This window comes from Sinohyriopsis cumingii, unplaced genomic scaffold, assembly GCF_028554795.1.
Source record: "Sinohyriopsis cumingii isolate HCF-2022 unplaced genomic scaffold, ASM2855479v2 utg001339l, whole genome shotgun sequence".
Classification (NCBI taxonomy): Eukaryota; Metazoa; Mollusca; class Bivalvia; order Unionida; family Unionidae; genus Sinohyriopsis; species Sinohyriopsis cumingii.
In genome coordinates this window covers 1,455,660-1,527,748 of record NW_028315985.1, presented here as the reverse complement: position 1 = coordinate 1,527,748, position 72,089 = coordinate 1,455,660, and positions in this window count along the sequence as shown.

Genomic DNA, 72,089 nt, shown 5'->3' with positions numbered 1-72,089 from the left:
GAAGTTCCAAACTCCTCAAATGATGATGACTTCCCCATTCTCAAAAAAGAGGTGGAGTCAGCAATAAGAGCACTGAAGACTGGGAAGGCAGCTGGAGTAGACAATATCCCAGCTGAACTTATCAAGAATGGGGGAGAATCAGTGAAAGAGCTACTAACACAAATCTGTAACAAGATCTGGCAGACAGGTGAATGGCCAACACAATGGACCCAGTCACTGTTTATAACACTTCCCCAAAAAGGCAATCTCCAGCTGTGCCAAAATTACAGAACTATCAGTTTGATTAGCCATGCTAATAAGGTAATGCTGAAGATCATCTTGAACAGACTGAAACCACAAGCAGAATAAATAATCGCTGAAGAACAGACTGGGTTCTGGAGTGGAAGAAGCATAACAGAACAAATATTCAATCTCAGGGTTCTGTGCGAAAAGTACTCGCAGCACCAACAAGACATCCATCATGTGTTCATAGATTTCAAAACGGCCTTTGACAGAGTGTGGCATGAGGCATTGTGGGCCACAATGAAGAAGTGTAACATGGGTCAAACGCTAACCAATACCATCAAGCAGCTGCACGCCAAGGCTACCAGTGCATTAATTGCCCAAGGTTCCGTGGGGGACTGGTTCCAGACAACAGTGGGAGTGCGTCAAAGCTGTCTCCTGTCGCCCACGCTTTTCAACATCTACTTAGAGTGCATCTTAAGCGACGCCTTGGAAAACAGCTGTGGGACAGTCAGCATTGGAGGGCGTAGCATCACCAACCTCCGCTTTACAGACGACATTGATGGGCTGGCAGGCAGTTAAGACGAGCTTGCCACCTTATTGAAGAGCCTGGATGAAACATCTTCCAGATTTGACATGGAGATAAGCGCTGAGAAGATAAACCTGATGACAAATAGTGGCAAACAAATCTCAGCCAATATTAAAGTCAGAGGACATGAACTGGAAACAGTGAGCCAGTTCAGATATCTTGGTTTCATAATCACTGAAGAGGGATCAAGAGCAGAAATGTTGTCAAGAGCAGCACAAACAATGGCAGCTATGTCAAAGCTAACACCCATCTGGAGAGACGAGAATATCTGTCTGAAAACAAAAATCAGACTATTGCGAGCTCTAGCCATCTCAGTCTTTTTGTACTCATGTGAGGCATGGACCCTGACAGCAGAATTACAACCAAGAATCCAGTCACTTGAAATGAGATATTACAGAACCATCCTTGGAAACTCTTACATGGACCACATCACAAATAAAGAAGTGCGTAACACCATCAGGCACGAAGTAGGCCAATATGAGGACCTCCTCACCACCGTCAAAAAGAGAAAGCTGAAATGGTATGGCCATGTCACTAGAGCCAACAGTCTATCCACAACAGTCCTGCAGGGCAGCTTCCAGGGTGGCAGAAGGAGAGGTAGACAGAGAAATAAGTGGACTGACAACATCACAGAATGGACCAGGAAAAGTTTTGCGGAGACACAGGCATTGACACATGATCGAGACAAGTGGAGGGAACTGGTCAGATGTTCAGCAGCACAGTGCCTCGACGACCACACTAGGTCATGAGACTGATGATGAAGGTATTCTTTACTGTAAAGAATTTAGTTCATGATCCTATCGCCTTTGGAGATGAAGCATTTCTTTCACATATATTATGACACTACCGTGGGTACCGCCTTCACGGTCTTTCCCGAAGGGATTGTGGTAACATGGGAGGGAAAGGTCATCAGAAGAAATTGAGAGATTAAGCCAATATTGAACGATTATCAAAGTCCTTCAATTCTACATACAATGTATATAGTATTGACAAGATACTTTTAATAGTATTGCGCATAATAGAGAAGTGGTGTGAAAAGTCAATCAATTAGACTGCGAGAAGAAAATGATAAGCTGGATGTGTCATATAAGGGACAACTGAAGGAGGCGGTATAATCTGTTCCCAGATTGGGATGAATGTCATCAGCTATTATGACTAAGTTTAGCAACCTGGTGGACAGAACTAGGGCAAACCGAACACAAACAATAATGCAACTGATATTACTTAATAAGAATGCTTTGCAAGAGCACATCTAGAGTTACAAATGAATTTGATCCTATATTTAATTTGTGATGACTTGCACACTTAAAACAAAATAGATGAAGTACAATCGTCGCAACATTGGATTACGCACATTACTAAAACATGACGCAATAGTGTAATCAGAGGTTACAACGATTTAGCATCATGATGGCATCATGGATGCTTTAAAAAATTTTAAGCACTTGTAATAACTTGATGAAGCAACAAGCGAGTAGCCACCACAAAGAACCTTCTCGACATTTGGGCGATAAAACGCAGCAAGGAATACAAGTAAATTGAAGCGAAAATCAAAATATTAATAAAACTGATAACAACGTTTACATCAACGTGCTTATTAGCGTTTTTGTGTAAACTACATGATATAATGTAAAATTGGTGTCTGTAGTTTTGAGTTTCACATGGGTCTTGTAATAATGTAGTTGAAAGATGCATTCACGGTTTTTTGCATGAAATGTGAGATTATCAAGTGGGAAAAAGGTAGTGGTCATAATCAGAGATGCAATATACTGTTATGAGTCTAGGCTGTTGCAACAAGTAACAGAAACAGTGTGCAAATGAAATAATCTAAAGGTGCAGTAGGTAATACAAACATAAATCTATAAGCATTTTCGTTGCGACAAATACATTTCAGGCTGATGTAGACTCAACTTGTTAGACTGATGTAGACTCAGCTTCTTAGATTGATGTAGACTCAACTTGTTAAATTCCTGCAAAATCAGCTTGTTAGACTGATGCAGATTCAACTTGTTAGATTGATGTAGACTCCATTGTTTCGACTTATGTAGACTCAACTTGTTATACTGAAGTAGATTCAGCTTGCTAGACTTATGCAGACACAACTTGTGAGACTGATGTAGACTAATTTTGTTTGATTTATGTATACTCAGCTTGTTAGCCTCTTGGAGACTCGGCCTGTTAGTCTGATATGGACTCAGCTTGTCAGACTGATGTAGACTCAATTGTTAGATTGATGTAGACTCAAACTGTTAGACATGTAGATTCAGTTTGTCAGACTGATGTAGACTCAGATTGGTGGACCAATGTAGACTCAGGTTGTTAGAATGATGTAGACTCAACATTTTAGATTGATATAGGGTCAACTTGTTAGACTGAAATGGATGCAAAACATTTATAACAACATCATCATCATTACGCAAATTGATATCATAGATACAGCATAATGAACAGCATAATCAACAAAAATGACCGAGATAATGAAGCTGAGGAACTGTTTGACATACAAACTGTGATCATAAAGTAAATACAGATACACATTCATTTTATTATAAGATAATTTATTTACCTTTGCATATTGAAACATTTCCGACATTAACATTATATTCATATATAGATTTACAAGATTTTAACAATAAGAAAATCTATCAATGTACAAAATATGGATAACAACATTTTTTGTATATAGTGGAATGCATTTTATGCCCATGTAAAGATCACCCATAAACACTACAAAAATATAACATTTTTAACTATAAACGTTGCCGAAATAGTGAAAAATAATAATTTAAAAACGAGTTTGATATATTCCACAATGTATATGAACCAGAAGAAAAGCAAACTTATAAGAACAGTTATAATCAAGGAAATTAAATTCAGATGTGTTAATTTGTTTGGGGAGGGGGAAGGCAACTACCATTTTGTTTGGAGAAATGATTTATCAAACATGAAAATCGAAACTCTTTTGAAAAAAGTTTTTGATTTATTTAAGTTATGAATCAAAATCACCACAGCACAAACAAAATTGAACCAAATATCTCTCACAATAGATATAATGCCTAAAGAAGGTTACCGCGCTAAACTGAAAAACTAACCAAGTCTGGTAAATGTCCATGTGTTTATCATTGATATTCGGAAAGTGCCGCTGAGCCAGTGACTCGTACAAGAATTACACAAGACTCAATTATAGTTCTGGCATTACATCATTGAAAATAAAAAGAGCAACACATGTATCAGCAGCATTTTGTTTTTATCATATCTAAACTGACAGAGTATGAGCGAATAATTTACAGATGAGACAATACTACTGTTAAACTTTATAAATATTTAGGATCAACCAATAAATGTTATATCTGCAAAAAGAGGTCTCGTGGAAGAAAACTACAATGCGAGAGATCATGATCACTTAATTAGAAATTATCGAGGTCCAGCACAAAGTGTTAGCTATATATAGAATCTATGTTGCGGGTTTGGGCCGAGACAAGGAAATCCCAGTCAAGGATTTATGTTATTTGTCTCCCCACTAGGCTTGCCTGAGTAGGGAGACATATAATATAAACCCGCGACTGGAATTCTGCACTAGTGTTCACGTCCAATGTTTACATGCGGCGTATTAATATAAATATGTTACTGAGGGCTGTGGTGTGACCGTTGCGTCCAAAGTACACAGCTTATACACGTGACCAAAGAAAAATAACAACAATAAACGTCGCATAATAATGAGGCATTATCACATTTAATATATAGATGTTATATGAAATTGTCAATAAATAATTAATATTTATTACCGAATCTGTTTTATTTTCATCAGTTCCAATTTTGAAAAGTTTCATTGTAAATAATAAGACGATATTGGCTACTCAGCTCTACTGTAGTTATACTTAGTACAAGCTGTAACGAAGAGTAACATTTTTCTTTAGATTATTCATGGGTAATTAGAGAGCTATGTCACTATCGGATATAACTATTCTTTTCTTTGGAGGAGTTGAAACTGTGTGTGATGATACTTGTGTTGTCCTTAATATTGATTGTAAAATTATCCCCGTGTATATCAGACCCTCTAAAAATGGACTCTAGCGGATAACCATTTGCTAAACTTTCAAGTTCACCAATTCTTTGAATATTTATTTTTCTGTCCTGGAAATATGGTAAGTGCTACAGTGAAATTTGCTTATGGATTAATGTGCTGACGAATAAATGATTCCTTCTGTTTGGTAAGTGTATTGTTTGTCATTAAATATTGTAGGTATATGTTTGAATCAACAGGGGCACAGTGGAGATTCTTAACAAAATTAGAAAAAAGACATATTTTATATAACACTTTTCTGGCTGTTAATAAGTTTTCCGTAGTTGTTAGGAGAGTTGGGAGGCTACGAAGTGTAAAGGTCCATAGTCTATATGTATGGATCAATGTTTTCTGTTATATTGTTCATTTCACACATCATTGATAATTTTATCCTATCTATATAGCACAGTAATATTTATGTCAGCGTCATTAAATGTAGCTAATAGTATATAATTTGTTTCACACGAAGTATTTAAAACTACTTAGGTAGCTTTAACTAATTTAATGACGCTGATTTAAAAATGTATTGTGCTAGGCCTGCATATAGGATAAGATTGACTTTGCTGTGTGGAATGAACAAGCATAAAACCAAAAAGCTCGATATCATATGCGTTTGCCTTTGTCTCTCTCGAAATGGTTTTTTTGTTATGGTGTGTTCTGAAAGATGGATTAAACTTAAGTTAATATGTTTTGTTATATATTTGTTGCTGTTGTCGTTGTTTGATTTTTGTACAAATACGTCAGGCACAGCAGAAGACAAGAATTTCTTTTTGTAAAAGTAGTTCTGAGTGCGTGGACACCTTGACTAAGACGACTGGTCTGAGATGACTAGACTGAGACAAGAAAAGTAAGTTTAGCAAAACAAGTTGATTTCTCTGTCGCATGGGTGTGAAATATATTTAACATACATTCCTAATTTGACTGGATACGATTCTAATCTCATTATCAAAATCTTCGCAAAAAGCGATCCCGATCAAACTATCATTAATGCCACATAGTGATATATTATTTAGTAAGAGTTATATAGTTGATAAGTTTGGATTAAATAGAGACATCCCTGCAAAACATCTTTTTATAAGAAATAAACAATACTAACTTAGAAAGTTTATCGCTTTATAGACCAATCATTAGAGCAACTTTCTAAACATCTTAACGACGATAAATTCACTAAAACAATATATACAATTGGCTCTCATAATGGCACCGCGAAAATGGCTATCCTTACTCAATTGGCTAGGAATATTAGAAATTATATTTATCCCTTTGAAATTATGGATTCAGTTGAAGGATCTAATAAAACGGAACTGCTGACAATATAACAAGTGTTTTCAAAACTCACCTGACAGGGAATGATGAGAAAGGTGTCAAATTATAGTTTCTTGGCAATTTTCACTAAGAAAGAAGCTTTTTGTTATCTCATATGTTCGAATAATTCAGATCTGTCTCTTAATGCTGTATTTTGGACGACTTAATCTGAAAACAGAGAAGAAAAAAGTATAATACCTAATGGATACCCTAAAGTTAATCATTAGTTAGCGCTAAATAAAGCAAGAGATAGCAGCCAGAGTGAAGTCAAAAGTTTTAAATAATAAGCTTTAAGTTGTAAGATTAAGTATAAAAATCTAAGAAACAAATTTATATTTCTAAAGAATAAAGTCCAAAGCTCTGAAGAACAAGTTGACAGTTTCAAAGAATAAGTCTAAACTCAACATATAATATGTTTCCAAAGCATACAAAGTGTAAATTTAACAAGATCTTACAGTATTGTGAATTAAATCCCAAATAGTTTTAAACGTTCTATCAACAATCCCAATCCCTTCCTTTATTAAAGTAATATGACTGAGTACTGTTCTTCAAACTTTGATGATCTATTTCCATATCCCTTTGACTTTCTGGGTGATAGGCAGAAAAATTAAACTGTTGGATGCCTAATTCATGCATAAGTTGTCGGAAATATCCAAACATAACATCTGATCCTTTGATCAGACCGGACAGACTTGGGGAGGCAAACAAATGTTAAAAAAAATTACCAAAATCTTTAAAACATTTTTTGCTTTAAATTCTTTAAAGGAATAACCTATGGAAATCTTGTGGATGCACACATTTTGGTGAACAAGTATTGATCTCCTGACCTGAAATCGGGTAAGAAACCAACAGTTTACCATTTTTCTGCTAAATGGTTCGTCAAATGGTCAAATGCAGGAATAGGTTGCAGATGTGCCTACCATTTAACAAGTGTGACAAGATCAACAGCATTTATAAACATCACTTTCAATTTTCAGCCAATAAAAATGGTTAAAACGTCTTATTGACAACTAAATGACAGCTTAGTGGTTTCATAGGCTCGACTATGAATTCCCTGTCCATACGACTTTCGAACAACAATATGACTGCTCACCGACCACTCATCACCACCAGATACATCGCCATTTTCTCATAATGATCCCATTTTTCACAAAGTAATGAACTGGTACTTGTGCGGCTTCATTTTCTGAGACCCAGTCTTGTGTCTTATCTGATGAATAGTACTTGGGGCGTGTAACTTAGATTAAATGTATTTCATGCTTATAAAGTAGCTATTACTTTCTTCTAATACATCTTACATCTTAGTTAGAAATTGGCTTGTGGTTTTTATTATTCTGCGAAGAAACTAACTTGCTTATGACTCTCGGCCTTCTGAGTGATTAAGTCATTTAATTTATTCATTGTTCCAAGGCAGATATATGGATGCATATGATTTTAATTGATACAAGATGTAGTTTCCAGTTTGAAATCTGAAGAAGAAAAAAATTGTTTGGAAATGTTCATCATGTTTAGAAATAGAAAATAAATCCATATTCTTAGAAGTTATTTTCTTATATGATGAGGCTATTGCAACATTGTATAATTCATTATATAAACACTGTATATAGATCGCAAGGGATGTATAAACATGCCGAACCGTATTGTTGTAAGTTACTTGGTGCAAGTTTAGTTTCAAGGTTTTCATCCAGCCCAAATTCTTGTTCTCTGTCACTCCAAACTTCTGCGTATTATGTCCCTTATCAATAAGGGGAGGGGGAAACAAAAACAAAGGATTGAGATGAAATTACTTTTTATCGTTATTTTCACACGTCATTAATGATTAATGAGTGGAAATTCATTGATCTATCAACATAGAACTGACAGCGCACAGATCCAAGAATGTGTGTGTATATATATATATATATATATATATATATATATATATATATATATATATATATATATATGCGTATTATTGCACCATGGTGGATCACAATTTGATATACTTCAAGTATTTGTATATCAAATTGCTTTATGCCAATACTTTAAAAGCCATGGTATTATATATTAGTATTTTTTTATTGAAAGGAAAATATTAAATATATTTAGCCCAATTATATATAATACTGTGCATTTTACGTGGTAATTATCAACACAGCAAGGAATTTCAGCACCATGACATTTATTTGTCGCCTTCCAAGCTGCTAACAAAAGAGACAATCAACAAACAAATTAAACGGCATTTGACACATTTAATGCTACTGAAGTCTCGCTAAGGCTAAACGGACATCAAAAACCTTCTGAAGATATAATGCTAAGTTTTGAAAACAATGATGTTTCAGGTGTATACTATCGACTGATGTCTTATTTGGGCAGTGATCAAAATACTGAAACTTGTTGCAGATATCTTAACTTGATTTTACAAAGCGGTATCCGATCTATTACTTTGCTTTGGAACATTTGGATTTATTCAGGCAATCTGTTATTGATATAACCTTTCAAGTTCGCTTTAGGGCTCCCAATCGCGGTCATACTTAGTGACAAAGCAATGACACTTGAAGGTGTTAGCGGACGAATGAAGGTTATTGATGCACCAGTGGAAAACACGTAGTCAATTAGACCAATCGCATTAATTATAAGAATGCCATACAGTCACGCTAATGTCACCCTGACTCCCGGCCAGGTGAAAAAATTGCAATAAAAAAATGCGAGTACAACCGGGATAGCAATAACATTACGACGAGATCAAATTGCTAGTGGTTGTCAAAACAAATTATCGTTGACTAAAACTGAACTAAAACATTTCAATAAAGCGCAGCAAGCACAAACCGGAGTTCAACTTGATTTCGCTCCAAAAGCCATCAAGGACATGAATAAAACCGATGGTATATTTCCACATCTCGCAGCAATACCAGCTTTGATAGCTGCTGCTGCTCCTGCTGATTCAAAAGCAACCGCGGTAGGAGCTTTTGGAAACGCTGATGGAATGGCATTCAAGAAAGCAACTGGAAAAGGATATAACAAAGGGAGCGGGTCTAAGACTTCCAGGAACTCAGCCCTCATGGTACCCCAAACGCCGCTGATAAAAACACAGTGTTTCACCGTTATCAAATTTTGCTTTACTTGTTGCTGCTAAGCAACTTAAACTAAAAAAATTCAGAGGTGTTTTTATGCGAGATCAGTTACCGCGTGAACCAAATAATCCAGAAACTGGAATCATTAATCTCGATAACAGCGATGGTCCAGGAACTCACTGAATTGCTTACGAGATACATCCACTTGGAATTGTTTATTTTGATTCGAATGGGTTAGCACCGCCAGTTGAATTTCTAAAATACGTACAAAAAGTTCAAAGCACTTCCGCTCCCATTCCAGTCTGGTATTCAACGCTACCAACACAAACACTAACAGATCATCCGATATGTGGCTGTGAAGTATTTAATGTACTTGATGCGTTTTTAAAATCAACCAAACCACCTCACAAAGCGGTGCACGAGTATACCGCGGATTCATTTAACATTTTAAACTATCCCTAAAGAATAATAGTTGACATTTACGGAAGATCTCACGAAAGTAAAGGTAAAAAAGTGCGACGATGTAGATTTGTCAAAATATGCGACCAAAGATGACGCCGACAATTTTTAAGGTTGTCCGGAATAGATCCAGATGAGGTTGATATTGTTCAGGTCCGAAATGGCAAGCTAAAAAACAGCAATATCAAATGGAATGACATAGTTCGACGAGTACACGGTCTGGTCACGGATAACATCCCTGTGTTTACTGAGAGCGGAAGAATCAAAGACTCAAGTATATTAGTTGCAAGTCTCAGAGACGAGATGAAAAAAGTTATAGCGGATCGCTTAAACATCACCGTTGACATAATGACAAATGAACTCAGCATGAACGGAAATTAAATAGTGGTGTTAAGAGATCCAACATCCGACGAAGATGCCTCAACAAAAAGATATGTTAACATATCATTTACAACCATCAGAGATGAAATCATAGCAAGTGCTGCTAATCGGTTAAAAAATAATGGTGACTCAATGACAGTCAACTCAACATGAACGGAAATAAAGTAATGGTGTTAGCAGATCGAACATCCGACGAAGATGCCGCACCAATACAAATATGTGGACGTTAATTCGAGCACCGTTAATGGTAAATTATCCACGTTACGGGCCGAGTATGACGTTCAAGTAAACTCTTTTACAAATTTCCGTATAAACTTTATGAAAACTTAATGAAAACGCGGATAAATTCCTTGGTGATCCGCTCACCGCTGATATAACTCTATCTGATATCAAAATAACATCGGACACACCTAAAAAAACATTCGAAGATGTCGTAAGTGGAATTCCTGAGATTGTTAACAAAATTAGTCTGATTGAAATTTCACCGGCAGTTACTCCCGCGCATATTACCAACATCGTATACACGGTGTCATCTGGATTCGCAACATGGTCAAAAGAAAATAATACTATCAAATATACCTAAACAGTTACTGGTGTGTATAGAGTGTCTGTGTTCAGTGTTGCAAAATTTGAGATATTTAAAACGTATCCATGGCGTCATTCCACCGACATCTTTTCCGGGGTTGTGTCTATGATATTAAATAGCGGAACCGAAGAAAAATTTATACTAGAAGCAGCTGATAAGAAATTAACCACAACATCTTACTGGTGGTGTTTGGAATTTCTAGCTGAAACACCTCAGTTGATTCCTGCGTAAAAAAAATAATAGCATTGACAAAAACGGAGTCAACAACAACATTGGATGCGCAACAATATATATACGGTCAAGTACGTGAATGGCAGTCAGTGTTGAAAACAATTATTGACGAGTATACGCTGAAAGTATAAAAAAATACAAGCGGCATGTAATCGCGCTAGTTGCTATAGTTTATTCGGTATCCGTTGTAGTTGCGTCCACTGGGGTAGTCTTATCAGCGCTAACGCCAGTAACAACTGCAGTAGCAGTAACAATATGCGTTTCATCATCGGCTGCGTTCACTGGTGTTTTTAATATTATCGCAAAAAAGACATCCACGTGCACGAGCATAAAATTGCACGATTATGTCACGCGTCTAAACACGGCCGCAAACGCGTACTCAAAATTATCGTCGATGATATCATCAAGTCTCAATGACGAAAAAATATCAGATTCTGAATTCATGATGATGTCAAAGATATACAATGAGGTCGACAGTTTGAAGGAAAATAAAATAAATAACAATGACAGAATTGCTTCAGAGGAAGCCGCAATTACAACTCCGACAAGGACCACAATGATAACAATAAGTTCAGTCATGCCTGAATTCAGTATTAATTTTCCAACTGCGATTGCGGTAAGCGATATCGCGTAAGGACAGTTGCGAGTATATTACAGTTGGCCAAATATCAGATCAAATTCATTTGGTGGATTACCAGCAAATAATTCATTTGTGTTTGCAAATAAAAATAAAACAGATGGTACACCCAACTGGAACGTTGTTGGAATACCAACCGGATGCTATCAAATCGAAGAAATCAACGAGGAATTATAATGTCTAATAACAAATATCACCGGGAAAGAATCCAAAATAAAAATAACCGCTCATGAACCAATGCAATCGAGATAAACCCTCCCGACTACGCCGTGGATATATATAGAGTTCGATCAGAACAGCTTTAGGTGGGCTTGAAATTACGCCTGAAGTACCTCCATCACCATCTGAACCAAAAAGTCTGATTATACCACAGACAGAAAATCGTATCATGGCGTTATTACAAATTTTGAAAATAATCCGCTATGGAATGCTATTTAGACTACTAAACCGGATGATGGTCGGTTTAGTAATGTGGGGGTTAGTGGTTCGAGGTCGCGTGGTGTTGAATGGGGGTGGTTTTATGAATACCTAAAAGACCATATATCGAGCAAGATATCAAAATTACCCTTGAAAATATTAGTCGCGAACACGAAACGCAACAACAACAAAAAGTATGTCAGATTTACGTCAGATTTTCATCGTTAATCTTTTTGATAGAACAAGTTCACGCAGCAAAATGATTAAACAAATATAAATATTAAATCAACTCGTATCCGACATGGAAACTATCCATCAAACTATTATACAAACAGCGAAAAGTACGAACAAACAACGATTTTTAGATATATATTCGATAACAAGCTGAATTGCCGAATTTTAAATTTACCGGGTATAACGCAGCTGAGTTAAAAAAATCAGTGATGTAATCGATGAGTTATTTCCAGATATACTTACGCAGTGGAGAAAAACACTACCGCCGACTAATATTCTCCGGCAGAACAATGATCCACAAGTGCAAGGACGACATGTATCCCCGGAAATCGTAAATATAACCACCTGGATTTCGATTTGTACAAGAACCGATTAATCCGGTCTCTCTACGATGTCATAATCGTCTGTTATCAAGAATAAATTTCAAACTAACTGACCAATCCGGCCACTTGTTGGATTTGGAAAATGAGACAGTAAATATTAATTTACTTGTGAAATCGTAAAAATCTACAATTTTCAAGGATTTCCAATCGTGAAAAAAAAATCAGCAAAAAAAAAAAAAAAAATCGACGTCGTTATCCTTGTGGACTGACATACTTCTTTCACTTTCATTTCCACGTCCTGGATTTCGTCCTTGATAAAATCCTTGATTTCATCAAGGCGTCTAAATTTCGTTTTCGATCGTTTCACGATCTGACATAATTTTTCTTAGTTGCCTCACACGGGAATCAATTATCTTCTTTGCTTCATATTCACTAGATAATTCTGACCTAATTTGTTCGATTGCACGAGAGAGACTGATACATTCTTTTATCCGCGTTTCTTCAACGGTAACTAGCGATTGATACATAGACGTCTGAATTTTCTTTATAAATCTATACTGAGACGGTAAAATATATCTTCCTTCGTTTTTAGGTTCTTGCAACGTTTGAAAATCAGAAATATTTTTTTCAGGATTAAATTCATCGGATATATTTATATCGTCGTGTTCTAATTTTTTAATAGCAGAAATTACATCACTGATATTTTCGCAACTTATTATGCATAAATAATTTATACTTAAAAGAAAAAATATTTTGGACCAAAAATAAACAGTAGCTATGATGAGCGGTTATCATTCATGGATTAGCCTTCACCGGCCTGTGTGTCTTTCATGGGAGGTTTGAGACTTTTGTTCCTTGAGACTAGTTTTGTCTTTGCTTGAGACCTTTCTTGCATCCCATGAACGTTTCTTTTAGCCAACATTCTTTCTGAATGGATTTTTTGTTGGTACCTATGTGGCTTAGAGCTTATACATCCACGCTACTGTTTATTTTGGGAGCGAAATACATTCGTGTACACACACCCCAAGATCAAATCCCGGGGTAGTGCAAAACACACTCACCACGTATTTGACGTGATGAGAGAGATGTACACGGGCTTGTTGGCGCCCCCACTCTATAGAGAAACCTGTTAATCGGTACCGTCAACAATATGCCTGCTACAAAATTTCGAACCACTAACCCCACAAAGAGAATTAGCCGCTCTACCAATGCGTCATAGTCCCAATCTACTGGAATATAATTTTAAAAATTAGTATGTAGTTACCCCATGAAAAGTGTAATACAGACAGTACTGAGTAAAATCACTAATTTCTGCATTGATAAAAAAAGAGTTATATCACGATATATATGTGACTGTCTAAGTGCATATACCTCCAGCTGCTTCATCGAATGATTTAGCTTGATACAATTTTGTACGTTGAAAGTATGCGATAATTCTAAGGTCTTTATTATTGAGAGATCGATACGATAATTCATATCAGTAATCTAAGACCTTTATCCGCGATGGAACAACTATCATAATCACTATAATTATTGTTTTTGATAGTTTTCCCACATCTTCAGGCAAAAAAAAAAAAAAATACAAATTGATAAAATACATTGTATATTTCTCCAAGGGATCTAACAATAGCTCACTGTTGTGCAATATGTAACTGCAGTTATTTTTTCTGTTTGTAAGTTAGAAACCACAACTATCCTTTTATGTTATTAATTACGACTAGATTGTTAATTAATTATATACGACGTAGATATTTAATTAATTACGACGTAGATAGTTAATTGCGACTACAACTACGGAGAGCTGCGTTCCATATTTATCTCCCTTCTTCAAGTCGAAAAAGAAGTAGCATGTAAATGGGAGTTTTTGACCAAAATAATAAATACCTAGTTAGTAAATGCTACACGGTTATCTCTCTTAATGATATTTGAAAATAATGTTTGGGGTTATATTTCTTTGGGAATGCGGATTTATTTATATTTTTTTGTGACTTTTCGTACGGGCATGCAAGTGTACAAAATATTTGACAGCTGCATGCATTTATTGAAATATTATTTCTTCGCTGGTCTCTAAATTTATGGATACAACTACCTTGGCGCTATTATCATTACCGCCAGTATTACCAGATTTATAATTCTGACTTTGCGTGTCAGATATCAAGATTGGATAAAGATTTATCGGATTTATAATTTTGATGTGATCGATCACAATACCATCTTTGATCTTACCGTAAAAAACCTCGAATACAATTCGATGACAGTAATATTTTTTCTTGCCCCAAACACTAAACACGAGATAACTATGATTGTTAACTAAATCAACTGCTTTCTTCAGCCGACAATGATTTGATTCTTAATCATTGTTGATGGGATATGGGACAAATTCTTGGTTCATTTATATAATAATATAATTTGTCTAAATTTTCTGAGAACTTATTTAAATAATCCTCTACACGCTTTATAACTCTGTCACTGTCATTATTTTGTATCATAATATCTTCTGAGTTCCCTGTATCGCTTAACACCACAACGAGCACATAAATGTGTCTTTCCCCCGCACCTCGACACCATATCGCAGACATGGTATTGGCCCTTAGCTTCCATTAAGAACGCACTGCAAATGTTGTCCATATCATTCTTTAATACAGGCTTTGTAAAAAGGAGTCAATGAACCCACCATAAGCCACTTACATTGATTTCGTACTTGATTCATTATATATAATATGTTTTATTCAAATGTTTGTCTTAATTATATATGGATGAGTTTAGAGATTATCTGCAATAAAGCATTGGAAAGAATCTAGATTAAATCTTGACAGACTAACCCATGACTCGCGGAGATGACCTCTGACTGATCGGATTGATATTATCAGTGATGCCAAAATGGAATTTCGTGATGATGGTGCATCTCACACGTGGTCGGCATTCAAAATTATACGCAACACCGAAGGTGTCGACTCTGTCATTCATGCTACAATGAACGATACACGAGCGAAAACAAGTATCGATTACCTTCATCAGAAATATCTTTTCAGAATAAAGTTTATTGTGCTAGCAGATTACGACATGTAGATTATCCGTGACAAACGTGATCCTGTCCTTGCTAATGGAAAAACTGCTGTAGTAAGTAACGATTCCAAACCAGGAATGTTGACTGGGAATGACAGACCATATTACGCTCGATCGTATCATGTGACCGCTAAATGATAGACCTAACATTAATGATCTTGCCCCGATGAAATTTTCATTTTAAAACTACAAAGCGTGGAAACGGTTTAACTGATCCGCGACGTAAGAAAATAGCGAAGTGGGGCGAGCAGGTCATATAAACAGGAGCGTCAATAAACGATGTCGCTGAATTATCAAGTAAATTAAATTTTCCAATAGCTATAAAAATGTTAACAGGAGAGGTTTTATATGAATCAGCGAATAAAGGATAGGGAACACCAATTTAAATTATTGATCATAATGCGCACGTTTGACCTCTGCGGTAACAATATTTCCACCAGATCGTGTTGTGAGATTTTACTCCCCAGAGAACCCTGGGAAGGAAATGTTTGATTTTATTAACCAGATAAGTAAAAACGATCCCGTGTCAGTATGGTTGTTTAAGAGTTCCGAAGATGGAGAATATGATCAATTTGTAAGACCAAACGGCGACTTATATCGTAAAGAATCTCTTCAACTAGCACTGAGAAAACTCGTGAAAAGATATTCAGAAAATACTGAGCAATTATTAACTAATTGTTTTACAGTCCCGTCAGTTACACGCCGCGAGAGAGAGAAATTCATGGAGACCAACACGCGCTGAGTTCCTCGAAGATGTTCAGTTAAGTTGTATTGAATATGGGCATGGCGGTTTGTGGAATACCGAACATAACCACAATGATGTCATTTCGGTGGATATGGTCTCGTGTTATCCGGGCCGTTTTCTCGGGATGGGTGAGTGTGCTGGATATTGTAAAAGATTCGGACATCCTACAAACGAGATGACACACCTGGCGATTAATGTTCCATTACCAGTTTTTGACCTGACATGATTCTCTCGTGTAGCATCGTTTAAATTCTATAAAAAGCTTTATCCGTGTTGTTATGTTTGGTTTGGCAGACACTTCTCTGAAAAACGCTGGGCGCCAATAATGTTATTATGATATATGCTTGACAGTAGAGTATTAATATCGTTGACGGTCAATGAAGCATTATTTCATATGGGACGCAGACTTCGGTTTGGTTACCAACACCGGAGCTTATCAGTGTAGATGAGGTCATCGACGAATACAAACAAGAATGTTAAATACTTCTGTTGATGTCACCGTCGATGATGCTCCTAATATTCTCAAGATTAAACTCAGCATCATCGAAAAAACCGCAAAAGATCTCAGTAGAAGAATAATCGGTAAATTTACTCAAGGGGAGCATATGATCATAAACGGCATTGTGCAAGATTGATTATGGATGATGTTGAATTAGATTTTATAATTGCTGATGCCGCTGTGAGAAATATATTTTGTGACCTGAGAAACGTTTACTTGTCTGACGGGGAAAAATTGGGCACAAGTGTTAGTTACACTAATGGAGAATCTCCTCAGTATTCACATCTACGATCTTCAATGCTTGCTTATGTTTCTATAAATTTGCTATCGATGATAAATAAATTTCCTGACAGTGCAGCTAGAGTTGCAACGGATTCATTTATATCGATAAAAAATATTCAAAATTATTGGCTCGGTTGACAATCATTAATAAATCATGGAAAGAGTGGAGAATAAAAAGGGAAATGTTACATTGATATTGTAAATGGGCGGATGTTCCGGTTAAAGATAGTTATCGCAGCGATCAGATATCAGAATTTTCGTTGGAGCCATATGTGTATGATCCAGTATCCAGACACAAAACGGTTTATTTGAACGGACCAGGTTCTGTTAAGACAACTCGGGTAAACACGATGATAAGATTGTTCTACCATCAACACACAGACTTGCCAGGGAGATGAAACAATGAGGAGTAAATTATTATACTTATCATAGTTTTTTTTTTAAATACAGTGGTGGCAAATTGACTCCTGATCAAATCGGAGAGAAATATATTCCAAATATCATCATTTGGGATGAAGTGTGCACAGTGTCGTCGGAAATATTAAAAACATTTCTTGATTGGTTGTTACTGAAAAAAGCAGCTGTGATAATGTGCGGCGATAACAGTAAACCACCTCTGTTTGTTGGACCATCTCTACACGATTGGTTGAAGAATTTTGTTGATTATTACTCGCAGATAACTGATGATTACAGATCTCTTGATGTAGAGTTAAACCCGTTCAAGAAATTAACCAGACTACAACTGAACAAAATTCAATGTGAAAAAGTTGGGTTCCAGGGCCACATTAATTTTATCCTCGAAGATGTTTTTCTCGAGGGTATTTAGCCCACGGAGTCCTTGGTAACTTTGTTAATTTTGCTGCAATATCACCTCCTCGTTTTTTTTTTAAACCCGACTGTGCGGGAATATTTTTTTTTTATTCCACATCGTTCAGACGTATCCGTAACCGCCGACCTGTTATTTTTTACTGTGATAGTTGTTAGATCACCTGTGGGGGTACGTGTCCTGCGTTTGACACAATATAAATCCATATTCTTTGTATATATTTCTATACATATAAATCACTGACTTTTCTGCAACAAGAAAACGAGAATCAGTCAAGCATCGCTACCAAATGCTGTTCGCATGATTATAATAGGTCCATCTGTAAGTCAAAACTGCTACTTAATTTGATAATGAAGTGGATGAAGTGGGGTAAGTTGTATTTGGTAGCACCATCATTTGATGATCAGAGATGTTAGGATGTACTTAAAGATTTTAATGAAAACGCAAGATTGTTAAATGATCGCGATGATTAGGATCAACCAAAGCCAGGTGAGTATCCAATAAACGCTATTGATAAAGCGTGTCATGTTCATGATGCAGCGCATAAAAGTGAAAATCTACAAGGCAGACATATCGCAGATGTGAAATTAATTCATGTGTTAAATTCTATAAAATATAAGAATATAAGAGAATCGTTAGATAATTGGTTAGCAAGATCCGCATTAAAGGTAAATTAGCGCTAGGTGCTGGTAATTCATTATAAATGTAAACGATTTATTGTTCCCCAAGAGGATACTGGAAAGGTAACGCAGCAATTAGTAAACTCTCTGATGCTGCAATAGTCACACGTGTTACTGCTAAAAAATGGTTATCCAAACAGGCAATATTGCAAATTTACATACCACCACCGAAACAAATTCAGTACGCATATTTCGATGCTAGCGTCCCTAATAAAGTTCATTATGCTGATATTCTATTTTTAATACATGATACTGTATACAGAAAAACATAGAAATACGCGCTAACCGTTGTTGATGTTGCAAGTAGATATAAAGAAGCATAACCACTATTGACAAAGACAGCTGCTGAAGTAGCTTCTGCGTTTAATCGAATTTATCAACGTGGACCCCTGCAATGGCCACAGCTGCTACAGGTTGATTCTGGCAAAGCATTTCTTGGTCCAGTATCATCGTTGATGGAGCGATATAATGTCAAAATACGACGAGGACTCACTGCAATTCATCCTGATCAGGCAATTATAGAACGATTTAATGGAACGTTAGCTGAGCGGTTATTTGGATAGCAATACGCGAAGGAATTTATTCAAGACAAGAGATCTCGTGAATGGGTTGCAAGATTACAAAGTGTAATAACTGCGTTAAATAATGAGATTACTCGAAGGACCAACACGAAACCTATAAATGCAATTATAAATAATATACCAATACAACGACGTCATTTTTCAACGCAACCAGTATTAGGTGATGTTACTATAAGGTATTTATATGAACCCGGTGAACTCGAAGGTGGTAAAAAATAGAGCGACTGATCCTATTTGGAGCGTTACCACACATTAGATATGCACCCTGACAAGATCCTCAGGTAGACCCGCAATCTACAGGTTAGATTCAGCTGCTCCTCAACGTGGATTTGCACGTGAACAATTAGAAGTAATTCCCGAGGATACACAATTACCACCACGATCACTTGACTAGCACCCCTATGTCGATTACACTCAAGACTGGTCAACATTACATTTTCCCGATGTATGACCGCGACTGTTATTTTTTCTATCTACGGTAAATTGTCTTGGATTATTACTCGAATATCTCCCTAAGATCACACATATACAACTTGTACAATGATTATTCTGTTGTTATTTCAACGTGCTGATAAATTCAACGTAGACATCAAAATAGCGTCTTTTTATCAGATTGTTTATAACCAGCTAATATTTTTCTTATTATATCATTATCAAAATCATCATCACTAGTCACTAACTCGTCCAAGACAGTTCTCCGCAACTGAGATATTCTTCTGACTCAAGACACTGCGAGATAAACTAAGGTGGACCACTCGATACGATCATCTATAATCCAAACTACTGTATCAGAAATAGTCAATCCCTGAGATGAGTGAATCGTCATTGCATACCCTAGAGTCCACGGAGATTTGTTCAACGATAATGCATCTTCAACTGTGGTAATATGATTTAATACTAAATTTTGTTTCTCGGTCTGTCCCGGTATTTAAACATCAATATTTTGCCGCCGTGTATCAGCTGGTCAATAACATAACGGAGCTGGCAATGTTGGTAATTTTTCTTTATGCAACTGAAATAATTCCTGTTGAAGTGTATCACGAACTATTTTTCTACTTGCCACTATCAAATTATTTGGTCGCCATGTTTGTAGAAAGTCGTTCATTGATGTTTCTGAAATTATTCCACGCATTACTTCACATTGAATTGCATTCGTCTGTAGTCTGATTAATTTTTTATACTGTTTTAATTCTTCAGCAATTGCTCTATGATCATCATTTATTTCTTCGTAATAATCAACGAAATTGTTTAACCAATTATGTGGAGATGGTCCAACAAACGGTGGTGTTTGACCATGATCGCCGCACATTATCACAGCAGTATTTCTTGTTAACAACCAATCTAGAAATGTTTTTAATGTTTCTAACGGCACCGTGCATATTTCATCCCATATTATAATCCCGGAATATATTTTTCTCCTATTCGATCAGGAGTCCATGCATCACCCTTCCACTGGAAGAAGTTGTGATAAGTACATGATTGTACTCCTCGTTGTTTCATCTCTCGCATGAGTCTGTGTGTGGGTGTTAGCCCTATCATCTGGAGTTTTACCAGAACCCCAGGTACGTTTAGATAAACCGTTTTATTTCTAGTTATTGAATCGTATACCGATGGTGCAGATGATAATTGTAGTTTTTGATGTTTTTTACAATAAATATCTTTAACCGCAACATAAGCTTATTCGGAATAATTGAGTATATTTTCCTTTTTTATTCTCCACGAACCCCATAATGCACATGTACCGATATATATATATTTGTTCTTGTAACCCTGAATATTTTTTATTGATCCAAAACGAATCCGTAGCGATTCTGACAGCGACTGTAGAAACTTTATTTATCATCGATAATAAATTTATTGAAACGTACGCGAGCATCGATGATCTTAAATGAGTATACTGAGGTGACTCACCGTCCATATAACGTACAACTGTACCTAATTTAGTTAAATTTTAACAAGAAAGCAATTTCTCGACTTATAAACGTATTTCTGTTCTTTGTATCAGCGATTATAAAATCTAACTCAGCATCATCCATAATCAATCTTGTACAATGTCGTCTGTGATCATATGCTCCACCTTGGGTGAACATACCAATTATTTTTCTACCCAGATCTTTTGTAATTTTATTCTCGTGATCGGTTATATCAGGATTTTCATCATCGGAATATTCCTTTTCTTGTGGTAACCAAACTTCGGTTTGTTTCCGATATGATATAATTGCTTCACTTACAATCAACAATGTTAACATCGCACAATCAAGCATTTACCGTAATAGTACTATTGGTGCCCACATTTTTTCTGAAAAATGTTTTCCAAACCAGGTATAACAAATCGCATGGAGATCTTTAGACATTTCAAATAACTCGATACAAGCAAATCCAGTTAAGTTAAAATCCGGTAATGGTCCACTTATCGATACTCGACTCATCTCGTGCGTCGGATGACCGAATAGCTCAAAGTACAAAGAACAATCTCCGTATCCAAGAAAACGTGCAGGATAACATGCAACCATATCAACCGAAATAAAATCTTTATAATCGTATTTAGTATTACACAATCCAATTTGTCCGTATTCGACACAACTCAGTATTATGTCATCAAGAAAATCAGACCGAGTTGGCTTTCACGAATTATTCTCTCGCAAAATGTGCCGCAACTGACGGAACAGTAAAACAGTTGCTCAATAGTTCGTCAGTATCATTAGTATATTGCAGAGCAAGATTTTTCAATTTTTTCGTGGAGAAGATCTGCTGGATAAATAACGCCATTCGGTCTTACAAACTGATCAAATTTACTTTTTTCTTCCATATCTGATTCATCGTTAGATTTCTGACACAGCCATACTGACACAGGATCGTTTATACTTAACTCGTTAATAAAATCAAACATATCTCCGCGATAATATTTAACAGTTCGATTTCGTGAAAACACTGTTACTGCGCTAGTCCAGGCGTGCGCGTTATGGTCAATAATTTTGATCGAAGCTCTTTTTGATTTATATTTTGATTCGTATAATATTTCTTCTGTTATTGTTCTTATGGTTATTGGGAATTTTAATTTTTTCCTAACTCAGTGACATCTTTGATAGACGCACCGGTATCTTTAACCATCTCGCCCCACTCGTTTATTATTTTACGGGCCGCGTTTGTAAACTGTTCTATTACTCGTTCAACCACACCGTTTATTTTTGAAAATTTCATCGGCTCCAGTTTATGAATGCTGGGTTTTTCATTTATCACATAGATTCCATAAATAACTGTTGTCACAGGATACGCTCGCTCATACTACGGTTTGGCAATACCAGTCAGCGCTCCTGATTTGGAATTTTTACTTAATATAACGATTTTTTATTACCAATGACAGGAACATATTTGTGACGGATAATCCATTTGTCTGTTTCTGTTAACAGGACAAATTTTATTCTAAAAAGCTAACTTCTATCATCGAGCTGCTCAATAATAGCTCCCGCTCTTTTGTCATTCATCGTAGCGTAGATGATATCTTTGTCGCGTATAATCTTAAACGTTAACCATACATGAGATGCGCCATCTGCGTGAAATTCTTTCTTGGCGTCGTGAATTTTATTGATCAAACTTTTATTTTTCTTATCAACTAGATGTTTTATTGGTAAATCAGAAGATATCCTGTCGAGGTTGAATTTACTTGTTTTCCGAAGTTTGATTCTAGATAATCTCTTAAACTCATCCATATTATATTTCAGACAGAATTTATATAAAAAATATTATATATATATATATATATATATATATATATATATATATATATATATATATATATATATATATATATATATATATATGCACAAATCCGACCTTTAGGCGATAGCGTCTAAATTGCAATATTTCAGCGACATCGTTGTATACTGAATATGTGTGGGTCATAATTGTGCCTAAATAATGAATACTGTATAGAATACTGAAAGGAATATGAAAATACACAAAAAAGTGGTAAAATAATATAAATGACAAACATACATTTTTTGTCGCCCATTTACTGTCGCCGAAAGGTAAAACTATGTACGCTAATGCAAAATACCAACCTTTGGGCGACCGGTCGCCGAATGGTTGATGTGTCGCCCAAAGGTTTAGTATATATCTCGCCAGGTATAATTTATATGTGTCACCTAACAGTATTATATACAGTGTATTTAAGTATTACGATTACCAGCGAGACGGAAATAAAGTGATCGCATGCGTTGGACGGTCTGAATATATGGGTTCTGCTGTCGGCATCAGTAAAATATTGGCTTATGTGATTACTTCTTGTAACCAGGCGACTGTTTTAGTATACTTATTAAATGGGATGGAATAACTGACAATAATCCGGAATAGTGTAATGGTTTTAATTCGGACTGTATAACGTTTTAATCTTAAAGACAGGCGTGGTTATTTAGATATAGCTCGATTTTGCAAATATTTTGTAGGAGAGATTGTTGTTTAATTTTTTATTATTTACTGTATATAGCAATCATTATGTACATGAATTTCAGATGATTATTATCGTATTTTTATTATAGGCTAGTCTGCGAATCAGTGGATTTTCCATTTAAAATATTTTTCCATAATTCACTGGAGTAAATTATGAATGGGATCACGGGTGGCCGAGTGGTCTAATGCGCTCACCTTTATTATATCACTGTCACTGCCCTCCGTCCGCATGGGTTCGAGTCTTGACTCTACCTACGTGGGCATGCGCGAAAGCTTGCCAGTAGCTTGATATGGGTCAGTGGTTCTTCCCGGATTCTTCTTCCACCACAAATACTGGCCGCCATGTAGAGCCACATAAATTGTTGTTATACACGTACACATACCAACCAATCAACCAACCAACCAATCAATCAAATTAAACTGGTTTTATCCTAATGTAATCGATAGAAGTTTATAACATTATGACGAAGAACATCGAAGGGTATTTTCGTAATATTCTTAATTTAATGGTAAACGTATCCACATATCACGCAGGTGTACCAGGTTGGAATCCAGCAACCTACTTTTCATTTTTCTTTTAGATTATGTGTATTCAACGTTGCGTTATGAAAGAGAACTATGTTATTACTAAGCAGTGGCCTTAGCAAACGCGGGGCTGGATTTGGATTATTTTGGCGGGACCCCTTGATTTACGCGAAGGGCCTCCTGTGAGCACTGCATTTGGAAATAAACTTTAAAACAATTTTTATACAATATCAAACTTAATATTTCTTCCATCCATTTAAAGTTACTCTCTCTCTCTCTCTCTCTCTCTCTCTCTCTCTCTCTCTATATATATATATATATATATATATAATTTACTAACGCGCGGGGCACCTTGAATGCGGGGCCCAGTTGGGCCTCATCGGTCCAATCGTCCAAAAAGCAGTCTCTGTTACTACTACTATTTTTTTATACAAATGACAAGAAAAACATAGCAGAAAATAAATGGTGATCAGCTGATTGTATCCAGTAAGAGAGTTTCTGCTTCAATTTATTATACAGTTTACTAGCCAATATTTTCTAGCGGAACATAAAGTTAAACCGGCTTGCATTGAGTGAATAACGGATATATTCCATCCACAAAAAAATTAAATAAATGAAATATATCCATTGTTCACTCGATAGAAGCAAATACTATCTATCGATAAACAGCATTCCTTTATTTTATATCCATGATGGTAAATGGAGAAGCTCTCTGAACTATTTCGAAAGTTGTGTGGCAAGGGCACAACCCAAAGGATATATACTTTCTTGATTAAAGTAATAGACTTGGCTGACTTCCATAGTTTCAAATGTAGTCGTCACCGTCCAATTCATATACATTTTTGCTATCTGTTACAAAAATACACCATAATAGCAAGCGAAAGTTTGAATTTTATTTTCATCAGTACGTGTACTGATTGCAGCCGTTTCAGGCATCCTGAACAACAGATTCGCATAATGCAGTGAAAACTGCAAAGAAAAACTAGAAAAATGAATTATTCGACCATTACGTTAGCTACGATTGACCTGTTACCAAGTGATGCTGGGCAATATTGGATCAGAACATATGGCAATTAAACAACTCAGTTGTAAAAGACGAAGAATACAAAGTTATACTCAGAGTAAAAGTACTGTTAGAAACCTTTTTAACAATGGTAATATTGCAACCTAATGGAAGATTTGGGAAGGGGAATTAAGAAGAGAATTAAATCAATAACCAAAACATAATAAGTCAAACAAAACATAAGACGGGGAAGGCAAAGAATATGCAATACATATTTAAATACAAAAAGTAGAGGATACAAAATAAGTGATGAAAGTACGAAGCTTTATAAGATTACAAATTAACTGGCAAAAAATAAGGGATGGATAATTCCCCAATTTATATAATAAAGTAAAAGGTATGCAAATCATGGAATAAATAAGAAAAGGAAATAGCAGTCCTATGGAAAAACTAAAAAAATATAACGTTACCATGCCTAAACCAACACACATAATGGGACATATATACAGCTTTTAAAAAGAACTAAACATTACACAAACATATCACGGGGGTGGGGGATAAAAGAATACGCTGGGCATATAGAATTGTCTCAAATCCCAAATGACTCTAGGTCTCAATGCGAAAAACATAAAATATCAAATGAAATAATTGCAGCATTCAAGCAACTCCATAAAGGAAAATCAATTGGTTCTGGTGGTTTAACGACAGATGTATATATTACCTTAAAATAACTCTTAATTCCAATATTAATGATATGATTGTTGTTGTTGTTGTTGTAGGGTTTAACGCCATTTTTCAGCACACGATAGGCTATTCATGGCGGCCAGTATTAATGGTGGAGGAAGAACCCGGGAAATCCCCGGAGAGAACCACCGACCCACGAGAAGCTACTGGCAAGCTTTCTCACTTACCCACATTGGCTGAATCCGAGACTCGAATCCATGCGGACAGAGGTGAGATGGCTGTGAGAAGTGAATAGGGACACCCTAGCGTCAATGGGAATTGGCATTAAAAACCACCCTGGACTGTTTAGCGTCAATGGGAAATTTAACATTACGGAAACCCCTGGGACTGTATAGCGTCAAGGGGAATTTAACATGGGAGTAAATCGTGGGACTGTTGAGCGTCAAGGGGAATTGAACAGGGTGGGACTGTTGAGCGTCAAGGGAAATTGAACAGGGTGGGACTGTATAGCGTCGAGGGGAATTGAACATGGGAATAGAATGTGAGTCTGTTTAGCGTCAAGGGGTAATGGAACAGGGTCGGGACCCTATTTTAATAAGGTCCCGACCTGATGGGTCTATGGAAAGGGAGCAGACGAAAATTGAAACAGGGAGGGGTCTCTATTTTTTTATTTTTTTAAACAAAAAAATAAAAAAATGGGGTAGGCAATGAAAGTCAAGATCTTTTCGAGAGATAGGAGTGGCCCTGAAAAGGGCCTTTGGGTTTATGTTAATATTAAGGTATATTAACATAGAGGGTACCGCATTGGTCTTCTTCTTGTCCATAGGCTACGCCTCATTGCAGGACCGTAAATGAGTACTATTTTGAGGCATCCTTGACGCTCCACATAGATTCTTCGCATCCACAGGCTGGTGTCTCTCCTATGGATAACTGTCCAGTTGGATCGGACATACATTGGTATGTCCGTCCGGAACATCATCGAAGACACAAGCGTGGAAGATTGTACGTCGGACCACATGTTGGGGTGCCGAGTAACAGGTGAAGGAATGCAATGAACTGCACTTATTTTTATAGGGAGAGGAAGGATTGAAACGGATTGAGTTTGTTGACCAATCCAAACACGCGTTACAAAATTCAGTCAGCCCACGTCCAATCTGAAGAGAGCAGTCTGTGACGTCATGTAGTCTATATAGATTCGCTAGCGCCTGTGCGCAGTCAAGCCATGCGACAGTTTTTCAACATGACGGAAACTCAGAAAACAATGAATTGGGGTGCACCGACGGTGGAGACAACCCAAAGGAACCCGGACTTACATTCAGAAGAGGTGAATTGGGATTGTGTGGACTTTCTTACCTCGCAAGATTTTGTTCCGGAACCTTCGTCACCTTCATTACCGCACGTGGAGAATTGTAGACAGAGACAGAAAGAAGAATTGGAGAAATTTATACAACAGCAAAAGAAACCAAAACAAGCTTTTCTCCTACAGCAACAGCAGCAAGAAGAAGAGGCAAGAAAAAAAAAAAAAAAACAATAAGAAGAAGCAGCAGCAGCAAAGAAACAAGGATGTCAAAATCAAACGGTCACGGTACTTTTAGACATTTTAGCGGAGTTAAGAAGTCTGACACAAATGTATCAGACTTTTTTATTACGACCGAAGAGAATACGACCTTCCCGACCTAAACACTCCAACCCTGTGACTAAGCCTACCGTACTACCCCTAGTGAGTTCATCATCAACAGTACGCAGTCCATAAGTAGGTCTTGGCCGTGGCAAAGGCTTAAGACAGTTAAAGTTGATTGTTTAAACTCACCCCTTACATCAAAAAAGGCCCTTTTCAGGGCCACACACGTCTCTCGAAAAGAGATAGACTTTCAATTGCCAATAACTAAAAAACCCATTTTACCCAATAGTACTTGTCTGTGTATGAGTGTGCGTGAGTGTAGGTTCGTATTTTAAAATCAAAACCCAAAGACACTTACCTTTTATAATTAATTTATTATTTTTTCGATATTTACAATCCAATTCACAATTCACAATATTGCACTTTAAAAAGTTCATACACTTCTTCTGTCTCATTGTTTACTCTCTCTGTTTTTTAAATTTCTTCACCGTCACAGTCTTTTCCTCTTCTTCCTCCTCACTTTCTTCCCTTTGTCTTTTCTTCTCCTGTTTCTTTTTCTGTACCTCTCTGCTTTCTTCCTGCTCTTCTTCCTCTTCTTCTTCCTCTGAAGAATCTCTCTCTTCTTCTGACTCCTCTTGTTTCTTTCTTGGGCAATCTGGAGACCAATGTCCTTTTTCTTGACAACGATAACAGGTATCTTGACTTTTGTCTCTTCTAACCTTTTTTTTTTCTTTTTTGACGGTCTGGACACTCTGAAGACCAATGCCCTTTCTTCTTACAGATATAGCAAGTATCTTGACTTTTATCTCGAAAGGAAGGTGAGTAGTCCGACGATTGGTCTGAAGAAAATTTTCTAATAACCCCTGGCAACGCTCTGATGAAACGTTCGATTTGTGTAGTCTCTTCCATCGTTGTGCTCGGTTTGAGAGTGAAACGAATAGTGAAAGGACAAGACACATACCCTTTATATACTCTGGTCTGCTATGACTATAAATTAGTCCATGGTGTTTAAACTTTAGTCATTTGACTTTTTGCTATCAGGACGAAACGATCCAATTAATTTGAGAAGAAAGAAGAAGAAAGTAAGGGGCAGAAACGTGATCTATCGCCTCGTACCAGGGCTGAAGTCTTGGTACAAATTCATGCCAGTGATTTTGAAGAGGACATGAGTGAACCAGAATCCAAATTCTCTAAACAAAGTTCACCACCCTTAGTCAACCCTGAAAAGTACTATTCCATTCAAGAGACGGAAAAGCGTCCCTCTAGAAAATTTAGAACTACGGCTTACAAATACACGGTGAAGTTTAAAGATTTCAAGTCCGAAGTACCGTTGGAGAAAGCAGAAGGGTTCATCACCGAAATGTGGGATTCTTTGTTCACCACACTCAAGCGACAATGTCAACCCAAAGAAGACGATCGCTTGAGACTTTCCATACAACACGATGGCTTGAAATCCCCGGTTTGGATCGAGTTTAGCAGCCCTGCAGAATTGACCGCTTCCAAAGTCATGGACAAGATTCAACACGTACAACAATCCAATGACCAGTTTGAGATCACCGATGGAAAAGCCACACTGGACATGACCCACGTCTCTCCTCCTCAAGGGACTGGACGCAATAAGGTGTTATTGGTGGACGACTTTCGCAACACCAAAACAAGTCTCTTCCGAATTAACAACCCTCAAGACCAGATGTGTTTAGCCAGGGCCATCGTAATGGGACGAACCTATGCCAACAAAAACGACACGGCAGAATGGTAAAAAGTCTGGAAAGCTATTCAACAATCGGATCGAGCCAAACAACGAAACGAAGCAGAACTCCTGTTACAACAAGCCGGCTTGCCCAAAGACAAACCCGGTGGCATTCCTGAAATGCAATAATTGCAAGATGTCCTAGCTCCACTCTACACCTTGAAAGTGCTCCACTCTACATCTTGTAAGTGCACCCTCAAGAAGTGCGCGGGCCTCTGTTGTTTCGAGGGACAGACTTTAAGGATGGAAAATACATTCACCTCTATCATCACGATGAACATTTCGATACCATTACCAGTATCACTGCATTCCTGGGATACGGTTATTACTGTGAGAAATGTGATTATGGTTATAATAATCGAGAGCAACAGAAGCATTGTGGATCGACATGCTCAGGATGTTTGGCCTCTCCACCCTGTCTAAACGAAGGGCAAGAACGAGTGCATTGTCCAGCGTGTCTGCGTACGTTTGTCAGCCGTGCCTGTTACCAACAACATCTGAAGACGCAAGGTTCACAGAAGAAATGTGCTTGTCAACTGCTGAGATTGTGCCCCAAGTGTGGACAAGGCCTAAGTACCATTATTGCCAAGGCACACGTAAGTCGAGGAAAGAAAAAATGTCACATTTGTCACCACATCGTGGACTTGGAACATCAATGCTACGTGCATAAATACCAACCCCAACCAGAGAAAGAGGATGGTCACAAGAAGAAGAAAGGCAATTTCATCTTTTTCAATTTTGAATGCATGCAAGAGACCGGTATGCACATTCCTAATTTCTGCGTGTCTCATCGAGCGTGCGAGAAGTGCATTCAAGAAGCTATCGTGAGTCATTCCCCTCACTGCAGCAAGATTCCTGGAGGACGTGAAAAAATCTTTCGAGGACCGAACACGCTAGCCGATTTCGCACGATGTGTCTTAGACCCCATCGACAAGACGTGGAGCCAAGAGGACATCGAACGTTATGGAGATTGTCATCGCCATGTCACGGTGATGGCTCACAATTTCTCCGGATACGATGGACAGTTTGTTCTCAGATAATATACGGAACATGGCACCGAGCGTCCTAAAATCACTTTGAACGGAGCCAAAATCATTTTCATACAAGTGGGACAAGTGCAGTTTAAAGATTCGATGAGTTACTTGGCCATGCCTTTGAGCCGAATGCCTAAAACGTTTGGAATGACAGAAATGGCTAAAGGGTGCTTTTCACACTTTTTCAATACGGAAGCCAATCAACACGCCGTTCTACCCCATTTACCTGAGGCTCACTATTACGACCCTGACAACATGGGTACCGAACAACGAGAAGCTTTCTACGCTTGGTACCAGGCTCACGCCTCCGACTCTTTCGACTTTCAGGAAGAAATACTAAAGTATTGTCGTTCCGACGTGGACATTTTACGGCGAAGCTGTGGAAAATTTCGAGAACTGTTCATGGAACACGGAGGGGTCGATCCTTTGAAAGAAACTTGCACCATTGCCAAAGCGTGTTCCTTAGTTTACCGACAACGAGTCATGCTTGAAAACACCGTGTCTGTCATCAGTCCTCAAACGACCAACTATGCCAAACGTCAATACTCGGTCAAAGCCCTACGCTGGTTACATTACTTGTGCGACCAGGAAGACAAATTGATTCAGCATGCCCGCAACGGAGGGGGCGAAAAGACCATCGGAACGCATTCGGTCGATGGCTAGGACTTAGAAAACCCCAAGATCGTGTACGAGTTTAACGGTTGCTTATTTCACGGATGCCCAGTCTGCTACCCTGATCGAGGCACTACAAATCAGTTTTTGCAACGTACCAGGCCACTTGTCAGCGACGCCTAAAGTTAGAACAGGAAGGATACCAAGTGGTGGAAATGTGGCAACACGAGTACGAACACCGTTTGAAAACCGATCCCGAGTTTAAACGCCTCGTGGAAAGTTACCAGTTCATGAACACGCTGAACCCGAGGGATAGTTTGTACGGAGGAAGGACCAATGCCACCTGTTTGCTGTACCAAGCCGACGAAGAGAAAGGAGAACAAATAAAATACTTGGACCTGTGTTCCCTGTATCCCTAAAGGTGCAAATATTGTCGCTTTCCTGCAGGGTACCCGCAATTGTTAACGGAACACATCGACCCCAAAAACATTCGACAATACGAAGGGTTTATCAAGGGCAAGTTTTACCTCCCACGGATTTGTACCATCCCGTGCTACTTCACCATTGTCAAGACAAATTGATGTTTCCTTTGTGCCGTACTTGTGCCGAAAGGTGCAACCAAGATCAACCATGCCAGCACACCGAGGAAGAACGTGCCTTGACGGGAACCTGGGTCAGCGTAGAATTGTTCAAAGCTCTGGACATGGGATACCAACTATTAGAAGGTTACGAAATTTGTCACTTTCCCAAGACGCAACAATACCACAAGGGTGACCCCACGCAGAAAGGCATTTTCGCAGACTACGTGGATGCCTTTTTGAAACTGAAACAAGAAGCCAGCGGCTATCCTTCCTGGTGTCACACTCCCGAAGACCAAAAGACATTCAAAGAGAAATACTGGGCACAAGAAGGCATCACTTTAGATCACATCGAGAAAAACGAAGGCAGGTGATCGTTTGCCAAAGTGATGTTAAATTGCTTGTGGGGTAAAATGGCACAACGACCGTATTTACCCAAGATGGAGTATTTGCCAGAACCTTCCTGCTACTTTCAGATGATTCGCGACAAAACCAAATTTATGAAACACGTGGACGTATTCGCGAGGATTTGATCTTAGTGAATTACGAAGAAGATGTGGACTTTGTACAAGACGACCCTTTTGGAAATGTCATCATTGCGGCTTACGTGACAGCTCATGCTCGCTTAAAATTGTACGAAGCTTTAGAACTGTTAGGGGAACGCGTCTTGTACTTTGACACGGACAGTTGCATTTACATCGATCACCCGAGTCAACAGCACCCTGACATCGAAGAAGACCGTTTAGGAGCCAGGACAGACGAGCAACCCGACGACAAGATTCTAAGTTTCGTCAGTGGCGGTCCAAAAAATTACGGCTACGAATACCAGGACAAACAAGGAGAAGTGCACACGAAGTGTAAAGTGAAAGGACTGACTATGAATTATCGTACCAGTCGAGTGGTGAACTTTGACGTATTGAAAGAAGCCTTGCAGTCTAGAGAAGATGAACACTTTAAAGTGACCACATATCAGCCCAACAAAATTGTACGTTTACCTACCCACCACATCGTCAGTCGACCCTTGGAAAAAGTCTATCAAATCGTGTACCAGAAGCGAGTGCGACTTCCCAATTACTTCACTTTACCGTATGGACATGTTGGTATAAAACATTGGTTTTAAGTGGATAGCCACTAACCAGAAGGGTGACTTCGTCACAACAAGAATCCAGTGAGAAACCCAATGAGAACTCCAAGTTCAAACCCCACCATTTTCCTGTCTTCTTACCTGACTATTGTGATTGTGCCCGTCGATTGGACACGTTTCAAAAATGGCCTTCGGATAGGGAAGGATTACCTAATTCGCATGTTTTAGCTAGAACAGGACTTGTCTACTTTGGACCTGAGATTGGATTGGGATACGAAGTACAGTGTTTTTCTTGCGGACTGAAGTTACGAATGGATCTATGTATCTATAAAGATTCAGCTATCCTGGAACATACTCGATGGTCTCCGCACTGCCCTTACCTTTCTATGGCCTTTCCACCCATTACACTACGGTACAATTATAACTGTACCTTAGAGACGGTACCTTCCAAAACTAGACATAAAAAAGGAACGATGTACAACCTTGAGACTGCATTGCGCCTAGTATAAAAAGGGGTTATGGTCAAGATCGATAGTTCATTGTGATTACCAAGACCAATCGAACAAGATGAATATTTTGAAAGAGACATCGTTCCAGTTTTCGGATTGTAAAAAAGTTTTATCTTCCCCTAGTGTGACTAATATTGGATGGATAAGACCCATGCATTGCGACGGAAAATGTCCGGAAGGAAACTGCAAGTGTCCATGCGGTTACCATTGTAATTGCGTAACGGAGTTTGCAGACGAGTGCGATCGTGAGCCTTGCGATGGGAACGATGCTGTACGCTGGGACCTTAGCGATGCGTAAAGCATCATGGGAACTTTGTTCTCACTACCCCTATCAGGAAAGTGATGCTGTGCGTGTCGAACCTGAGGGATGCAAAATCGATGTCCCTGGGCATCGTGGACACTTTATCGGGTTTCATGGTCGATGTGGGTGTCCACATTCACGTGTACCCCCCTACGGATGTCATCCAGCCCTGAGCAAACTCCTGTCCATGTCACCCTTCCCTCATCGAAACGAACCTGTGAAAGACGAATATTCGTTCCCTGTACGTTTTTCGGAATACTGCGACTTTGAAAATCGTCTTCAATCGTTCAAAGGAAAATGGCCTAAGAATCTGGGCGGACCAACCCCCGAAGAATTAGCCAGAGCCGGATTTTTCTATTTGGGCTAAGGGGATAAAATCAAGTGCTTCAATTGCGGTGTGTCACTTCACCACTGGGAACTGCAAGATTCGGCCTACGTACAACATGCTCGATGGTCACCGAATTGTCATTACTTACCCTTAGTGGGACCAATACATTCAAGGAACTTACCATGTCGTTGAAGAAGGAACCAGATTGGTTAGGAATCAAATGTTGGACATCACCGAGGCCAGTATTAAAACTTCATTTCAAAAACGATATTGAATCATTACCTAAAGAATTGCAAGAGAAGATTTACAAGGAAATTTGGCAGGGACTTGCCAGAGTGAAATCTCAATGTGTAACTGTAGAACTTTTGTGACGAGAAATTCACAAGAGGAAAGCGAACAAAATTAATCAATGTATTAGGTTTCACTGGGTCAAGTGTGCATTCATCCTTTGATATCACTCTAGACCGTTTACATCAAAATAGTTCAATGAGATTCTTGGACGTTACACTGAGTGGCAGTGGTCAGAAATTACTTACCAGATGGATTACTTTTGCTCTAGGAGAAGATTGTGAATTGTACGGACTAACCTATTTATGGATACTTTACAAGAGAACATTCGTGCTTTGCCTGTGGAGTTGAGAGAACTCATTTACCGAGAGCTGGTCAAAATACAAGTGAAATGTAAAGAACAGTTGCATCCGTTACGTCACCAGATCTTTAACCACTTGTACCTAAATGGTATAAGAGAACTGATTCGTCAGAAATTGTTCCTTGTTCAATACTTCCAGGCCGCCGATGATCCACGTGTTCATAGTTTTGGTTACTTCGAGATTCACCTAGTGCAACGCATTGAGGAAGACAAGTTAAAGGATTACCAACATATTTTACGTGGAATCTACTTAGAGGAAGAGGAAACTTCTAAACGAACTCTAAAGTTTAGGTTACAGTTTGGAGCATTTAGATTCCCAGCTGAAGAACGAAGATCTCTAGCTAGAAAGTACGTGTATTGTTTCCGAAACAAAGAGAGTATAAAAACAGGCTGCCATGCCACGACTTTTATCACATGTAATTGAACAGATTCCGTGGAAGGAATTCAATGACTATATTCAAACCGTGGATCATCACTTATTACAAGAACTGTATCCATTCAATTTGGGTCGACAAGTGGTGTGTGTCTTAGTGACTTGTTTTCTGGGATTTCGTTTACCAGCCGATTCCTTATGGACTCTTTATGATCAGTACTTACCACCCCAATGGTCTTAAATGGTCACGGAAGACTCCTTTTGCTCAAAGCCTCGTGATTTCATCTGGATACTTCTCGACCTCTACGGGAAAAAAAGATTCGCCAAGTTTTAGCTACGCAAGACGTGTATGACGATGTGTGGTGTGTAGCTTGTGACTTACACCCCCACTGGACAGATGTCCGTGCCTGGAATGAATGGGATTTTGAGGCTTGGACCCATGAAGTGGCCCAGTATGCGCGAGAGTTGTTCAAGGAAAACAGTTACTTTTCAACTTGTGTTAGTGACAGTGCCAGAAGAAGAACCCGTCACTCAGGACAGGACTGTCGTGGACATGCCTGAAAGACCATTTCGGGAGGACACTTGTGTGACCTTACCCCCTATAGAACTGGTCAGATTATTACCCAAAACATGTTGTACAGACACTTGTGTTTATTCCACGTTCATGGTTATCATGTGCCTTTTATTCTTGTACTTAAGCCTTTGGCTTTTATGTGTTTTTGTCTTTCGTATTCATGTTTAAAACATTCAATAAACGTGTCCTGAAAAAAGTATAAAAACTCTTGGCTTGTCTGTTTTCGTCTCACAAGTGACATTCCTAACACTATGGCTACCTCTGCTGTCTCTGCTCACTCTTCCTCTACTGTCAAAGTCATCGACGAACACTTAGATCGTGCCAGTTGGGAGGCTTTGTATCTTCGCCATCCCTTTAACATGCTCATTGCTGGACCTAGCGGTTCAGGCAAAACCGAATTCATCAAACGTTTGATCGAACACAAACATGATTTGATCGATCGTCCACCTCAACGTGTCGTGTGGTGTTACAAAGAGTGGCAATCGGCTTACATTCTCTTGCGAGAAAGTCAAGGCGATTCCATCGTGTTTGTGGAAGGCATTCCTAAAGAAGACGATGGCATCGTCTCTGACTCCCGTCAAACCCATTTGGTCATTTTCGACATGGTAGGAGAAGACTGAGAAGAAACTAAACTGTGGTTCACGCGCAAAGGGCATCACCGTAATGCCAGTGTCGTTTACATCATTCAAAATTTGTTTCAACAAAGTAAAGCCCATCGCACCACCAGTCTCAATGCGCATTACGTGGTCTTGTTTAAAAGCCCTCGAGATAAATCGCAAGTGCAAGTGTTAGCCAAACAGTTAGGAACGCCTTGGCTGACTCAGGCATACGACGATGCCACTCAAACTAGACACGCCTTTTTACTCGTCGATTTGAAACCTACGACCCCCGATGAATTGCGATTTCGTACCCACTTGTTTCACCACTGGTGCCAAGACGGAGGGCCTGTCCTGTACACGTCTCCGTCTTCGACTTAATTTTGCTCAAAAACATCTATAAAAACCTCTGACACTTTTCGTCTGTCTCACAGTGCGAACATGACGTCCCTTCAGTCGCATCTTCCCGTCAAATTGATTCGTCCTTGTATGGCATCGGTTGAGAAAAAAAATCCACAAAATCGTGCTCGTGTCTTAGAAGCTAGTCTCAAAGAAGTCTTACGATGGGTCACGTTGACAGCACGTCAATTACTGCAAGGGATCATTCAGATTCCTCATCAAACGAAACGCTTTTTTGATCGAAACGAAGTGGCTTTGACCCAAATGGCCGATCCCCGCATCGACACTCAGACCAAAAAACAAATCATTTTGAAACCTGGAGGGAGCCGTACTCTAGGAGGGGTCATTATTCTCTCTCTCTTAAGATGGGATCCTAATGCTCCCAAAGTTCTCCACAAGAAAATAGAAGTCAAACGAAGCTCCAAGAAGAAGAAGAAAAAGAGCCACGGTGGCAAGACCAGGTCCCCAAGGAGACCCGTGTCTCCAAGAACGTCTCCAGTGGCGGGACCCTCCTCTTACCAGTCACCACCCCGGAAAAAGAAAATCCCCCAGAAAAAAAAGCATAGAAAAAGTGCACAGAAAAAGAAAAGCCCACAGAAAACTAGTCGCAAGAGAGGCACTTCAGCCAGGACGCAACCTTACACTCGCAAACCACGACCTGCCACGGCAGTGACCGGGTCTCCGGTAGCCTCAGGTTCAGTCACTTCTCCCTTGATGACACCAAGATTTGAAAAGTACTTGGAAACGTTGATCACACCAAGGACTTCTCCGTTGATGACCCCAAGAACTTCCCCAGTGGCAGGACCCCCCAATTTAGCGGCAGTGGCCGCGGCTCACAAAGTACCGTCTCCCAAAATCAAAGTCCAAGAGAGATCGGGCATGTTAGAAAGTTTACTGGATTTGTCCAAGCATGAACTGGCTCGATTTAGTCCGTTACGTACCCCTACACGACGTGTCATGCCTGTCCTCAAGTTGATACGCCGTAAAGACAATCAGTGGCGACGCGTTCCAGTATAAAAAAGACCTGCGACCAAGTATGGGTATCAGTGAACTCCCAAAAGATATCACCTCGAAGAAGTCAAAAAAGAAAGAGACAAAGGCAGACTCGTCATCCGACAAAACGACTCGTCATCCGACAAAAGTCGTTCCAAGAAAAAGAAGCGTCAACAAAGGGGAGGATTCCTTGCCGATTTTGGAAAAAACATTGTCACCTTTATGACAAAGCGAAAGTCCCCCCAAAAAGACAAAAGGGTGTGTGTTAAGTCATCGACGTTAGTGTCTGTTTGGTGAATGTCCCGGAACCCACAAGCAAAGATGTCACCCTCCAGAAAACATTCCTCTTCTAAACCCCAAGGAAAGAAAATGAAAGGACCGCCTCCACGTTTAGTCAAACATGGGGACATGTTATCTGTCCTGTCCAAAGCTTCTCCACCACTACGAAAAATAACCCATTCAATCGGCCTCCAAAGAGGTCATCGATACCGTGTGCGAATGTTGTATGAACGTGTTAAAAGGCACGATCCCTTTGTCCAAACACCCGAAACAATGTTTAGGTAAACATCGTCACGTTCTTCGCCAAATGGTTCAAAAGAAAATCCCCATTCGTCAAAAGAAGAAGATGTTGGTTCAACGTGGAGGAATTTTACCCCTCTTGTTAGGCCCGTTGCTGAAAGGAGTCTTGGGAACCGTGTTGGGAGGACTGGTGGGAGTAAGATAAAAAGGCCCTCTGGAGTCCCAAGATCTCAGAATCGACACCTGGCATTCCATGGAAGGACGAAAACTAGCTTTAGTGCCTTACAAACGATGGATGGAATGCCATCGTTGGCAAGAACAACGCATCCCGCATTTACCTCCCAATCCCAATTTGAGCGAGATGTCCCAGTTACAACACGAATTGCAAACCTTGATGGATCGCCAAGATTTGTCCGAAACAGAAAATTCGCAAAAGTACGGTCAACTCTTCCAACGACTGCAACTCTTTCACCAGAAAGCATGAGACGAAACAGCTCATCCAACTCTGAAAGATTATAAGACCTTGATGAAAAGTCCAGCACCATCACCACTACCACCACTACCAGTGACCAAGACAGAAAAAGGAGAAGAAGAAGAAGGGTTTCAAACTCCACCAGAAAAAGTACGCAAGTTAACAACACCACCTCCTCCATAATTGGATGGATTACAAAGATGATGACCACACCTTCTTTATCAGAAGAGAAAAAGAAGGTGAAGACATAAGTGAAACAAGAAAAAATATCCCCTGTTCAGACATCCTCCTCCTCCTCGACACCTATTGCCGGTCGCACACGCAAAGCCTTGCAATTCAAGAAAATACCCCAAGAGAGTTGCATCCTCCAAGAGTGGGTGTCTTATTAACAAACAAATCAACAAATGGAAAAAGTGTTAGCCAGCATTTATTATGATCCCTCCCATCCTGCAGGTTACGGAGGATTTCAAAAATTGTATCGTGCTGCCAAAACGTGACTGAAATGTCTCCGTTTACCTCAAGTGCAACGATGGTTACAAGAACAAGCTACTTACACTTTACACAAACCCATTCGACGCAAGTTTTCCAGAAGTCGCACCCGAGTGGAAGGCATCGATCATCAATGGCAAGCCGATTTAGCCGATGTCTCTCATTTGGCCAGCTACAATCGCGGTTACAAATATTTGTTTTGTATTATCGAAGTCTTTACCAAATTTGCCTGTGTCATGCCCTTGACTTCCAAATCGAGCAGCTAGTTAGTGCGAGCCCTGCAACGGGTGTTGAAACAAAGTTGTCGTCACCCTCTTCGATGGCAAACGGACAAAGGCACCGAATTTCTGAACCAAGCTTTCCAAAAAGAATTAAAGAAACGTGACACTCATTTTTTTTACCACCGAGAATCCTCAAACCAAAGCCAGCATCGTGGAACGTTTTCAACGCACTTTGAAAGAATGCATGTGGAAATATTTTACTCACCACCACACTCTGAAGTACATCGACATATTACCGCACCTGGTGCAAGCGTGCAACCAACCTTATCATCGATGCATTGGACGTGTTCCGCAAGAAGTGACCCCCGAGAACGAAGTGTTAGTGTTTGAGCGCCTGTTTGGTACGTCCCCGACGAGGGCTGTCCCCAAGAAAAGTGGTGTGTTGGCCGTTGGAGATTGGGTGCGCATTGGCAAAACCAAACGTACTTTCGACAAAGGATACTTACCTGACTGGACTACCGAATTGTTTCGTGTCACTGGACGAGTGCATGGACGTCATCCTGCCGTCTATAAATTGGAAGACATGAACGGACAAGTGTTCAAAGGAATGTTTTATTCGCCCGAATTACAACGTGTCACCAAAAAAGAAGACGACGTGTACGACATCGAAATCATTCTCGAAGGCAGAAGCCGTAAAGTGGGCAAACGACGTGTTAAAGAAGTCAAAGTACCTTAGAAAGGATATCCACCCAGTTTTGATTCTTGGATCGACGCTTCGCAAGTCAGCGACTATAAAAAGAAGTGACCATCATGCCCTTTCACACAGACGCAGCTACGATGATCACTCCTTCACCCAGTTCTTCTCTGCAATATTTACAGAAACAACCCTTGTGGGTGTGGTGTGGAAAACGTGTGCCTAAAACGCAAATCGTCTTTTTCTGCCAAATCTTCGTGGTGTATTGTGTCATCGGGGCAGCCATCGCCAATTTGAGTTTGCAACAAGGAGACAAACAATTGTGGACCATTTTATTGAGCAGTTGCATCGGTTACCTGCGTCGCAATCCCTCCCTGAAATTCACCTCGAACGGGAACAACGGAAACCTTGTGTCCAGTGCCAGTGTCTGTCACCACTCCAACAACAACAACAACAACAACAACAACCCTATTTTGGGCAGAGACACGCCTCTGACGTCCAATAACCCCTCGGACATTTACAGAACACTGGAATTATGAGTCACCAAAACCAATTTTACTTTACCTTACATAGTGACAGTTCCATGGAGGTGTTTCCCAACAACACGTTGTGCTGTTACACGGTCAAATTACCTCAGGACATCCAATTAGATCACGAAGCCCATTGGGAAGTGGCTTTAGTGGAAATCATTCACCCGACCCAAGTCCTCAATGTCCTTCCCAATCAAAATTGTTTTACAGTGGAAGTTCATAACGAGCAAATGCAACAGTACTTGGATACCCATGTCAAATATGACAAGAAAACCCCTAGCACAAAAAATCAAAAGTGGACCACCTATCAATTGTTCATTCCCCCAGGCTATTATTTTAGTGGTCAACATTTGGTGAGCACCATAGCCTCCAGGTTTAATGTCGTGTTTCTGAAAGCTTTGGAAAGTGTCAAAAAAAGTGTCACCCTCTAATACCACAAAACAACTCGTCGCTTCCTGATGAAATTTTCTGAGGGGGGTAAAATCACGTCTTTCTTATTTTGTTCTGAATTGTTTGCCATGTTGGGCGGGGACATGGAGCTGAGGAAGAAAGTAGAACAACAAAAAGTCGAATTACCAGTCATTTCCGACAACGATACTTTTGCCAAGTTTGTTGTGCCCCGGTAGAACTGAACTTAGGACTGAATTTGATCTTTGTGGTGGAGTACAACGTGGTGGGACACACCTCCGTACCGTTAATGCGTGTCATTCCTTTCAAAGTTGATTATGCCACGTCCGCTGACGAGGAAGGTGGAAACACTTATCACGTTCACCGCGAATTTGTACATCCTCACTATTTGCCTGTCAGCAAGTCTTATTTGGACACTGTCAACATTGCTATAAAAGGAAATCTGGGACAAAATATTCCATTCACCAAAGGAAAAGTCATGGTGAAACTCCATTTTCGAAAACGATTCTCTCACGACTCCTAAGTCATGTATCAAGTGTACCGAGGGGTTGCTCGACAGCGAGGACACGGTTTTGGAGATATGTTAAAATCGGCCTTTCGTTCGGTGGCTCCGGTGTTGAAACCGATGGTGACACGCGGATTGCACGCCTTGAAAGATGCGGCATTGACACAAGGCAAAGAATTTCTTCAAAATGTCATCATCGACAAACAAAACCCCAAAGAAGCTTTCATGAGGGCAGGCAAAAGTGTCTTGCTGCAAACGGGTAAAGACCTTTTGGGCCGACGAGAATCACCTATAAATGCCCTGCACGCCGCCGAGTCAGGCATTCCTTCTTCCCTGACGCCACCGCATGGACAAGGCAGAAAGAGACGACGAAGAAAACACCCTTTCACCAGACTTCACACTTCTAAAGCTAGAAAGACTAAGAAAAGAAGAACCGTCCGAGACTTAGACGTTTTCGATTATTAAAATATTGAGAAACAGAAAAAATGATGCACCGAGAATCTGGCGCTTCTTCCAAGTCAGAACTGGATCTGTTTGCCATGCCACCCACCATGATGATCATGCAAGAATCCCAGTGGGTGGAATTTCACCCCGTCTCCTCTTTGACAGCCTCAGCCCCGATCGAGTTTGAAATCAAAGGACAGCCCGAAGATTATATCGATCTAAATAGCACTTACTTGTACCTGAAAGACAACGTTGTCGATGAGGACAATTCGCCCTAGAAGGTGATGAGGTAATAGCTCCCGTCTACAATTTCATGCATTCCTTGTTCAGTGGAGTGGACTTGTACTTGAATAACAAACTAGTCAGTAGCGCATGGATACTTACCCTTATCGAGCGTACCTGGAAAATCTCTTGACGTACGAAATAGACTCCACGAACACTCGTCTCAATGCCTGTGTGGTATGGGAAGCTGACGATGCAGGCCAGTTTGAAGAATTCAAATTTAATACAATCAAAGACCACAATGCGGGATTTGTAGAACGAAGAGACAGAAACAAAAGTGGAGATAGTTTAGATCTGATGGATCGTTTGCATTTGGACATGTGGTTGCAAGAGAAGTATTTGCTGAACGGGGTGAATGTTCGCCTGAGACTGAATCGTAGTAGTGCCGCTTTCCATTTGATAGGTACTAGTGCTTGCAAAACTGTCATCGAGGAACCCAGTCTCTACGTACGACGCGTGGAAGTGTTACCTAAAGTGGGTAACGACATCAGTCAGACGTTGAGCAGAACGACCGCCAAGTATCCCATACGATGCGTGGAAGTGAAAACCTTCACCATTCCTACGGGGCTGCGATCCATGATCGAAGATCATCTGTTCCAAGGACAGTTAATCAAACGTTTGATCGTTGGTATCGTCGAGAATGCAGCCTTCAACGGAGCTGTAGCTAAAAATCCTTTCCACTTTCAACACTTTGGCGTGTCCAAGATCGAAGTCAGTCGCGATGGCAAGACCTTGTGTACCTGACCCTTAGAACCTAACTTTGAGAAGAAGAATTACTTGAGATCGTACTTGTCCCTGTACGAAACCACCGGTCAGTCAGGAACGAACACCAGTCACGGCATTACTTACGAAGAATACGCCGGTGGCTACGCTTTGTGGGCTTTTGATTTCACTCCAGATCAAGGCAGCAACGAGGGACATTTCCACCCTATAAAATCCGGCCAGATTCGTGTGAAAATTCAGTTTACTACAAATCTAACGGAGACGGTGAACGTCATCCTGTATGCAGAATTTGATAATACCATAAAAATCAACTATTAGAAGCTATGGAAGACTGTTATCCCTCTTTACCTAGTGGATAACGTTGGACATAGAATGTGAGGAGACTGTGGAAGAAGAAGAACAATCCCAAGACGAAGACGTTATCATGATGAAGTCGAGATGGCCAGAACAAGAAGCCCATTTAGTCTCCTGTTTTGCTACAGTCCTGGCAGATATAATGAAAGAATTGATCGAGGAAGAGTGCTATGGATGTCACAACCATCATCCCAGTCAAATTCAACACAACAAATGTCTGATGTTGAGTCAAGAAGAAAAATTGGACGAATATCTGGACAAAGCTTGGGGTCACATCGAGATAGAATTCTGTTGTGGAATGAGTGATATAAAGGCTTGGATAAACATTCTTCTCCTCCATTAACATCTCTGGAGTGCCGTCGCGTCGAATCTCTCTTTGACCAGAATAAGAATTCGGAGCAAAACGCCTTTTACTTGTCAGAAATTTTCAAGCAAAAAGCCAGTATCGAATTGATCACTTATCATTACCTGTGAAGAAAAAGAACCACACAAATAAATGGATACCTGGGAACTTTATTACCTTTTGAACCACAGTTCGTACACGGCGTCTTGGAATCCTGTCGTCTGTGCTAAAGATGAACTCCCTCATCGCCAACCTCAAGATCATCAAGCTTATGTCATAAACACGGACGACAGTCATCTCCCAGGAGCCCAATGGGTAGCCGTCTACTTTCCTCAAGAAGGATGTGTGGAATATTTCGATTCGTATGGATCGCCCCCTTTGGAAGACGATATCATTGACTTTATGAGAAGAAATGCCTAGACCACCCGATTCAATAATGTGAATTTACAAGGCACAGATTCCTTGGTGTGTGAACAACATTGTGTGTATTTTCTGCATCATCGCAGACTGGGCTATTCTTTAGAACATTTAATAACTCATTTTGATCCTCGTTCTTCTTCTAGAAACAATGTGAAAGTAGATCGATGATTTTGTGACTAGTATGCTTATATTTTGTCTCAAGCTAGGAAACGTAGTGTCGATCAATGGCCTAATGACTTTCAACAGTGGAAATCACAAATTCATTCACAACGTTGTCAACCCTGTCCAAAATAATGTGTTAGTTGAAAAAATGTTTGTGATTTAAAAAATGTTTGATGTTATATTGTTGGATTATTGTGAATTGATTGTTAGTGTTAAGTGATTTTGTTAGTTGATTGTTAGTGTTAAGTGATTTTGAATAAAACAAATGTTGTTTCGAAGAAAAAATGCCTTTGTCTTTTATTTGGCTATAAGAATTTTGATTCATGCTCTTTGACTTCTTACTATCCCTCTCATGACACTCATTGGACGGTCCGACTCGAAAACCGTGTAGGGATGTTTTTCTTCACGTCCGCGCTTTGACTATTAAAACCGGCGTAGTCTTCAGTCTAACCATGCATTGTCGACTCATCCTCCTACGAAGACGTGCTCCAGACTAGCTAAGCTCAACGAAGCCTACGTGAATTTGCATAGGGTCAGACACAGTCTGATACCGAAGCCTGAAGAGATAGAGAATGTGAGAATGTTAAAAGTCACTGAAGATTTGATAGAAGAGCTCTTGAGAGAAGAAATGAACAGGGAGAAAGAAGAATGGACAGAAAAGTACAGACTTCAGAAACAGCAGAGAGAGAAGCAACAGCAACAACAACAACAACAACAACAACAGCAGCAACCTGAACCTGACAGAGGCTTTGTCGACTGTCGTATCAATACCAAAGAGTTCTTCTTCTCTTTCCGAAGAAGCAGACCTATAGTCAGAAGGCCTATCGTCAGAGGACGTCGAATTCTTAGAATATAAAAGATTGCCCTAGCTTCAACTTCGCACAAGCAAAAAAAAAAACCAGCCCTTTTTAGGGCTACCCCAATCATTAGAAAGGAAATAACAATAGATTTGCCGATGTGTGTATGTAGAGTAGTGTGAATATAAACACTCACTCTTTTCTGGTGTGATTGTATATGTTTATGTGTGTGGGTGATTGTAAGCGCTCAAGTACATTTGTGTGGATAGTAGATTATAATTAAGTTTTTTTGCTGTTTGACGTGCGTGGATAGTATATTTTGGGTTTGATTTGACTGCTTTGCGTATGTGGATAGTATATTATTTGTTTAATGAAATTTTTTAGAATAGTGATGGGTAGTATAAATAAGTGAGTGTTTCTTTTAGGTCCGCGTGTTGTTTGGTCATGATCATGGTAATATAAGTTTTGGGTCTTAGGGGGATGTTTTCCTTCACATCCGCGCTTTAACTATAAATTGAAAATCGCTAGGCAGTCTAGCTACCCTTGTTGATAGATCAAAACTAGAGAACGAGCAGAAGGCTAGCGAAACTGTTAGAACTTTATGTGCACCTGGAATATGCCAGGCTCATACTAAATGAACTGGCCATGGAGGCCATCGTAAAAGAGGGAAGGATGAAAGAAGAGAGAAGAAAAAAAAAGAAGAGGAGGAGAGAAGAAAAAAAGAAGAGGAGGAAAAGGAGAGAAGAATGGCTGTACCACAGACACAAGAAGGACATTTCAGAATCCCGGAGACAGAAGATTGGGATACTGAAGCCACTCATTTCGCCTCTGCACTCCCCCCCCCCCAAAAAAAAAAGTGAAAGGAGATTGGAGTAGGAGATGTAGGTGTGGTGCCAGGCCGGGGAGGTGCAACCATTAACCAGGTACCTTGGTGTTCAAAACAAACAGCCCTTTTCAGGGCTACCCAATACTCTAGAAAAGATATAGTAATCGATTTGCCAATGTGTGTATATAGAGTAGTGTGAATATAAACACTGACTCTTTTTTCCTAGTGTGAGTGTATGTGTTTGTGTTTGTAAACGCTCAAGTACGTTTATGTGGATAGTAGATTATTGGGCTTTATAAGTGATCAAGTAAGTGTGTGTGGATGGTAGATTTAGGTTTCATTTTAATGTTTTGCGTGTGTGAATAGGTTTTGGGTTTGTTGATTGCTGCTTCGCGTATGTGAATAGTAGATAATATGAAATGAGAAAAGATGGGGATGTTTTCCTTCACGTCCGCGCGTTTTAAGTGAAGATCTAGGTAAGATAAGTTTTGGGTCTTAGGGGATGTTTTCCTTCACGTCCGCGCTTTCCGTATAAGAACTCACAAAGTTCGTCGTTCGCACCATTCTACAAAGAATAAAAGAAGATGGCTTCGAACCACCTTAATAAAAGGAAAAAAATTGCAAGACGTCCTGGACAATTTTGGCATGATGGAGCAAATGTTAGTTAACCTAAACGAGGATCACTATTTTTATAGTCCCCATCGAGAGAAGATGGAGATCAACAATTTAAGAAAACTAAAGGAAATCATAGGTGATCTGTTGAAAGAAATAAAGGAGGAGAAGGAGGATGAAGAGGAAAGGATAAGGATGAGAGCATGGAACGAAAAAATTGAAAAGGAAGAAGAAAATGAGAAGAGAAGGAAAGAAGAGGTGGAGAAGCAGAAAGAAGAGAAAAAGAAGACAAAGGAGGAAGAAAAGAAAGAAAAGAATAGAAAAAGTGTAGGACAGAAAATAAGAAGCTGGTGGAGAAATATAATATATTAGAAGAAGAAGAAAACCATAGGCCCTTTTCAGGGCCACTCCTATCTCTCGACAAGATCTTGACTTTCATTGCCTACCCCATTTTTTATTTTTTTGTTTAAAAAAATAAAAAAAAAAGACCCCTCCCTGTTTCAATTTTCGCCTGCTCCCTTTCCATAGACCCATCAGGTCGGAACCTTATTAAAATAGGGTCCCGACCCTGTTCCATTACCCCTTGACGCTAAACAGACCCACACTCTATTCCCATGTTCAATTTCCCTTGACGCTATACAGTCCCACCCTGTTCAATTTCCCTTGACACTCAACAGTCCCACCCTGTTCAATTCCCCTTGACGCTCAACAGTCCCACGATTTATTCCCATGTTAAATTCCCCTTGACGCTATACAGTCCCAGGGGTTTCCGTAATGTTAAATTTCCCATTGACGCTAAACAGTCCCAGGGTGGTTTTTAATGCTAATTCCCATTGACGCTAGGGTGTCCCTATTCACTACTGATGTGATCCTTAACAGACAGCGCTTTAGACCACTCGGCCACTCGGGGCCCCGTTAAAGATATGATATGTTAATATTCTTTAAATAATGAAATGACGTCTACGACGAAAAAAGGGGTAGAAACATTTATGTACAAGGGGAAATGAGATGTAAAAGACATAACGAGTTGAATATTGATATCGTTTTTAAATACAGACTATAAAATATGTAGTAAGATCCTTTCTAACAGTATTAAAACATGTGTCGGAACTATAATTAACATTATATTCATAACAAAGTTCTATCCTTAAAAACAGCGATTGATTTTTTGGAAACTAGAGAGTGGAGGGGGTCTTGATCTTATATATCAAGAAAAGGCTTTGCACAAAATATAGTATAGTTACATAGATGTAGTTTCTTATATATCCATGATGAAATTTAATATAGAACTTTCCGCGAGACAGGATTGTTCCTTATCGATGATATAACATGTAATAGCAATGGAAGCCCTCCGAATAAAAATACATAACAATACAAATATAAAGGAAATTCAAGTCCCGAACCTAAAAAAGGAACTATTAAGTGTACAGCATGTTCGTGACTAATACTAAATTTACATCCGATCCTTACACCTTCAAACATTTAGAAAAGGAATTTATGGACTTATGGAAAGAAATATAATCTAAAATTAATCATGCAAAACACTGAAATTCTGTATAAATAAGTAATTGGCAGGGAACAACACTGGACTCGAACCAGAACTTGTAACGACACGTATTATAGGTAGGAGTGACTTATTTGTGTGTGCTGGGGGAGTGGGGATTTAAAGAGTATACAAATTCAAACAATTGGGAAAAACTACGAACTATCTTACAAATGTAGGCACATGCAAATTTGAATATAATGGATCTAATACAGGTCGCTCAGACATATGTATATTAACACATGGTATATGTTTAACGAGGTATATTTCAAGGACAGTATGATATATACCTTTGACAAAGAAATAATCCTGTTCATACAGGGAGGGAAGTTACATTACCTCCACAGCGAAACTCATAAAGTAATGATGGAGGGATGATTAAATAATCCAACATCTTAGACATTATAAATTAGAAAATATTTGAAAAAAACTTATAAAAAAACTAGATAAAAAGGAGTCTGTGTAAAAAATATATATATTTCTTTGTGTATACGTTGAAACAAATGCATGGCATATACAGCAACAATAATATAACCAAACTAATAGAACCACCAACAAAAATGAGATATATCAAAACTGTAGTTCTTAAATATACAGTCAGATCAAGAAAATATGGACTGAGGAAAAATATTTGTTTGGCTAACTTGAGATGTAGAATTTAGAAAATATTTGAACAAATTACTAGTATATCACTTTTTGTAAAATAAAGTGTATACGCAAAATAGTCATTCGATACTGAACTAAAAAAAATGAGAGAAACAAATTAACTGCAAATTTAAAAAATCAGTATCGTACCTCTCAGATAAAAAGCGTACAATACACAACGGATAAAAATAGCAAATAGCTATACAAAGAAATAATAAATTGCATTACAGATGTCTTGATCAGATGCGGTAGAACATATTTTCCGACCTGAAAGAAGAAGAAGAAAGAAAGAAAAAAAAAAACACCATGCCATGTAGAAACCCTGGTATATCTTATACATAAAAGAAAAAAAAAAAAAAAAATTTGTCTTTCTATATGTTCCAGTTGCCAAACAAGAGGTCACGAGTTTGGAACTCGTAGCCGCATTCGCAATATATTTTGTTTATTACTTTTTTATATTTATCTTCAAACTTCTTTTAAACTCTGTCCTCCAGTTAATTTATTTATTTATTTTACTTTTTAATTCCCGTCTTAGGACGGGAAATCAAACTAGTCATGTAAAAACACCCACATTTGTCTTTCTGTGAAATCCAGGCTGCCAAACATGAGGTCGTGAGTTTGAAACGAGTGGCGGCATCACAATTCTTTTAAAACTTTATTTGTTTTTGCATGTTTAAACTTTCTTTTAAAGTTACTGATCCCAAAATATTGTACTTTTTCTTATTCCCGTCCAAGGACGGGCAATTGACCTAGTACATTCAAACCGAGTGGTCCTGTTCGCCGAAATACAGAAGGGCAGATGATGGTAGGGGTTGTTGCATTTCCAGAAAGGGCAGTCAGACATACCTCTTGCTGTAGAAGAGAGAAGCTTTAAGATAGGAACTGTCCGGCATCCCCGCCAGGAATGGGAGAAAAGAAACATTCCGAATAACAAGTTAACAAATAGCAAAGGAAAATCATGGGCTCAGGTACCCGAGTGGTCAAAGATGCTCGCCTTTAAAATCACAAAATATTCTCATCTCGCTCGCTTCGGGTGGCTCGAATTTCGGGCTCGAATTTAAGAAAACATATCCATCGTTAAGTCCACCAACGCATCGAGTCAAATAGACAATTATAATAACAACAACAACAACACAAACAAAGAAACAAAGTTCTTAACATGCGCTAATGATCGGGGTTCCTTTCCTAATTGACTCTTGCATTATGCATGAGAGAAACTTTTGTTACGTCAAAATAGCATACTACTCAGACGTGATCTCCGATTTGTAACTTTGAAGAAATATAGAAATGGTATGAATGATTATCATCAGAGTTTAGACATAAGTGGAGGTAATCTCATTATGTGTAAATTTCTAAAAATCAACCATTCTGAAGTTACGAATGTTGTTGATTTACACACTTGGCCAACGTCTTTCTCATGTTATACACTACACCAATGTTAAACCTATGACCAAAATATCATGGGGAGGTCGGGGTGGACCGGTTTGGATTATATGGTCTATGTAAACTTTACTATAAAACAATCCAGTGGGTAAACTGGATTGACTTCCGTCAAAAGAGATTCAATCAACTCAAACTCGGATAGAAGGTGATCGGGCTGGAAGGTTGGTCTTTTTTTTTTTTTTTTTTTGTGGGGGGGGGGGACTTCATTATGAAAATCGATTATACCTAAACTCAATCCCTACTCGTACCTAATCACATTTCACTACACCCCAACCAAACCGGAGCAGAAAAAAATGGCCATTTCACCAGTATTAAATATATCTAGGTAAAACGTAATGAAATTATATAGTGTTTGTCTTGATATGTAGGCACTTCTATACAGAAATAATATCCATTGGATATGGTCACTAGGGAAGATATTTTAAAAATTATATTGTCTCTACCATCCGAAGATAATAGTCGTATCGACATGTTGCTCTCTAACACGGCTGACATTAACAATACTTATATATAGACTATTTCTTCGCTCATTAATCTTTATTTCCTCCATTAAGAGATTTTGCATAAGGCATTTAGTTAGGTACATGACAAAAACATTTTCATAGCTACATAAAAGAATAGTTTCATGTTTACAAAATATACACAGCACCTCCACTCACACAAAAAAGACCCCAGACACAAGGCATTTCCCTTTATACATGTAGCTATGGGTTTGTACTTTTCAAAGATATGCAGGGGCCCCGAGTGGTCTAAAGCGCTAACCATTATGGATCACTCCAATACCACATCTGTCTGCGTGTGTTCGAGCCTCGGGTTCGGCTAAGGTGGGCATGCGAGAAAGCTTGCCAGTAGCATCTCGTGGGTCAGTGATTCTTTCCAGGATTCTCTCGGGTTCTTCTTCCACCATTAATACTGGCCGCCATGTATAGCCTCTCTTGTGCTGAAAAATGGCGTTAAACCCTACAACAACAACAACTGCAACAACAATAGCAAACATACCCCGATGGTTTCCTTCATTTCGTTAATAGCTATGAAGCAATACGACTATCTGCGAGTGACCCTGGATGTATTTCCCCAAGGAAATAAAAACTGAATCAATTCACTTCTTATAAATGAACATTCAACTGAAATTATTAGTATCATTTAATTATTGAATATATTATATATGTCTAAGAACAACATGTTTTTCTTGTTATTGCTACTCAGGTCAAAATTAAGAGTCATATTTTCAAAGTTATCTGGCTTGTTAGGACTAATTGGTCTTAAAATAAGTAACAGAAAGAAGCAAAACCAACACAAGAACAACGCGCTGAATGAAATACCACCTTCTCATAGGCCAACTGAAAATTAATTATAAATAAATACAGGACATCGTTTTATTTTAACCAATGAGAGGACAGCATTCAATACAGCGGGATCTCACATATTAAGCGGGCGCGATCACAGCCAAGTCGAGCAGTACCGTGGGAAAATGATTTGACATTCCTTAATGGTATGATATTCAGTCAAACGTTTGATACGGATACACGGTCGACTGCCTGAGCTACATATCGGTACCAAAGTATTAAGCTACGCGTAGCTTGAAATGTCAGCGTTTATTCTTAAATAGGTCGCGCGAGCAAGGAGACAAGTGTTCTCATTTGTAGTTATTATATAGTACATGTATGACAGGTCAATTGTAAGCAAAGATACGAGCCCCTGTGGTGAAAACGAAATGTCCGCCTGCAACGACATTTTTGTCATCTTCATGCGCATGAAATGTTTTATATATATACCGTGCCCAACGAATAAGGTGTTAGCACCTAAGTCAAGTCTTTACAAATACAACTTTTACATCAAAAGTATATTGCTATTGTCACTTTCTTTCGCAAAATCTTTACATTTCAGTATTAATTATGGGCCATTAAAACTAATATACTCTTTACTATGGTCACCCATTTCTAGATCGGTCCATAGTAGTGCATATAATTAGTACCGCGAATCCAATATACATGTATACCGGCTAAGCGACATAATGTCAATTGGTAGAAATTGAATTTGTTTTGTTAGTGACTGTAAAGTATAGATTCAGTTTGGATCTAATTAGGCTTTACATGAACAAGAAAACGCCTTAGCAGTATCTAAAAGCAGCTTAATTACTTTACTTTTAATTTTATGTAATCAATAATGTCGTGTCTCTTGTAGTGAAAAGTGATAGGTTTGCATATTAGGGTGTGGGTGTGTGTGATTTGGATTTATAACGTAGCTTTAACAATTATTCAGTCATATCGGTACGATGCGTGGTGGTTTACAGTGATGCCTAGCACTGAGGAATCATAAGGCAGACATGTAGCATGATGTCCCACCCAGTCACATTATCCTGACACTAGGCCGACCAGTCCTAAGACTAACATCGTAATGCTGAGCGTATAGCGAGGCAGCCGTTTGTACCATTTTTATATCTCTGATATGACTCGGCCGGGGTTCGAACCCGCGACCTCCCGCATCCGAGGCGAACGCTCCAACCACTAGGCCACCGGAGCGGTCGCAAAGTAGTATGTACAAAATTGAGTCTTATAAGCTCGTTCTTCGTGTATCATGATATGTTCGGTGCTACATCATAATGCCTGGTTTGCTACATTACAAAACGAAATGAGGGCCCCGAGTGTCCGAGTGGTCTAAAGCGCCCTCCGTTACGGATCACTGCCATCTCATCTGCGTAGGTTCGAGTTACGGTTTCAGCCATTGTGGGTATGTGAGAAAGCTTGCCAGTAGTTTCTCGTGGGTCGGTGGTTCTTTAAGGCTTCTTCCTCCACCATTAATACTGGCCGCCTTATATAGCCTATCGTGTGCTGAAAAGTGGCGTTAAACCCTACAACAACAAGAACAAAAAGAACTTCCTTTTTATATATAAAAACGTGTCCCCACTAGCTGTGTTATTTAGGTTTTCTGAGGATTCGGCAGTTGTGGTTAATATTAAGAGGGGTAATAAAGCTGAATTTGTAACAATCAGTTCGTGCGCATAATATCATATATGCATATTGTCTTGATTTATTCTCTGGTTATTTTTGGCTTCATAAATTATGGAAGGGTATATTTGCCTTGCTTTTAGACCTTTGTAGAAAACACTAATCTATTTTTCAATTTACGTATTTATAATGGTTTCCAGGACAACTTATCCAATATCGAGGTCATACTTCCTGGCATATATTCATAATTGTATGAAAAAAAATTGGCTTCTCGTTTTCCGTATTCTTTTCAATTTCATCTTCTAAACCCTGGTAATTTGGGTCCCGTACTGTACAAGCGTATTCTAAAATAGGTCTTACTAAACCTTTGTTAGCGAGTTCTTCCGCATTTTATGGGCAAGATGACAAGATACGATACGTTTTTATTGTCCTAAAGTTCGAATTAAATTTGAAGGTTCAGTTTCAGATCACATGTACTTGTGAGCTTTAAATATTTTGTTTGTTTGAGGTTTTCTAAGATAGCATCTTCTAGTAAATACGACATATTGGTTTTATGTCATTTCTTTCTTGTCAGTAAGCATATGGTGCATTGTTAAGTTGGAATAGCATGCCACATTTTCGAATCCATCGTCCTAGCTTTTTTTAATGTAATTTGAAATATCTTTGTATCAGGCTCGGTTTTGATTAATCAGTAGCATATACAGTTATCTGCGAATAGTCGACGTTCTTAGCCAATTTCAATTAGGATGTCGCTTCTGTTGCTATGAGAAGAGTGCCGGTCAAAGTATTGTTCCTTGCGGTACTCTAGAACCTACGTTGTACTATAGTATTATGTACATTTACTTTGCATTGTTTGTTAGTTTTTATATTTTATGTTTGATTATATGATATTGTAAAGTAACTTTGCATATAGCACATAACCTTGTCCAAAATCAAGATTATTTTATACTTAACCTGAATTGTTGTATATTATATTTGTATTTTATTCTGTAAACAACGAATACGTAGTAAAATATTCTCTAAATGCATGGGTTATTATCAGGATCATTATTAATAAAATCAAAATATATTTATTTGTGTCTGTGTCTATGTTATTCGCATTCCCCTACAATTTAGCTGATATTCTCCAGGTCGTATATTATAATTTTAGTAACAGACTTTCTAATAATAAACATTTTATTTTGTAATCGTTCAAAACTTTCTAGAAGGTTATTTTGCATTAGGTAACGTTTTGTTTCTTCTGGGTTTTATTTCCGTTTACATGTGAACTGAGGTCAAGAAGGGGACTATACAATCTTGTCACTGTTAAGATTATTCACTCGTGCCAAATAATTTATTTGTATTATTGTTGTTTCCATTATTAATTTGGAATTTATTGCTTCAAATTATTTAATTCAATGATTCGATTCTCTGGAAATGCAGAGTGCTCACGAAATATAAAATTCTTGGATAGAGACATTTTTCATTAGGATTTGCAGATAATTAAAACCTGGAGTTTTATTAGTGTTTCAATAAAAAAAACTGTTGGCACATCAACATGATACAGGTAATCACGGACACACCAACTCATTCAGCATTGAACTTAATTTGGAATTTTACTAAGTTTATTCAGAATTCTAAATTATTAGGACTTGTGTCTATAATTATATGATTATTTTGGATTTAATTTGTAATACCGTAAGTTTTTTTTATTTTCACTTTGTATTCAAGGCAAAGAACTTATGTTCAATTTTGCAAAGCTTGTTGATTTCCCTTTTTTTTGTTACTTGTTTTAAGAGCATAGACTTGTAACATCAGCCAGATTTGGGACCATTTGTCACTACATATTTTTCTCGGAAACATAAAAAGCGCCTATCCAGCGTTGAGCTTTGCTTGCAATTCTACAATTCATGGGGGTCCTGTCACGAGATTTTTTCAAAGTCAAAAAATACAAATTGTCTACTTTGTCACCTCTATCCACATATTTAGCCCGATCATTAATAACTTAGCAATGTGTGCTTCGAACTCTGAAATTTCCGTAATGCATCATGTTTATCATATAGTTATCCATGCTTCATGATTAGAACAGACAATATGTTCAAGCTCTTTGCAAAGAACACCGAGGAGTGTGACAACGGGCGGTAATTATTGACCATTGCGTGATTACCTTTTTTCAGTAGTGGCCATTCCATTTATTTTCCATATACCGATCCTTGGGATGTTGTAAATGTCCAGAGATTGTTAAAAGGTATGTAAGTACTTGTGTCAACTCAGAAGATAGAACCTTAAGTACTTTTTAATTTTATCATCCGCTACTGAAGTGTTTGATAGGTTTAAAACAAACAGGAACTTTTTAAGTCCTAAACATCTCACTACTGTATTACTCGTTTTTTCCTTTGCGAATATACAAGGCGAAGACATCACTAGTAGTTGAAACGATGCAGAATTGTGCGTTCATTGTATCAGTTTCTATTAGACAGGTGTCTGTCTTTGATGAATCAATGTCATGCGCGTCTTGTTTTTCTCCATGTATTTCCGGCACGATTTGGAATCTAATGTTAGGCTTCCACTCAAATTTTAAAGTAGTTGTGAGAAATGTAAATTGTAAACACACACACATACAATCATTCAGCTCTTACCCGTCTCCATTTTGTTCTAAATTTTTCATTGCCGGCGAGTTCATATATGGGTCACCCTAGAGTCAATGAGAAAATTGTTTTAAAATGATGCCATACTGTAGGTTTACATAAGCACTCAAGAGCCAAACAGGTACTTAACATTGTGTGTTCCTGGAGCCAAACCGGAATTTTCGGAATGATAATATTATTTAAAATAAATTAAAATCTAATACGCCACATTTACAATCTAGCTACCCGTTTTGTTTTTTAGTGCAATACACGCGTCCCATAATCTTGCAACCGCTTTTTTATCACTATCCAAAGACAGACTACAATCCAGCAATCTCAATAAAATCAGATCTCCGCTTGCAAACGTGAAGATATGACGACGACCGTTTAAGGGCCATGTTCTGGTGACCTTTGAATTTGCCAATAGAAACGCAGCTTTAAAAAAATTGGCAGTGAATCAAATCTTTCCGTACACACTGTTATTCTTCATCCACACTGCTCAGTCTCCAAACGCAAAGATATAAGACTTCATCTGACTGGCTGATAAAATTAGCGATTATGGTAATAACATGTTACCAGAACACGATCCTTAAGTTGTCGCTGTCAGATCTTCACGTACAACAGTGGAGATCTGACTTTAATCAATCCGGCAACTGTTTTGGATAACTGTTCAAGCACACAATCCTGCGAAAAGGTGTCAGAATTTGTATGCATACGTGCTACACTTACATACACAAAAACAGAAAAGTAATAAAAGAGGTTTCTGATTTATGTAGATCTATAATTTGTTATTATCATTCATGACTGAAAAAAGTTAGTGATTATCTTTAGCTGAAAATTAGCACGTTCATAGGTTCTATATTAAGAAATTATGAACGTAAAATTGCATAGTATCTATAAATAGATGCCGACGCGCGTGTTTGCTGTTACTAATAATAAAAGTAGTAAATCTATTGACACGTTTTGGGTTGTTTCCCACCGGACAGGTCGGTTAGGTGGATTCTTAAAAAAAATGTTATTTCCTATTTTATAGATTAGATCACGTGAACAGGTATTTTTTTTTTAAATGTTAGGTTAAGTAGTTCTGTACCATGGAGAATATTGCGACAAAAAGTCGTATTACGACTTTTGAAGGTTCATATAAGAGAACTGAGCAATTGTAACAAGATAACCGGGTGGGATATTTCGGATTACAGAACACGTTCTGACGACACAGATATGGTTTAATGTGGTGATTGATATGAGCAGTTGATTATGAAGATGTGTGCGTATTTATAATCCAAATATTGGATCTATTTAACATAAGAACGCACAGTTTCAAAGATGGAAAAAACATACAAATAAATTAGTTCAGCAACACTAAAACACAGGATAAATGATTCACAAATGATTCAATAATGGAAAGATGAATATAGTTCACTCAAATAGCACTGGACAACAAATTTTTACAAAAGTCATGTTACTGAAATAAAATTAGTCAATTCTTATCAATTTTTATGTGCTGAACACGAATATGACAGTCAAATTGCAAAATTGGCTCTAGTTTTTTTGTAATCTGCAAGAAATTAATGTTTACATAACGAAATGCATTCCAATAGTAAAAGGTCAACTGTAATAGCCTACCTATAAAAAATCAAGTCATTGACTACATCTTAGATTTCTTCGCCTGTCTCTTGTACAGCTGTTCGGGAGCATCTCTGAGGAGTGTCCAGCAGTAGTCAGCCAGCATTGTAGTGGACCATTTTCCCTGGTATCTTTGTTCCATTGTTGCGATATCTTGATGAAAACGTTCGCCGTGTTCATCACTAACAATACCACAGTTGCTAGGAAAGAAATCCAAATGGGAATGAAGGAAGTGAATCTTTAGAGACATATTGCAGCCAAGTTTCTTATACTTCATCAACATGTATTCTACTAATTCCTTATAGTTTTCTGCCCTAACATTTCCGAGGAAGTTTGTAGAAACTAGGCGAAAAGCATTCCATGCTTGTTTCGCGTCACCTTCCAGCAAGTTGTTGAACCGGTCATCTTTGAAAAGCTCTCGAATCTGAGGACCCACAAAAACTCCCTCTTTAATCTTTGCTTCGCTGAGTCGAGGGAATTTTTCATGCAGGTATCGGAATGCTGGCAAAGTCCGGTCAATGGCTTTCACGAAGTTCTTCATCAAACCTAGTTTGATGTGAAGGGGTGGTAGCAAGATTTTCTGAGCCTCAACCAGAGCTGGGTGTTGGATATTCTTCTCTCCAATGGCTACATTCTGCCTGTGAGTCCATTCCTTCCTCATGTAGTGCATTTCCCTTGCTCGGCTATCCCACTCGCATAAGAAACACATGTATTTTGTATATCCTTGCTGCAGTCCCATTAAAAGGGCAACTACCTTCAAATCACCACAGAGGTGCCAGCTGTACTTGTTATACTCAATGGAATTCAGTAGCTGCCTTAAGTTATCGTATGTCTCTTTCATGTGGACAGCATACGCTACTGGAATAGATGGAAGAATGTTTCCATTGTGCAAAAGCACAGCCTTGAGACTCAGTTTCGAAGAGTCCACAAATAGTCTCCATTCTTGTGGGTCATGAGTGATTTTTAAAGCATTCATGAGGCCCTCAATATCGGAACAGAATATCAGATTACTTTCCTTTCTGAAGAAAGGCTCCAATTGTTGGTGGCGCTTTCGATATGCAGTAATTGTGACATCTTCTTCTAGAAGATTCCATTGTTGGAGTCTTGATCCTAGCAATTCTGCCTTGTTCTTTGATAAGTCCAAATCACGAATCAGGTCATTTAGTTCTTCCTGTGTTATTCTGTGTGGGGTTGATGATGCACCACAGTGAAAATCTGGATCACTGCATGCTGATGGACCAGGAGAAGAACAGGTCGACTCACCTTTGTCTTCGTCAGATGAATCAAGAGAATATTCTGCTGGAGGTTCTGGAATAGGAAGTCCCTCACCATGTGGAACTGGTCTCAATGCAGACGGAATGTTTGGGTAGACTATTCTCGACTTCTTTCGCTTCGTTATTCCGCCGGAAAGAGGAGGAACCAAGCAGAAGTAACAGTCATTTAGGTGGTTGCTTGGCTCTCTCCACACCATTGGGACTGCAAACGGCATTGATGACCTTTTGCAATTCAACCACTGTGAAAGCTGTGTTGTACATGTAGCACAGCATATATGCGGAGCCCAAGGCTTGTCTTGGTCACCAACCTTGCATCCGAAGTAAAGATGATATGCCTTCTTCACTTGAGAATTGATACTTTTCTTCTGGTTGGCAAATGTCGCTTCCCCACAAATATAGCAAAAATTGTCCGCGGTATTAACACACTTTCGAGGCATTACTGTTCTTTATTGTACGTAAATGGATAAAATAATAAGTTTTATGTAACAGTAGCTTGAACTGTCTCGCACAACGTCTAAAATATTTTAAATGCTGAACCTATCTGATTGGGCTTTATATAGTACACTGCTTACGTCAGCTTCAGCAGCCGCCTGGCATTAGTATAATAGGCCTACACATGTATAGTACACTGCTGACGTCAACTTACTTCAGCAGCCGCATGGCATTAGTATTGCATTGCATCAGAAAATGATGCAATCAACTGTGGATGATGTGAGCATGATGGTATTATGCAATGTTACATCATTATTCCGGATGTTGCTGCAGTCCTACTGGAGAAATTTACACAGTGAAACATAGAAAATGAGGTATATGAATATCTTCAAAACGAGAGCCAATACAAATTTTTCACGGTTATATTCGTGTTCGGCACACCAAAATACTACAGATTAGGGCCTTTTCAAGTCAGTAATGATTTCACTGTTGACCAGTGTAGTAAACGATGCAAGTTTTTTTTTACATATAGTAAAAATGTATTCGCTCAGGTAGCGAAATTATGTCACTAAACACAAGGACTGATATATCATCTATCCTTCCAGTCCTGAATGATACACTGGGTCTTACTAACCCAAAATTAGCCTATAGCTAAGAAAATACATGTATGGAGATACACTCCGTTACCCGTGCACCATATCCGCTCGACAGTTCCTACGAATCAATTTCACAACGGATATAAACTCCGGAACCTCGGAATACTATGATCACTTGGAACATTAGACCCTCCGGACACACTGGTCCTTTGACGGCTCTACAGCTGGGTCACCTTAGTCACTCCTGACATTAGACACTCCGGACGCTAGACATTAGACACTCCGGCACCTTAAATGCTCCGGACAAACGAACGTTTCTACACTCGAACAACACCGGACATTCCTACCTTCAGACAACACCGGACACCCCGGATATTCCTACCCTCAAACACACAGCTGAAAATATACCCGATACAGTGTACTAAACTTGATACAGACATAACGTAAGGACGTTATACATGGTAAGTTATAAAGATTATATTATTATGGCAATTACAAAACCAGAGGTTCATAAGTAAACCTAACCCTGCTCGATAAGACAATAGTAAATAATTTTAAAAAAAATTAGCTTTACATTATCAATATAAATCCTGTACTACGTTGCAAAAAGAATAATAAAAAAATGCACGCATTATGCTGTATAAAGAAAACTATATGACAAACATGCAAAGGTAAATATGGTAACACACTAGTTATCATTTAAGACCGAAAAATTACCTACCCCTACAGCTGGAGTTGTGCGAATCCTTTAAGCAGGCCGCTTGCTGACAAAACCATTAGTATTGCAAAGACCCTTTACATGCAGTAACGTATTTATACCTTTTGAATTTTCGTTTTGCCTTATCGAAAGCACCTTGCACGTGTGGCATAAGACGAATCGTACTCACGATTTCGAAATACAATATACCATGTATATATAATCACCCTCGGGTATCGTTGTACAGCGAAAAAAACGAAACCCGAGTACATGTATTTAATGATAACATTTACACCATTCCGTGACAGCAATCAAATTCATTCCTATTTTGGATTATAATTTCATATGTTAAAATGAGTTTGCAGACTAATTCTATGTTGTATGTAGCTATCATTTAAAAAGAAAAACAGTTGTTCTGATTATTCAGTGGAATATCACGGGTACATTATTTATTATTGCTAAAGAATAAAGACCGCTATTGAGAAAGTTTATTTCTTTGAGGTCAAGGTCATAGTCATGTATTCGAAAAATACATTTGCTAAGTCAAATTATATGGTCAGATTATATGGAGAATTATAACCCATTTATGTCAAAAGGTTTTATATCACTTATTGGTGATTGGGCCAATCCTATCCCAATAAAGATCTTAAGGGAAGCAGGAGCTTCTCGCATTATTTTATTATCAGGTACTCTGCCTTTGTCTGAGAAGTCTTCTTCTGACGAAAGTGGTCTTGTTTAGGGAGTAGAGTGCGTTTTTCTTCGAATTCCACTCCATAACGTTAATTCTTCTTCACGCCTAGTTTTAGGACCAACTACTATCAGCGCTGTGAGTTCCTTGCCCATTGAGGATGTTTATTTATTGATAGGCTTATTGAAAACGAAATCCCTTATTTATACCCTACTTGTGCATTTACTAAGGCTATGCAATAAAACGCTCTTGTGAAAGATTTGTTTCAGAAAATTATTCCTTTGCCTGACACATATTTTGATCAGACTTGTGATGAGGGCACCTTTGCTCCTGTTACTGATCAATACAAAGGTATTGATCATTGTGATCATATTTTAACTACTCATTCTCTTATTTCTAATCAGGCTGGCAAATGACATTCAGTTGTCGTCGAAAAGTAAAAAGATCCTGATATTTCCTATTTGTTTCAGAAGGTTATTAGTGAAGCAGATTCTGCGGATGTAACAACATGATAGTTTTGGAAAATGGGTCGTTATTATATAATCAAAACCACCTGAGGCACCCGCTGGTGAAGAGTGGTCAGTGAGCTATCACTGTTGTTCTTATGTCATATAGACAGGAAATTCATAGTTTAGCTCATGAAAGTATTTTGGCTGCTAATTTATGAGTCAACGAAACCTATCAGAAGTTCTTGCATAATTTTACATCTTCTTACATCATGTTCCAAATATTGTAGATCTTGTTTAATTTGTCAATGGCTGATTTCAGTTCTTTTGAACTAGTTTATGGACATATATTATCCATGGACTTGTTAAAAGAAAATGCTTTTTTATACAGAGGAATCTGATACAAATCTTTTTAAATTATATCTCTGATTGTGAAGTAGCAAGATATAATATTCTGTCTACTCACTTAAAATTACAATTAAGGCAGGTCAAAAGTACAAAGGAAAGACTTTTTCAACCTGGTGTTAAAGTTTTGTCTCTCTTGCCAATACTTCAAAATCCTAGTTAGGTTAGATATTAACTGCCCATACAAAGTTAAAAAGAAACTGATTTTGGAAATGTTTGGATTATTCAGTGGAAATATAACGTGCTCATTGGACTATAATATGATTTTGAATTAGTGGGAATTATTCAAACAAGTTCTGGATGACACCATTTTGACACATCAGGATTGTTGGCAAACAAATGTATTCTTGGATCTGAAAATTATTCTGAACATTTGATTCTTTTGGACCTTAATATGAATATTTTGGATTCAGTCCACAATTAAATGTTACTCTTAGATTTTCTTTTTAAAACACTGATAATTAAATTCTTTGTTAAGTTTTACAAAACTCGTCAGTTTTTCTTCTTTCTATGACTTAGTTTATGACTATAGTAACAGTTACTGATACAGGTGACAACCCTCTATCCAACATGACTTAGTCCTCATATCTTACGAAATCACACGTATGCATATGAACTGTGGATTATAATCCATGAAAGTTACCAGAAGTCCATGCAAGAGGATAGTCATGTAGAGTAAAATATTGTGAATTATATTGGAAACCAACAAAATACCGTTTTTACCACATCTTTGTGATTGTGACATAAGTACAACGAACTGCACTTCTTTTTGGCATTTTTAAACTTTTTATTATAAAATGAAATTACTCCACTTGTACTCTCTGTAAATCCACAAACCCCTGGTTTCGTACATGTGCACCAAGTTACCAGTGGTTTTCCATTCCCATCAACATCAACTCAAACTCGGCCATGCTAATTCTTTGATCCTCAATAGCCATCGAGTTATTAATTGTACTGAAACTGCTTTGCGCTGCCATGAAAAGTTTGCAATAGACAGTATTCCAGAATGCAGCCACAACGAAATAATTTTACCAACACCATCTGTGACAGTAGTTTCGACAAGTCCACTGGGTGTAGCTATATTAGTCAATGTGGTTGCGATTCATACCATGCTCAGACCAAAGGCTGTTGCTGTGTTGATTCCACAAATATCATGTTACACATTTTAAGTTTAACAGTTCAATCTTCAAAATTCACAATCTTATCTGGGTCAATGTCAGCAACAATGTGGCTGGTAAACTAAGCCAAATCTCAGCCAAATCTGCCATGGTGGAAAATCTGCTCAGATTTTCATCAATACAACATCAATACTCACATAAATTTTGAATAATGTTAAGCATATTTAAACGCAATTTCAATACACAATTGCTGGGATGGTGAATGCAATTCTTTAACAACAACATGACCATATATTGGACCATCTGACAATGATTGCTGTCAATCTGGGCTATCACCATGGATTAAATAATTAACAATTTTAGGCGGTGGTACAAGCCACTACAAGTCAGAATATAAAATATGTTTGGGTCTTAGTATGCATGTTGCCCAATGCCATCTAGGTCCCATTGTCAAATCTAGGTTAGCAATGTCATTTTGTATTATTTTTGGAATCCTCGACGCATGTTCCCCGCATAAAGACACCTAAACAATGTTTGATTTTACCACTGCAAACAGCACTGAAATCTCTGCGACGAATGGAAATATCCCACTGAACTTTTGCTTTTACTGGCACTGGCATATAACGGAATATCTTTCTCTAATTACAAATTCCATCAATAATTTTCTTTTAGTTTGTTTACTCTATCAGGATCATAAACTGTAATTGATTTAACCCTGGATGTTACTTCATCAACATATGTGTTTCCTCAACAGTGCTAACGTTACATGGTATTTTTATTGACATATATCTTAGTGAATCATTGTCAGAGTGCACAATAATACTCACGAACAGATCCATAAGGTCGGCAAAGCTAGTCATGTGATTTAACTCAGATGCCACATTTAAGACACATATGCCAGCATGTCATGCGAGCAAATGTAATTTACAGTATATATAATGGCAAGTTCTGCTTACTAGTTAACATTTTCCAAGGCCAACACCTCTAGAGACATTACATACCAATGTCAATGAACTTTATATATTTATAGCTTGTATTCTAACAGAAATAATCTGTGTTTTCATAAAAATCATAATGTATGTTTCTAATTGCTGTGAGTATTTTGAAGACCATATGTATATGCTGGCAAGCTTTCTCACATATCCACATTGGCCTAGCCTGTGACTTGAACACATGCAAATGTGACATGGCAGTGATCAGTAAAGGTGACCCCTTTAGACCAGTTAGTCACCCACAGGGCCCTTAATTTTTTTGTTGTTGGAATGATGGTGAACGTATTATCAGGTGTATGTGCTCCTCAGCATACACATATGGTCTTCAAAATACTCGCAGTGGACAGTATTTGATTGTATGGCCATTTGCTGTAAAATACACCGCTGTGAACGTAATTTGCAAACATGTGGTAGTGCATTTTGCAAACAGTTTTACACTAGCCTGCATCAACCAAGTGCTGACTAACATGATCACAATGTATTATACCAAAACATAAATGACCACCGCTTGTACAATTACATCTGATGTTCTTAAAGCACTGCTTGTATATTGACAGTATAGCATTTCTCTTTGCATGTGAATGTCTTTCCACAAAACTTATAACACTGCCTCATTTGCTTAGATTCTTCATCATCGAAAAAAGTCTCATATTATTCATGTAAAGGTGTTGTTCTTTAATCAAGATATTAATGTCAAAGACATCTTTCTCTAATTATTTCATTTTTGATGATCATCAATCTTAGGCTACTATATTCACTTAATGTTTTCAGTGTCACCACTATCATCATCATTGCAGTGTTTATTCATTTTTGGGTTCTCTAAATGTTAATTACTTTAGTTCTTTCCTGTACATTATCAATGGACTTTCCATGATTTTTTTCTTCTCCCAAGTAATCTTTACTGGTACATCATTGCTACTCCATGACAATATCTAAGTTTAATAAATTACCAGTATGTTCAGGCTATGTCTTCCACAAGTCTCTGACTAATCTTTATGATATATTTATGTGAAACAGCAATTTAATCTTTATATGTAGCATTGTGCATAATTCACTGATCTGGTAAAATGAAACCACAATTTGATACGTGGATACATTCTTTCAAAATACTATAATATCAATCTGTGACTATTTTGCCATTTATGTATAGCGCGGTAATTGTCTAATATAAAAATATCCTCTGCTGCAGTTTGTATAAAATTATTTAAAGCTACCTCTGCCACATAAAATAAAATCATTGTAGTGGTGATCAATATTCCTATTTCTGCATTTACACAAGAATTAGGAGTATAGCCACAATCAATACTATATGCCTGATTGAAAACTTTAGCTTTGTGTGTAATGCAGAAGGGACACTTTCTTTACCACACATGCATTAATGCAAATCAGGGTCATAATGAGAAATTGCTTATAAAAGTAAAGTCATGAAAGTCTTTTTGTCCATCTTCTGAATAAGACCTTGTCAGACCCTTTGCATGTGTGCCTGAGCTCAACTGATCTACTTATTTTGTTTGGTTCAGGAGTCAATGACTGATGGCAAGACTAATGAAACCACCAATTTACCTGGGAAAAGCTCAGATGTAAAGGAATACAACCTTCCGATTGGATTGTTGAGAAAGAAAACATAACAAAGACTGAAAGAAAGAAAGGTGAAAGAGGATGTCAATTTGTTTTGAATAAATTAAAAAAGCCTTTTCTTTTTTTTAAATCCCCTTATTTAATAATAAAAATAAGCTTCTCTAACTCAAAACCATAAAACAAACATGCAATGTTTTAAACCTAAACATGTTTACAAGGTTGACAAGTCTGGATGAAATCTGTGTCAAGATTAATATAGCAGTTGCCGAGGCACACAGCATCATGCAAGATGGACAAAACGTAATACCAAAGCACAAAAAAGGCGTTAATAGGAAAACCTCACTTGGCTTTACAACCAAGTTAAGTAAAACAAGAGCTCCATCAAACAAGTATACTCCGCTGGCTGAAATGAATTTCCAGGAACCAACGACTGTTTCTTTCTGTTTACTGATGGTGTGGAAACTATCTCTGATATTATGGAGGAAAGAGACAATTTTCAAACTAGCCACCATGAGAACCATAATGTATGCAAGATTGGGGCCATTTTTGTATGTGAAGTTTTCTGGTGAAAACCCTATGTCAATATGACCATTCATATAGGAAGAGTAGAGATACAATGTTTTTTTAAGATAGTAGCTATCATACTGTCTGTGCAGATTGGCATCATTAAAGACCAACGTTAAGTCATAGGGCTTGAACTTAGGTAACAAGACCAGGTAAAACCATACAGGCATTCAAGTCTTCCAAAATATAAATCTACTTAAATAAAATATAAAATCAAACAATGTGAGAGAATTATAAATAACTTAAAATGTTATGATGGCCGTCATAGTGGCCATTGTAGATGTACCCTCCACAATATTTTGATCTATGACCATTAAAAGCCTTTTGCTGAAAACCAAACGTCTATATAACTATCCATTCAGAAGAATGCAAAAAAAAAAAAAAAAATCAAGATGGCTACAATGGTAGCCATGTTGATTGGAAGATTGGAACCATTGTCATTTACTTTCATATAGGCTTGATACTAAATCATCTGGTGCGAAACCACATGTCAATATGATTTTCCATTCATGGGATGGCAGTAACAATATTCATATGATGGCTGCCATAACAGTCTCATCTAATGTCAGATCTGCACCACAAACAAAATAAAAATGTTGTTTGGTTGCTTTGACCAACTCTTGCTAAATATGACCTATTTTTACCAGTGGTGAATGAAAATGTATATACATGTGATGATTAGTGTCATGATGTTTTAAATACAGATAAATATGCATTAATGTTCAATAATATGTTGCTTTGACCAACTCTTGCTAATAATTGGTTCAGTTAATAAATATAAAAATAAAAATGTTTCATATTTCAACAGGCAACAGTATCCAAGATCTCAGAAAGTCAGCTTAATGTAAACAAGAACAAAATTACCAATCCTGAAATGTAGGTCCAGTTCTACATTTTTTTGCAAATGGGTAAAACAAACTATTAAAATAAATAATCAGATTTCATGACTGTATAACAAAAATTGTAAGGAAATATTAACTAAAGGCATAGTGATATATGTAGTTATGGGAGGATGAGACCAGGTCTTTGTTACTAACTTTGTCAGTTGATTACTGTACAAGTCTTAGTAAAATTGTTTGTGTCACCACTGTCAAAAGAAGAGGTTGCGAATTTCATCTATACAAACATGGGTATTTTTATCTTCAAACTTTCTTTTAAGCATCATATCTGTTAACTTATTTAAATATTTTTTTCTTCAACTCCCATGCAAGGTCAGGCAATTAACCAAGGTTTGAAAATAAATGTGGCCAGTCATACTGACCAATAGATGCCAGTAAATGCCCATATTGTTTCCTCAAACAATGCAGTTTAAAGATAGTACAACTTTCCAAACATTATGAATATGAGCAATGCAAATATTTTAATACAAAATTCGATCTCCACCTTAAGCATAATCTTCATTTCAGCTAATAATACCAAAATTCAGTGTGCCGTTGCTTAGTTATAATTTCTATAAAACTTTTTAAATGAACACAACACTATATGACAAAACATTTAAAATTTTTGAAGTATTGCATGTAAAGCCTCATTTCATGTAAGATTAATAAAATTGTTACCAAGTGCAACGAATCTACTCAACTGTTTTCACATATTTTATATGAAGAAATAAGATTATAATGTTCCTGGTGACATTATAAAACAGCATGTTTTACCCTGCACACAAGAATTATGACATGGATGAACATGCTTGAGTGAGTGAACGTAGCCAGTTATCTTTACAAAAGGTGGAGCCACATAAAAACCTGGTCCCGATATTTGGTCATCTCAGGACTTTATAATTCCTCAGAACAATCTACTATCGATCAGTCTAGATATATTATTTTAATTAACTCATTATAAGACAATAACAAAGTAAAACAACTTTGGGAACAGTTTAATATTTAAGACTTGATAAAAAGTTTTATCAATAATATCACCGATGCCTAGTTTGCTTAACCTACTGATTAACTAATTTTTTCACATGGATAACTTAACTTAGACAATCCCCCCCTCCAGCTCGGCTGGACTAATTGGTAATAAGCTTAATGTCCACATGTGAAACATCATACATGTAATGGGTCACTTAACAAATGGGGGGTAGGGCCAGAATCAGCTAGCTGATTATTTCCCCCACCCCCAACCAAATAGCTTATTATTATTAATGGGTTCTTTCATAATATACTTAATGCCTACAAGTGAAATACCTTACATAGAATTGGTCACTTAACAAATCGGAAGGGCGGGGGGGGGGGGGGGCGGCTGAATCAGCTAACCGATTTTTCCCCACTACAACCAATTGGTTATTGTTTCATTAATGGTCTCTTTCTTAATCTGCTTAAGGGTCCACATGCGAAACATAATACATTTAATAAATTCATTTCAAATGAGCCATTAAATTAAATTTAATACAGATTACAATTAAATTTAATACAGATTACAATTTCAGACAAATAACCTTTCAAAAATCACCTACATAGAATACAGCTTTCAATTATTGTTCATACTTCTTCTTAGTAACATAACACCATATTAAAATAGTCATTTGCAAGGTTTTGTTAATAAATTCCAGACTGAATGAAAAGTTTGTGAACTCTTTTCCCTGATAACATTTGATATTAAGTAGAATTTTTTTTTTTACTTCATCAGCACTTTTGTTGGGGAGAGCTTCATCCTCAAACCATTTGAAAAAATTATCTGTGGCTGCAACAATATATTTGTTCCTGCTGTCTGTTATTGGAAGAGGACAGCTAATACTGATTCCAACTAAACTCAACACTTTTGATGGCACTGGTAACGAACTCAGAGGAGGTACTGCTTGTATTGGCCTAGAGTCACTCTATTGTATTTATTGCAGTCACTGACATATGTTGTTTCATCCACATCCAGTAATACCCTTCCTGGCATTTCTCATATGTTTCGTCATGTCCACCATGTTTAATTATCTGTTAAAATAAAATAATAACAATTATATTTCAAAATTACAAGAAAAGAATGTTTACAATTTACAATTATGTACTTTGTGTACCACAGAGAGAAAGAGGAGAGGAAGAGCAAGAGCTAGAGGGAAAGAAGAGAGAAAGGAATTGAGATAAAAAAAGAAAGGAAGAAAGAAAGAGAGGGATATAGAATGGCAGGAAGAGGAGTACATGCGAGTTCTAGAGGCAGATGGTGAAAGGAGAGAGAGAGTGAAAAAGCGAGAGAGGAAGACAGAAAAAACAGGTAGGAGAAGAAAGAGAGTGAGAGGAATAGACATAGAAGAAAAGTGAGAGATATATAGAGGAAATATAAGAAAACAGGAAGAAAGAGATAGGAGAAGATAGAGCGAGAGGAATAGATACAGAAGAAAAGTGAGAGAGAGATAGAGGAGATAGAAAAAAGAGAATAGAGGAAGAGAAAGAAAGAGGAAGACAGACACAGAGGAAGTGGTAGAGAGAGAGAGAAAGGAAGACAGGAGAAGACGGAGGAAGAAAGGGAACGGAGTAAGAGGGCAAGTGGAAGACTTAAGGAAGAGAGACGGAAAAAAGAACACAGAATGGAAAAAGAAGACAAGAAAACACAAGACAGGGGGAGAGAAACGAAGATATAGAGAGGAAGAAAGAGATGAAAACAAGCAATATGGAGATTGAAAGAAATGATGACACAGATGAAGAGTGAGAAAGACAGAGTGGAGACAAGAGAGAGAGAGAGAGAGAGAGAGAGAGAGAGAGCAGAGACAAACAGACTCCACTCCTGGAATACTGATGGATAATTGATTTTGATAGAGTATGGATGTATCAATATATTAAGTAGCTTAGCAAGTAGGGTTATATTTGTTTCTTTGTGTGGACTACGACCAACAGACGCAGGTTCTGTACATGTTATCCGAGTATCTTAGAATTTTGCATTAATATTATATTATTATCATTAATTTTTTAAGTACTACTTACTATGATTAAAGCTTGCTAGGACTGCTGATAATTCCTTTCTTCTAAGAAGTCATCTTTATAAAGTATACCACTGCTTGCAGTAAAGTCTTTAACCTCAGTTTACTTTTTCTCTTACTGAGACCTTTAATAGCTGCCAGATTTGCTGGGTAGGTGCCATCATTATCATCCGATACTATATCAATGTTTAACTTGTCATCCATGATTGTGAGTCAAGAAGTAATATTAAGGATATTCAGCTTTATTTATATCAAGATTTTATGCCACCAGATGCTCTTATAAATGGGATAATAGACCAATTTCCTGTAGGGAACACCTGGAATTACCTGTGAAAATTACTATGTATAGAACATTTGACATTTCTGGTGGGGTTTGCAATAGAAACATTTTGTGATTTTTTTTTTTTTCTTTTCAAAATCTGACCACCCTTCCCTGATCCACTGAACCCCAAAAATATGCGTTAGAACAATAACATTCACCTATAATCATCACACCTGTGACACTTTCATTAAATATACATAAAGTAAGGAATGCCTAGAATACTTACAACACTGGTTGGAAATTTCCTATTTTTTCTTTTTAATTTGCAATTTCAATAAAATACAAATTTATTTTATACATGCTAATAAAAATTGACAAATTGGGACAATCATATTTCTTCAAAGTGAGACGTTACAAAAGTTATATTTCCTCATCTTATATTCTAATATTATATAAAATCCAAACAAAATAAGAAAAACATATAACCCCCTCAATGAAGAATGGACATGTTATATATATTTTTGTTAATATAAAAGGTTGTAACATAAATAGTTAATTTAATATGATTGGTTTCAAAAACTAATATATACGGGTGGGGGGACAGTGATTTGTTCATATAATTTTTAAAAATTAATTTAGTATCTGGTTTTATAAATTTAGTTTTGCTATTTAAATGTTCTAACGGTGTAATTGGCGGGCGGTAATCAACTATCCAATTCCGGGGCCGGGGGGGGGGGGGCACTTTCAGCTGGAGGCGGGAAAGAATTTGCTAGCCTGGCAAAACTTTCAGAGCTGGGCAAACTGTACTACTATACCAGTCCTATACTTTGAAGTTTTTGTGCAAATGCATAATTTGGACAGATGGATCATGGTTTCTTTGAAGCAAATTATACAGCTGGAACTTTCCATGATTTTAGTAGTGTAGTGGGCTGATTTTGCTGCATGGACTATATTTGTTGCATTATTCTTAGCGGCTTCATAGAACTGCTTATGGATAGCGAGTCTGGTGGAAAGCCAAAGCCTTTCAGCTTTACAGCGGTCTCTATTAGCAGTGCTAAGCTGGTCCCTAACACTGCTATACCATGGAGAACACTTTTGAATTGAATCTTCCACCCTCGTATCTTCAGTGATGTTCAGGACGGACATGCTCATGTATGTCCGATCCAAGTGGACCGTTGTCCACAGGACCAACAGCAGTCTGTGGATACGAAGAGTCTACATAGAGAGACAAGGTTGCCTCAAGAGGATGTATGGCCCTGCTGTAAGACGCAGCTTGAGGACAAGAAGATGCCACAGATGCCCTTTATGTTAAGGGCATATTAACATAAATCCATAGGCCCTTTTCAGGGCCACTCCTATTTCTCCAAAAGAGATTGACTTTCAATTGCCTAGCCTATTTAGATTGACTTTAAATTGCCTAGCCTATTTATATTAAAAGTGTGTGTGTGTGTGTGTGTGTGTGTGTGTGTGTGTGTGTGTGTGTGTGTTATGTCTCTCTCCCCCTGTTCCCTTTCCATAAACCTATCAGGTCTGGACCCTATTACAATTCTCCATGTTCAATTTCCCTTGTCGCTAGAGTTACCCATGCTTTTTCCCCATGTTAAATTTCCCTTGTCGCTAGAGTGGCCCAAGGGGTTCTGTAATGCTAATTCCCATTGTCGCTAGAGTGGCCCCATTTACTACTGTCCTAACATTAACCTCTTAATGCTAAGCGCCTAGCAATACAACTGTTAGAAACATTTTAATAAGAATTTGGTATGACTGCTGGGGTTCAATCCCTCAAACTCCTACATCTGAGGCGGACACTCTAACCATTAGGCAACTGGAGCAGTCTAGTGCCATTTGGAAACAAGTGTCTAAAATTAGTTTCCTGAAGAGTTATTAATAAAGGCTGACCAGAGAGAATCATTGTAAGTTAAATGAGGAGTGTGCTTCCATGACAAAATTCAATGTTTTAAATAATCTTCCCCAAACGTTTTGGTACTCCAAGTTTTTCTGAGGAAGTGGATGCCCCACTCCAAGAAAAAGAGTAAGTATCTTTACTCATTAAAACATTGTCCATGAGATGGGTGTCTGGAAGTGAGGGACACGAAGACATTCAGTCATAGAAAAGAGAGCGTGTCTTGGAAAGCATAATGGGAAATAAACTCTATATGCAAACCAGTGGAGAAAGACAACAGACAACCAAGTCAAAGTTATGGCGGTAGACCCAAATGAGGCTGGAGAGAGAGAAAAGAGGAAAAGGAATACAGCAACTCCGATTTTTCACAATCACTCACTTTGGAG